Below are 71,877 nucleotides of genomic sequence, written 5' to 3' on the forward strand. Positions count from 1 at the left end.
ACCAAGAAGCTAGATGACCAGGATTCTGTAAATCTGATACGCGATATTGACGAAGATGAATTGAAACAAGTGGTGTTCAGCTGCACGAAGAAAAAAACACCAGGTCCAGATGGTATTAATTATGAGTTCTACGCGAAACATTTCGATTTGCTAAAAAATGACATGTTAAAGTTATTCAATGGATTACTGCATGGCAATGTTATTCCTCCTTCTGAATTCTGTGAAGGATACATAACATTAATACCAAAATCGGGTTGTTCCAAAAACATCTCGGGCTTTCGACCTATTAGCCTTCTCAATTGCGATTACAAAATTTTTACAAAAATTATTGCTAGTCGTATTCAGCAGGTTTTAGGAAAAGTAGTTGATGAAGGACAAACAGCATGCATTGCCAGCAAATCCTGTATAGAAAACCTTGACCAGTTGAGAACGTTAATTGCGAAGGGAAATGTAACTAAAAGGTTCAAATTGGCTATTTTTAGTTTAGATATGGAAAAGGCTTTTGACAATGTTGACCATAGTAGATTGTGGCAAATTTTGGAGACATGCAACTTCCCACCCCGTTTGATTAATTGTTTAAAAAATTTGTATCGTAATGCTAACTCAAGTGTGTTGTTCAATGGCCACTTGACGAATAAATTCAAAATTGAAAAATCTGTTCGACAAGGCTGCCCTCTGTCAATGATTTTATTTGTCCTTTATTTGGAGCCCTTTATCAGACAAGTTTACCAATCTATTACAGGTATTTTGATTGACGAAAAATTTATTAAAATTATCGCTTACGCAGATGATGTTACAATTATTATTCGATCCGATTTTGAATTTGACAATGTACTGAGAATTGCCGATAATTATGAAAAGTCATTCGGAATTAGTTTAAATCATCATAAATCAGCCTTTTTGAGAATCAACAATATTCCTTTAGGTCCGCAAAGGATAAAGGAAGAAAAACGATTGAAAATTTTGGGAGTTATTTTTACACAAAATTGGAAAGAGCAAACAGAAATCAATTACAATCGATTAATTAATAGCTGCAAATGTACCTTGGGATCTCTAGGGGTAAGAAATTTGAACCTTGTACAGAAAACTTGGATTATAAATACGTACATTTTGAGTAAACTCTGGTACGTGGGACAGATTTTACCGCCTGACAAAAAACAGATAGAAGAAGTGCAAAAACTAGTCACTCGTTATTTTTGGGGTTCACATATATTCAAAGTGGATGCCAGACATTTGTTTTTAAAGTGTGAAAAGGGTGGCATGGCTTTGGTTAATGTGGAATTAAAATTGAAAGCCCTTTTTGTCAAACAAATTTTATATGGTTCAAATAATACCATTCGAGAAAAAGATCATTTCCTCCTAAGTTGTCTTCACGTTCACAAACTGTCACGGAACACAAGCGAATGGGCCGGCATTGCCATGCAGTATAAAACAATGGATTATTTGAATACCGTTTCCTTAATTTACGATTCCTTATTAGCTCAACAAGATCACGTTCCAAAAATTCAGATTAGATTTCCAAATTATGACTGGGTTACTGTTTGGGAGAACTATAGTAGTAAATATTTTAGTTCAGAGGCGAAGTCAATGCTATATGTCGTTTTAAATGATATTTTCTCTAATAATGAAAAATTGTGTAAATATAAAGTAAGAGGTCAATCAGATAACCGATGTGTTATATGCAACAAACTCGACACCAATTTCCATAGAATTAAAGATTGTAAATATTCCGGAAAAGTGTGGAAATGGGTTGAAGATTTGATAAGAAACAGAATACACATAAGCATCAATAGTTGTACTGAAATAGTAGCAGCATACATCGGAGATACTAGAAAAGACATGAAAGCTGCCTTATGGATAGTAGTAGAGGCAATTATGTATAATATGAAACATTACAAAAATCCCTCTTTGTTTGTGTTCCAAAACATGTTGAGGAACCAAAGGTGGAATCAAAGATTGTTTTTTAAGAAAGTATTTGGAAAATATGCATTTGTATTCTAGAGATATTTTTTTTTTAAGCTTTGTAACGTTTTTAATTTGTAAATAAATAAAAAAAAAAAAAAAAAAAAAAAAAAAAAACATATGGTAGAGCTTTGTGTTCAACGACGCTTTGGTTCGGCTTGTTCAAACGATTTAATATATATTTTTAAAATGTTCTCCCTATGTTCGATCGTGGTGCGCGATGAACTGAAAATGAAGAAAACAAACAATATTTTAAATATTTACTACAATGTATTTGAACCCTATTAGCACTGAATAACTGATTCGATATGGAAATTCGAATATATCCGGATAACCGTATTTGCTGCTAACTAGTTGTTGCTATGAACGAATGTAAGACGATATAAATCATAGAACGCAAAATAAATGAAGTGATTTATTTTTGAACCTTAAAAAAAAAAAAAAAAAAAACCGTAGCCACTACCCAAACTAGACAAGATCAGACTCTCTACAACCACAGCACCAGAAAGAACAGCAGCGATAAAACCAATTCGGTAATTAAAGCTAATAAACAACATGTTCATAGTCCCACCGTAATATGTCTGTTTGTCTATGGTTTCACTGCTTGACCATCATCCATTACCCAGTCAACCAGTGATCGTATAAGATGTTGAATAAGATGTTAAAGTGGAGGCGTTATACGTACATTTCGCATGCGCCTAAATGGAGGCATGCACGCATATGACCTCCACTTTATCATCTTATGCAACATCTTTTACGATTACTGGTTGTCTGAGTATGGTAATCCTGGTATCCTGTTATCTGCTGCCATTCAACAAACCTTCGAAGTGCTCTTTCCACCTGCCTGCCACCTTTGCTTTGTCTGCCAGCAAATTTCCTTCCCGCGTCATTGCACGTGGCGGGTACTGGTCTGCCGTAATTCCAGGGCTGTTACACATGGCGCGGATTTTGCGTTTTTCGCGGTGTTTGCGTTTCGCGCGGATTTCGCGCGTTTTTTGTCAATTTCGGCGCGGATTTTGCGGAAATAGTTTTCAAATGCACTTACATTCAATATTTAGACATCAGGCTCAACACAATCAAAAAAAAAAATGAACATTTTCAAATTAGAGTTATGGGGCTGAGCTTTCTTGGTGATACTGAAAGCTGTTTTTATGGAATTTGTAAAACCGGAACTATTGGAGAAACATTTGGTTGAATTTTGTAGTCAATTTCAATAGAATCTCGTAAAGAAAATCATTGGATTTGTTAACTGTATGTGTCGTGAGAAATCAATCTGATTTCTGACACAGCATGTCGTGAAAATTCAGATATTCCTGAAAAAATGTACAGACTACAGGTAAGAAGTCCTGAAGATTTTTTTGATTGCTATCTTAGAAAATTCCATGGAAAAAGCTTTGGAAAAATTCTAGCGATTTTTTTTTAAACATGCAGGACTTTTTTCATTCATTATTGATAAGTTGAACGGAATTCACGAAATTCCCGAATCAGTTTTTTGTGGAATTTATGTCGAATCGATTGATTTTTTGCTAAAATTTTAATAGAATTATTCTAAAAAAACGTAAACTTCTGTTGTAAAATTTCTCTTTGATTTCTAGTTGGAGCACTCGTTGTGAGAGGAGTTGCGGTTGTTAATAAGTTATCAAAGGGTTTTTTTTGGTAGAATTTTTGGAGGATGTTTTTGCAGAATACTTGAAGAAATCGTTAAAGCTTTCAGAATTCTAAGACTGAAGACATTCTACACTGAGGCAAAAATTTCTTAAGAAATTCATTACAGCGGTCTTATGAAAAATCTCATAAGAAGGGTCTTGTCAAAATCATCATATATCTTATGAAACGTTGATCCCGAAAAACCAAACTTATTATTGCACTCCAACCATTCCAACTTTCGAAGCGTCGATGGGCGCGTGAGTAAAGCACGCGTTCTCCGATCTCGACGTCCCTGGTTCGATCCAGGTTGCGATTTTGTTTTATATTTGTTGAGGTATCAATTTCCTACCCCTACGTTGGAGCTGCTCTTAACGTGTGCGCCGGCTCTGTCAACATCATACCGCCAACGCGCGTTCTTGTTTGGACACGTCATTCCTAAAGCAGTGATCGAGCAGTAAAGACATGTTTACTTTTGCTTTTCTGAATAAAGTTATTTGTTAGTTTTCGTTCGTAAACTACTTGTGTATTAATAATTCCGGTTGATTGTCCCGTTTTCTCATAAGGTTATGGTCCCGGTGAATCGCGAATAGTAAAAATTCGAGAAAATGGAGAAGGACGATTTCGTGCGCGTTCCGTTGTTCGATGGTTCTAACTATCCGGCGTGGAAGTACCGGATGCTGGTTGTGCTGGAAGAGCACGAGTTAACCGAGTGCATCAGTCGGGAAATCGCGGAAGTGGAGGAACTGAAAATCGAAGTGAGTGATACTGCTGATGTCCGGGCGGATAAGAAGAAGCAGTGTGAAGTGCGGAAGAAGAAAGATCGTCGATGCAAATCTCTGTTGATTTCTCGGATTCACGACAATCAGCTGGAATACGTCCAGGATCAGCCGACGCCGAAAGCTATTTGGTCGGCGTTGCAGAGGGTGTTCGAACGGAAGAGCATAGCTAGCCGTTTGCACCTGAAGAGAAAAATGCTGACACTCCGTCACGAGAGGGGAAGTTTGCAGGAGCATTTCCTCGTGTTTGATAAAATCGTGCGGGAGTACAAAAGCACCGGAGCTCAGATTGACGATCTGGATGTTGTTTGCCATCTTCTGTTGACGTTGGGGCCGGCTTTCGCAACTGTCGTGACGGCGTTGGAAACAATGCCGGAGGAGAATTTGACGATCGAATTCGTTAAATGCCGTCTGCTTGATGAGGAGATCAAGCAGAAAAGTGGGGGCGTGGAAGCGAGTCTGCCGGCTGCCGGTGATTCGGCGGCGTTTTCCGGAGCGAGTAAGAAGAAACCCGGACAGCATCAGAAGAAACAGTTCAAGTGTTTTGGTTGCCACAAAGAGGGACATAAATTGTCCGAGTGCCCGGAGAAGAAAAATAAGGGGTCGAAGAAAAGTAGTGCTCATTTGGGGGAAGAAAATGGTGTGTGTTTTGCTGGTGCAAGGAAGCTCTCGAGCCGTGAGGTTGGGTGGATCGTTGGTTCGGGTTCGTCGGAGCACTTGACAAACGACAAGAGTTTGTTCAAGCAGCTTACGCCGATGAAGTGCCCGATGCAGATCGCAGTAGCCAAGGAAGGAGAATGCATCGTCGCAAAGCAACATGGTGAGATAAAACTTTACTCCCAAGTGAACGGTAAGTCGATTCCGATTACATTGAAAAACGTTCTGTACATTCCCGAAGCGAGAGTAAATCTTCTATCAGTGAGAAAGATGGAGATGGCCGGATTGAAAGTGATGTTCGCGGACGGTAAAGTGTCGATTGAACGAGAATCCGGTGCAGTCGCGGTGGGTAATCGGCGTGGTAAATTATATGAACTGGACTTGTACCGCGAAAGTGTGCCTGAAGAATCGTCGCATTACTCTTGTGGGCGGATACCGAAAGGGCTTGAGATTTGGCATCGTCGGTACGGCCATTTGAGTGGAAAGAACTTGAAACTCTTAATGCGTAATGAGATGGTGATCGGTATGAAAGCGAAGATCGATGGGAAATTCGCGGACGAAATCGTGTGTGAGCCTTGCATTGTCGGTAAGCAATCACGGAAACCATTTTCGGTCGGTGAAGAGCGTCGATCGACGCGAGTGCTAGAGCTCATACATTCGGACGTTTGCGGCCCGGTGACACCAGTGGGCGTCGATGGTGAAAAGTATTTTGTGACTTTTATTGACGACTGGAGTCGTTTCACCGTCGTGTGCTTGATCAGTTCGAAAGATCAAGTAGTGGACGTTTTTCGCGAGTATGAAGCCATAGTGTCCGCGAAGTTCGGAAGAAGTATTTCGCGTTTTCGTTGCGACAACGGTACGGAGTACAAGAATCGTGCTTTCCTGCAATTTTGCAAAGAGAAAGGTGTGCAAATCGAGTGGACGGTTCCGTATACGCCGGAGCAAAACGGTACCAGCGAGCGCATGAACAGAACGCTTGTAGAGAAGACGCGGTCAATGCTGCAAGATTCTGGGGTGAGTAGCGAGCTGTGGGGTACCGCGGTTCAGACGGCGGCGTTCTTGGCGAACCGCAGTCCAGCCAGTGCAATCGGCGAGAAGAAAACACCCTTCGAAATGTGGGAAGGAAAGAAGCCAAACGTTGAAAAACTTCGCGTTTTCGGATCGAAAGTTTTTGTGCACATTCCGAAGGAGCTTCGGAAGAAACTCGATGGGAAATCGTGGAAAGGAGTTTTCGTCGGCTACTCGAATAACGGATATCGAGTATGGGATCCAAGGCGGAAGCAGATCGTGGTGGCACGAGACGTGATTTTTGTCGAGGAAAGTGGTGCAAGGCAAGAGGATCCGGAAAGCAGTGTAGGTGACAGTGGCATCGTGCGAGTTCCTGTATGTTCCGAAGAATCGGATGCTAGCGAGGATGAAAGAGAAGCAGCAGCAGATCCGGCGAGTGAACATGAAGATGAAGAAGAACAAAGTGATTTGGAACAAGATGAAGAAAATAACGATGCAGAGTACGAAAGTTGTGGTGATGATACGCTTCGTGAAGAATCATCGCAAGAAGTGAGTGAAGAAGCGGGAAGCGACCAACGGCCGCGGCGAAATCGCCACGCACCTTCTTGGCACAGTGATTATGATATGAACATTACCGGATACGCATTGAACGCTACAAGCTACGTGGAGAATTTGCCTAGTACGTTGCGTGAGATGCGAGAGCGAGCGGATTGGCTGAAATGGAAGGCAGCTGTTCGTGAAGAGATCGATGCACTGGAGCGGAATAATACGTGGACACTGGTGAAACTTCCAGAAGGGCGTACCCCGATATCCTGTAAGTGGGTGTTCCGGGTGAAGAGAAGTGAAAACGGCGAAGAAGATCGGTACAAGGCAAGACTTGTAGCACGGGGGTTTACGCAGCGACACGGATTCGATTATTCCGAAACGTATTCTCCGGTGGCAAAGCTGGACACGCTTCGTGCAGTTTTGGCCATCGCAAATAAAGAAAAGATGACGGTCCACCAGATGGACGTGAAATCTGCCTTTCTGAACGGGTCGATATCGGAAGAAATCTACATGACCCAACCGGAAGGACATGAGAAAGGTAAGAACCTAGTGTGTAAACTGAATAAGTCGCTCTATGGACTAAAGCAAGCGTCAAGAGCATGGAATGAACGTTTCCATAGCTTTGTGGAAAGACTTGGATTCCGTCGAAGCACAAGTGATCAGTGTTTGTATGTTAAGGGCACGGGACAGAATCAAGTGTTCCTTGTTCTATATGTGGATGATGTTTTGCTCATTGGACGACATTTGAAACTTGTTGAAGTTGTGAAGAAGTGCCTTTCAACGGAGTTCGAAATGACTGATGTGGGGGAAGTGAACTGTTTTCTTGGCATGAAAATCGAACGAAATGGTGAGAAAAGGGAGCTGAGAATTTCTCAGCGAAGTTTCCTTGAAGGACTTTTGAAACGGTTCAACATGAGTGATTGCAAGCCTATATCAACACCGATGGAGTGCAGGTTGCGGCTGAAGAAAGGAGAAGAATCGATGCGGACGGACAAACCGTATCGAGAATTGGTTGGATGTTTAATGTACGTCACATTGACATCACGACCAGACCTGTGTGCGGCTGTAAATTATTTCAGTCAATTTCAAAGTTGCCCTACGGAAGAACATTGGGTGCATTTGAAGCGCATTCTGCGATACGTACGCGGTACTATAGATCTCGGGCTGGTATTTCGAGGAGACGATAAATCGCCGGCAATGGAAGCATACTCAGACGCAGACTGGGCCAACGACCTTGTAGATCGACGATCGTTGACAGGATCTGTTTTTCGCGTGCACGGATGCACGGTCAGTTGGTTAACAAGGAAACAACCAACGGTCTCTCTATCGTCTACCGAGGCAGAGCTTATTGCTTTGTGTGTCACCGTCTGCCACGGTATCTGGATGGCTCGTTTGTTGAAGGAACTAGGAGTGAAGTTTGAAGAACCAATCATCTACTACGAAGACAATCAGTCAACCATTCGAGTCGTGGAGGATGAACGAGATGTCGGAAGATTGAAGCATATTGACGTAAAATTCCGATTTGTGCGGGAACTGATTCAGCGAGGGCAGGTAGCAGTACAATATGTTCCAAGCGCAAATCAGCTTGCAGACGTTATGACAAAAGGATTACCGAGTAAGGCGTTTCTGCAGCATCGTACCAATTTGGGTTTGGTAAAGTTCGGAAATTGAGCGAGGGTGTTGAGGTATCAATTTCCTACCCCTACGTTGGAGCCGAGGGGCGATTCACTGTACTGCGTTACTGAATTGAAAATACACGACTGAAAAAAATACACAAAAATACATCAATACACGATAAATTCAAAACTGAATTAAAAATACGCCACATTCGAAAAAAAATGCACAAATTCAAAATAAAAATGCAAAAATGCTTCAATGCACGAAAAATACGAAACAGAATTAAAAATACGCCACATTCGCAAAAATGCACAAATTCAAAACAAAAATGCAAAAATGCTTCAATGCACGAAAAATACAATAATATTTTAAAATCGCTTGAAATGCACAAATATGATGGAACTCATGATTCAATGCACTGATTCGCGAATATTGCGATAATCGTGTGAGATGACGTAGAAAACTTCATAAATTTGTTGTTTACAGACACCGGGACTGACAATTGTCAGTCCACCTGAAGTTGGATCGAGCTGGATCATGAGCTGGATCATATTCCTGAATAGTAAACCTACTTGAGCACAATCCGCCGTGATGGATTAAGAGTAGCAAACAAACCATTGTGTGGAGTCAAGTGAAGGTGTCCGATCATGATATTGGAAATTAAGTTTATGTTTTCTGGAATATAAGAGAGGAATCACTCTGTAGAATCCTGCTAGAGGAATGTCCGTAAGATATTCCTCCAAGGCAATTGCAACGGAGATTATTTTCTGTGAAACTCCATGGGAGATTGATTTCAGGAGCATTCCTTTTAAAGTAGGTAGGTAATACCACAGAGGATCCAAATGAGCCTTCCTTGAAGGCTTAAGTCCCTACAAAATAAATTACCAGGAAGACTCTTCCAAAAGGATTTTCTGCGGTGATTCCTAAAGGATGAATTGCTTCGGAGACCGCTCCAAGTATTTATATCGGAATTTCTCGAGATATTCGCACCGGGATTTCTCCATGTATGTGCGATTAACAGAATTCCTTCAATGACTGGCTCCTGTAAAATTTTTCGGTGTTCCTCAAGATATGCACACCAGCATTGCTTCAATAATTCGCAAAGGGAATTTGGGAAATCTTCCAGGTAGTCCAATCAGGATTCTGTCAGGTCTGACCACCGACTGTCCTTCAGTTATTTCCTCTTGGATTTCTCCAGGAAACCACTCTTCAGAGATCCCTCCAGGAATTTCCTCTTGGAAATTGTTCCAGGAATTCCTTCCCCGATTCTTCTTAGAGCGAAATTCCTCCAAGAGTTGTTTCAGATATTGCTTCTGGGGTTTATCCAGGTGTTCCTTCTGAGATTTATCCAAAAACTCGCTCTGGGGAGAATCAAGAAGGAGTTTTGGATAAATCCAATCATGAATTCCAGAGAATGTCACAGATGGAATCTAAAGAGATATCCTCGGAGATAACAAAGAAAGGACTCTTTGAGATATCCCAGGAAGAAAACCTGGAGGAACCCAAGGAGGAATTCCCGGAGGAATCACAAAATCAACTTTTGGAGGAATCCGTGAAGGCACTCATGGACACATTCCAGAAGGAACTTTTGGAAGAAACCCGAGCAAAACTCCTGGATGAATCCCAGGAAATGTTCAAAAAGGTTTCCGACAAGGATCTGGTGGAGAATTCATGGAGGGATTCCAGAAAGAATTTCTGTTGAAAGCTTGGACAGAAGTCTTCGGGAAAATCTAGAAAGCAGTCTTGGAGCAATTCCAGAAAAAACTTTTGTATGAATACAAAAGTCCTCAAGAAATGCCACAACGAAAGCCTGCAAAAATCACAAAATCAACTCAGAAAATTCCAGAGGGAACTGTTGGAGGAGGTGATGACGAAACAGCTCCTGGAAGAATGGCATTGAATTCATGGAGGTGTTTTCATAAAATCTGCTGGGGGAATTCAAGGATCAGCATCATTTTTGAGTGTCCACTTGCATTATCTCAGAATGCCAACGAAAACTTTATTGATTTCAGCAGTTCTAATCCACCTGCAGGCGGTGCTTACGCAGAATGCTGTGCAGGTAACGGGGAGACTTTGAAGTCATTGGCATGCTTCAGTTCAGGTTGTTTGATTTCCCTCATCTGTGGAATAGTTGAAAAATCATACTGGTTAATTTCCGGAACACCATGAAGTAATGGGGATTTTTATTCTGGAACTAAAGCTGATTTTGCAAAATAAAATGATTACTTGTTGTTGTTCAATGCGGCATTCGAAAACTTGGTTGAATTTCTCTTTGTTTACAAACGTAAGTCCCAAAGTTGCATTTTAATGCAAAATATGAAAATCAATTAAAAAATACACATTCATTCGAAAAATACTCAATTATTACATCGATACACATCAATTCGATTTTATTCGCCTAAATGCAAAATAATACACTAATACAAAAAATACATGGTAATACACCAAAAATACATCAATTCGATTTTCAATACATTGAGCTGAATCGAAAATACATGAGTGAATCGCCCCTCGGTTGGAGCTGCTCTTAACGTGTGCGCCGGCTCTGTCAACATCATACCGCCAACGCGCGTTCTTGTTTGGACACGTCATTCCTAAAGCAGTGATCGAGCAGTAAAGACATGTTTACTTTTGCTTTTCTGAATAAAGTTATTTGTTAGTTTTCGTTCGTAAACTACTTGTGTATTAATAATTCCGGTTGATTGTCCCGTTTTCTCATAAATATTGCGCAAAAATATTTCATAAGACGTCTTATAAAATGATATCATAAGAATTTCTTATGGAAATCAAAACTTTTTCTTATGTCGAAATTTCATAAGACAAACTTATGACCTTCTTAAGATCAGTTTTTTCAGTGTAGCTTAAATCTTCAATGAACTTACAAGGGTGCGATGTGCCAGAAGCTATTATCATAAATTTCTGTTCTGCCGTAATTCTGCAAAGTGACGTAAGCGACATTGATAGTTTTGGCCCATCTTTTGGTTATTATGCATAAAACTCTTGCTCATCCTCTAAGTTTCTTTCCATAGATGATAGATTACGACTAGATCTTGCATTCTAATACAGCAGGCATACCACAGTGTTATTTTTACACCAGATATTATATATAATATACCGAAAAATATCGGCATTTTGAATGGCGCTTACGTCACTTTGCAGAATTACGGCAGTGTTGGATTAATACTTTTTACATATCTTTTGCGCAATGTTCAGAACATTTGCCAGACATTTTTGTGGAGTGCTTCCTTTTTATAAATATCTCCCTTAGAATTAAAATGTATTGATGATTTAATCAATGAATTCCACTAGTATTACTCTATTTCCCTACTAACAAAAGTGGTTGCATAAAAACTTATTAAGCAAACGCCTTTGGAAGAAAGCTTTCTTAAGCTTTTATACAGCCGAAATGTTAGTTGGGTTGTATCTTCATAAAATAAGTTTCTGTAAAAAGTAATCTCAAGATGTTTCTGAAAATTTTCTTTCAATTCTTTCGAACGATTTTTGGTATTTACGACAGATTTTATTTCAGGCCCGGGTAGAGGTGAATGGCAAACCAAAAATAAAAGAATAACAAATTTTATTGTCATAACTTATTTTGTCATTCATGAGTTCTTCATGAAGAGCTTAAAACAACATGCGAATAGCATAATATGATATCATATAAAAATATGCCATTCGCTTGTCATTTTAAAATTTGGAAGAATAACTACTGAATGTTTTTTTTTGCTATCATAACAAATTTTGCAATTGGTAAGCTATTGTTGACCTTTTGCGAGTTTGATGCACTCGCAGTTTTGGCACTTATCAAGAACAATATAATGACAAAATTTGAACTTTGGTTATTCTAATGGTAAATTTTGATATTTGTTTGCAATTACTTTCCATCCAAAAAACTTATAAGTTTTCATTTTGTTATTGGAATAAACATTAATATACCCTTCTTTTAGATGACAAGGGAATAACTAATTTTGATATTGTTCTATTTTCAATAACTCAATAATGGTATATTTTGCAATTCTCAATCTTAATTTTTTTGTTCTTGGTTTGCCATTGTAATGTCAAAATTTGACATTCTTTAGTTATTTTATTGAACAATGTCAGTTATTATTTTTGCCCTTTTGTCACTTATTTCAAACAAACGAATGACAAATTTTACCATTCAGTAATTCGTTTTGAATGGTAAAACTTGCAATTGTTTTGTAATTCTTTTCTGCCCGGGTAACGTTGGTTATAAATTGTTTCAATAAAATCACCAAGAATGCTCCTTTTTCGGAATTGTTTTAAGGAAAACCTATTCTCGTAAAATAGCAGACACACTGATTGCTAAACAATCAAAGAACTATCGACTCAAAACTTTTTATTCCAATTAAAAAAAAGCCTGTATGCAACATTTTTCAGTTCTTGTTTGATGTATAAGTTGTCATCTAAAGTCATAGATTAATAATAGTTAAAAATTAAATCAATAAAAATGCTCTTCATCTGGAGTGCAACAAAATTTTGTTTTTTTTTTATGAGCTTCAGTCATCAAAATCATGTTTTTGTACTGGCGCGGATTTGATGACCTCGGCGCGGATTTCAAATGGCTTGGTGCGGATTTTGCGGTTTCCAAATCGACACTTTTGTAACAGCCTTGTAATTCTGCAAAGTGACGTAAGCTACATGCTAAATTTCGATGTCTTTTGGTATATATCTGGCGAAATAATAACACTGTGTTATGCTCGCTTTATTAGAATGCAAGATCTAGTCGTGATCTAACATGAATAACATGGAACAAAACTTTGAGGACGACCAGACATTTGATGCACAATAGCCAAAAATGTGCCAAAGTTGTCAATGTCGCCCTCGTAACTTTGCAAAATTGTGGCAGCTGGTGCAGTCTTGTGCCGCACAGCATTGACAGTTGCATAAAATCTCCGCATATCGTTCCTGTCCATACTTTCCTGCGCTTCAGCAATTATATTCTCTTCGTTCTGTCGTTTTTTTATTGCGGTGGAATCGTTTCTCTGCTGCTCTTGGCACCCTGTACCGCTCCCTGTTGCACCGGGTACCGGCCACTTGCATTCGACCTCTGACGGCATTCTTTTCGTTCGTCACTCGTCGTTGACACTCCTCGTCGAACCAACCCTTACGTTGGCGTCGCTGAGCGGTACCTATCACCTCTTGCGCTGTTGTTGTCACTGCTTCATGAATAAACCCTCATAAATTGTAGACATCTCCAGATTCGTTGGTTTCCTCTCGTCCAGCTTTTGATTGTACAGTCAGGTTTTTTTTTACGCGGGGGATACGTACCGCGTAAAAAAAAAACTCAGTTCAAAATTCGAAAAACCGCGTAAAAAAAGTCTCACCATTTCTCGACGAATCATGCAAAAATAAGACGATGAATTTTTTTTTGTATGGAGTTTTCATTTACGCGGCCGCGTAAATCAAAACCGCGTAAAAAAAGACCTGACTGTACTGTGCAATAACCATTTCGGCTAACAACCCTTTGATATTGCTTCTTGAACTCGTGACGCTGGATAATCGCGTCCGGATTTTTGCGGCTTCAGAGTAATCAACTTAAATATATCCCAGATCTACCGTCATGTCCAGCTAACAAAACACCCCAAACCGTGCTGGTTGTGGGGACGCAGAGTGCTCTCGGTCTCTAGTAGCAACAACCATCACACTCCTTTCCTTGCCTTTCCTTTCCCAACTGACTGTAAGGACTTGGCCTGCGCCGGTATTTATCCAAAGTGAATGAGCTGCTTAAATTGCACTTGGATATTAAGTGGAGTGTCCTAGCCCCTTATTCAGTTGGATCTCAGTGCAATTCATATCAGTTCAGATCAATCACGGAGGAGCAACCATTGGAATGTACAGTTATGTCAAGCTAAGATAAGCTAAGCTAAGATATTATGTTTCCAGTTCAAAACCGAATTAGCGACATTTTTTCTTTGACTTCCGCTGCTTTTGCCTTGCGTTAAACACAATATCGGAAGTGGGGCGCTGTATTGTACACCTGGTGCTCTATACAGCGCCCCACTTCCGACATTGTGTTTAACGCAAGGCAAAATCAGCGGAAGTCAAAGAAAAAATGTCGCTAATTCGGTTTTGAACTGGAAACATAATAAGAATGTACAGTACACACTTAGACTTTTTTTCTTCTTTTCCTTCTAAACCATAGGGGGATAAATCTGCTCAACAAACACCCTAACAGGAAGGTTAGGGTAGTGTGGAGTTAAGGCCGTCTTCTACAACACTAGTAAAAGCCAGGACTACTCTCTCCTCGACCCACTAAAACACATTCCTATGGTCGCCAAACCCTACGTCTCTCCGGAACCACCAAGAAGGTATTGCTTCAGAGAGAGGCTAGTGCATATTGCACCCACAAGGTTAGCTGCCGTGGCCTAGCAGCAACGAACATCGATGACTCGCTCTGGAGAGTCCATCACGGTAGCATGCTGGCGCTTAGCCAGTTTCCCGAGTGGTCCTCGCCACTCCCTTTGTCCTCGGAAGGCGGGCAGGGTCAACCCCGCCCGCGCCCAACTGCTTTGCAGACATCAAGAACCTATCAAATGCACCCGAAGGTTGCAGGCAGCAGGGTCTCACCTACCCCGACCCTTGCCGGGGACCCCTTTCCAACCGCGGGCTCGGATCCAACCCAGTAGACCGACGCCACGACAGCACCGCTACCGGGACTTCCTCTCCGCGGCCACTTAATCGCTGTAAGGGTCGATCTCGACCGCAGGGCACCGGTATGACCTACGAACCCTTGAACCACCTCTTGTACTGCATCTAGACTAGCCATTCTCCGAGTCCACGCGCCACCTCCTCTGTAGCTCCCAGACCATATGGGTGATAGCCGTAGAAACGGCGTTCCAGCTAACCTCATCCCTACACATCCTCTGGACCAAATTGTCCGGAGTTGTGTCCTCCCCGCATGTGGCAAGCATGCGGTCACGCATTGTGCGAAAACGCGGACACACGAACAAAACGTGTTCCGCCGTTTCCTCTAAACCATTGCACACTGGGCATTCGGGAGAATCCGCATGCCCGAAACGGTGTAGATACTGTCGGAAGCAACCATGACCTGTAAGGACCTGTATCAGGTGGAATGTAACTTCCCCATAGCGCCTATTAATCCAACTATCTACCCTCGGTATCAACCTATGGGTCCACCTTCCTTTGGTGGAACTGTCCCACGCGCGCTGCCATTTGACCATAGAGGCCATCCTGGCAGTCCTGCGTATGCCTCTTGTGCCGCGCATTTCGAAGCACTCCATGTCCTCGCTGATAAGAATGCTGATAGGCACCATACCAGCAATGACGCAGAGAGCGTCGCGTGACACGGTACGGTACGCGCTCGAAACCCTCAGGCACATAAGCCTGTAAGTACTTTCCAGCTTCCGTCGGTAGCATTCAGTACTTAGCGCGGTGCCCCACGCCGGGCTGCCATACCTAAGTATGGACGTAGCAACACTAGCCAGAAGCTTGCGCTTACTGGCGTACACCGCAGAGCTATTGGACATCATCCGGGACAGTGCCGCAATAGCTGTGGAGGCTCTTTTACAGGCATAATCGACGTGGCTACCGAAGGTAAGCTTATCGTCGATCATCACGCCCAAGTGTTTGACGGAGCGCTTAGACAGGATAGTGCACTCTCCTACACTGATCTCCGTCTGCTGCTCCGACTTCCGGTTGTTAACAACCGTCACCTCTGTCTTGTGGTGAGCCAGCTCCAGTTTCCTGGGCCGCATCCACGCCTCCACAACCTTGATCGAGTGGTCGGTAGTCAACTTCACCTCCTCGATCGTTTCACCGTAGACTTGCGTAATGTAGTCGGCAAATCGGACAATCTCCACTCCCACTAGGTACTCTAACCTCAACACCTCGTCGTACATGACATTCCATAACACCGGACCCAGGATGGAACCTTGCGGGACTCCAGAGGTTATGTGAAAGCACTTCCGACCCACCTCCGTGTCGTAAACTAGTACGCGATTCTGAAAGTAGCTTTCGAGAATCTTGTACAAGTAAGGTACCCCGGGGCAAGTGGGACCTAAAAAAAATGCTAATTTGGTTTTGTCATGCCAAAAGTTTCAGAACACAAATTCTTCAATAATTCCAATGGACCCAAAAGACGTTGTTGGTATATTTGTACTTATTAACGTGCATTAAAACTGTTTCAAAATTTTTACTTTCCATATATTATGCATATAATGAAAAGTGTAGCAGATCTTCATTTACTGCGTTTCACGGGGCAAGTGGGACCTATTCAGAGATTTTGTTCAAATTGCTTAATATAAGTTGCAACAAATAAGGTAACATAAATCATAAATCTCTTATATGAATGACTATGTTTAGAGATTAAAATAAGAAGAGGTTTATGGTATCATGCATAAATTACGTAACACATAAAAATCGCTGGGGGAAATTGAATCAACTCTAACAGCTCATGCAAAATAAATTGATCTTTTTATACAAAAAGCGCCGTAAAGTTAAGAGACAAAAGATTTCGAAACTTGGTCTCTATATTATATAGTTAATGATTCTCACCAATAGTAAATCTGGGGTTTCGAGATTTTCAGTAATATCTTCTCCCTTACATAATCTTACGATCATTAAATAATGTTTTTTTTAATCATGAATTTTGAAAAGGCCATTTCCCTATTTTATTTTTTAATGGATGGTTCCCGAATGCTCAGAAGAATGCATTATGCAGCGTTAAGTGGAAAAAATGGAAGATATTTAAAAAAAACATAAAAAATACATGCTTTTGATTTTTTTTGTTTTACCCAGGGTTTTACCATGTTTAACAAGAATTTCATCATCTAAATAGAAGTAATAAATAACGTATAATTCAACAGTAGATTACTTAACGCGTCAATTTTTATTGACTTGCGTGCTAATTTCATCTTAGGTTGGACAAGGTGAGATGAACCCATAAAATTGTCTTTGTTTATTCTCATAGGTCCCACTTGCCCCAGATAGCGAAATGCACTGGGGCAAGTGAGAGCAGTAAACTAAAGGTAATAAATAAAAATAAAATAATGCTTTTTCGCTTGAAATCATTTGCATGAACTCCAAATACTATCCTGAAACCAAAAAAGTATTTGTAGAATAACAAATCTATTTTTAAATGACGAATGTAGTAGAGCACGTCAATCTTACCTAGTGAATTGAAAATTGTATATGAGCAACAATAACGTATATGGTCTCTTTATGGTTGAAACAATAACACTTTTTTGTATTCAAAGTATCCGTAGGTGTGATACCTATATTTTCCATGAAGAATGTTAGTCTTAAAAATAAATAATAAAAAAATACTAGCTATAGGTCTCACTTGCCCCCGATTCTCACTTGCCCCGGGGTACCTTACTCCGGTATCCCCAGACGCAAGAGCGCATCGGCAATAGCAGACCAGCTGGCGCTATTAAACGCATTCCTTACATCCAGAGTCACTCCCGCGCAAAAGCGAATGCCCCTCCTCTTAGGCTCGAGAGCTTTCTCGGCGGTTTTTGCAACCGACAAGATAGCGTCTACGGTGGACCTCCCCTTCCGGAAGCCGTACTGGTTGCTCTAAAGACCATTTTCGCCCTCGGTGAACCTCAACATTCTACTGAGGATGATCTTTTCGAGCACCTTCCCCGCCGTGTCAATCAAGCATATTGGTCTATATGCCGACGGGTCTCCGGGTGGTTTCCCCGCCTTTGGCAATAGTACCAGGCTCTGCCTCTTCCAAGCTTCTGGGAAAACTCCCTCGTCCAGGCATTTCTGCATAGCATACCTGAACATCTCGGGAGCCTCTGCAATATCTATTTTTAAGGCCAGGTTCGGAACTCCGTCCGGACCTGGGGCCTTACCTACGCTAAGGGACTTAGCTATCCCCGCAAGTTCCACATCGGTGACCCTCTCCGCGTCGCCAGCCCCAGTCCCCGGCTGTCCTACGAAAGAAGGCCAAGGACTATGATCATGACGCGGAAAAAGTCCTCCAATGATCCCCTCCAACATCTCTGGAGATTGCTCTGTAGGAGCCATCACACCTCTCGTCTTGGCCATAACAATCCTGTAGGCGTCACCCCACGGGTTCGTATTGGTAGTCTGACAGAGACCCTCAAAGCAGGCCTTTTTGCTTGCTCTTATCTCGGTCTTAAGCGCGGCTTTTGCAGCGGCGAACACCACCCGTCGTTCGTTTCGCTCTTCCTCTGATCGTGCCCGCTGCATCCGCCGCCTAGCCCGTAGGCAGGCGCGGCGCAGGTCCGCAATCGCGTCGGTCCACCAGTAAGCCGGTGGCCTCCCATTTCTAGGGTGGACTCGCCTAGGCATGGTCGCATCACACGCACGTGAGAGCACCGCTACCAGCTTGTCGCCGTCTAAACCGATTAAGTTTCGCTCACGGCGGAGCGCCTCCCTAAATACCTCTTCGTCGAAGTATGATGTCTTCCACCTGCGAGGGCTTGGCCTTGGCCTAGCCGCCTCTTCTTCTTTCCGCTGTCTGCTGTTGTTGTAGTCGATACTGTAGCGAACCGCCAGGTGGTCGCTGTGAGTGTAGCCATCATCTACTCTCCAGTTCGAACTACTTGTTAGGCCAGGACTACAAAAGGTCACGTCAATAATTGACTCCGCTCCATTTCGACTATAGGTACTCTTGGTACCGACATTAGCCAAGTCGACATCTAACATCACAGACAAACAGACATACTACTCAAATCACAATCATCGCACGATTTACCGGTCATTTTGAAAATATAGTGTGGTTCGGACTGTGCTCGCATCTGTCATGGTGGCGCTGCTGTGCCTCAATTTTGCTGAGAAATGACCGCGACGCCGATCAATGTTTACATAAAATGACTCAATCATGAACCTTCATTCATGTTGAAGGAGTTCCTCTGGAAATTCGTCCGGGATTTCCTCCGAAAATTATTCCGGGAGTTCCTCCGGGAGATCCTCCAGAAGTTTTTTGTGGTATTTTTTGGTGTTTTATGTTTCGATTGTTTCGATCCTTCTTGTATCTTCTTCAGGGAACCGAATAAGTTGTTGTTTCTTCATCTAGTAGTTCTTTTTTGAAACATTCAACTGACATTCCTTGTTTTAGAAATTTGTCCGGAAAACTGTACGCAAAAGTAGTGGATTGCGGTCCGGGTCCCAGACTATAAAATTTGTTTCTAGAAATTTTAAAGTTTTCCGGTTCTAAAAAAAACGGACAAATTTCTAAATCAAGGAATGACAGTTAAATGTTTTAAAAAAACAACTACTAGACGAAGAAACAACAATTTATTTGATACTCTGAAGAAGATCCAATGAGGATCGAAACGCTGGAAACAGAAAACATATAGTTGTTTTTGGTTCCCTGAAAAGACTGATACGCCACTACAATTCCCAAAAAGTCTACTAAACAGTCGTCGTCAAAGCTGTGAATTTCCTCCAGAAGTTCGTCCAAGAATTCCTCCGGAAATTCGTCCAGCAATTCCTTCGGAAATTCGTCCAGGAATTCCTCCGGAAATTCCTCTAGCAATTCCTTAAAAGTTTTCTCCACGAAGTCCTCCGGAAATCAAGGAAATCTTTTGAGAATTCCTCCGGGATTTTCTCTGAGAAATTCCAAAAACGTCCGGAAATTCCTCCAGGAGTTCTTCCAGAAGTTCCTCCCGGAAACTGTTGGAGGAACCTCCTGGGAAAATTCCTGGAAGAAACTCCCGTAGGAATTTTCGGAAGAACTCCTGGAGGAAATCTTGGAGGAACTCTCGGCAGAACTTTCTGGGAGAATTTCTGGAGGAACCTCTGGAGCAATTCCTGGAGAAGTTTCCGGAGGAATGCATGGCTTCATGGCCATGTGACTAGTGTCACCAAGCATTTAGTTGCTTCGTGAAAGAGAGCGTGAGTTCGATTCCTGCCGCAGCTGCCAATAAAAGTTTTCGGCTGTACCACTAGGCCAACTAGGCGTTGCATGCTAGTCCGTCTAGTGTCGTGCTTCCTTCAAAGGGCGAATAGCTTCCTGGAACGTGTTCGTGTTTTTTACTTTCGATCGTACACGTCTAGATCATACCGAAAAACCTCTAAGAATTTCATCAAAAATTACCCCTAGATTTACTTTCTGGATTTCTCAGATATTTCCCATAGAGATTCGTTTACGGAATCATTTAGGGATTCCTTTAAAAATTCCTCCAGCCATCCCTTAATTCCTTCAAGTAATTCTTTGGAAATTCCTGCAGGGATTACTTCAGGAATCCTTGTGTGGATTTCTTCGTAGATTTACCAGCGATTCCTTCAAGATTTCCTCCGGGAATTCTTTCCAAAGATTTCTTAGTGAATTCTTAGTGAATTCCTCCAGGGATTTTTCGGGAATCCTTCCATAATTTGTTATGGAGTTCTATGGCTTTTCCATGGATTCCTCCTCTGTGGAAAAACCTGCAGAGATTCCTACATGAGTTCCTTCTGAGTTTCATTCGGAAAATCCTACAAGTACCTATTCCTTCGGGAGTTTTTCAAGGGATTTCTTGTAAGGATTTCTTCGGAAATTTTCCTTGACAGTAATCCTTTAAGAACTCATCCGGAGATTCTTCCAGAGATTTTTTTTTCCAATTTTTTTTTTATTTCTTCAAGCATTCCGTTTTTTTCAGGGTTTCTTTCCCTTGTATCCAGGGATTTCTTTGAGAATTTAATGAAGGATGCATTCGTGAATAAATTTTATTGAGTTTTTTTTTTCTAGGATACTTCAGGAAAATTATCCATGAACTCTTCCGATAATTTGTCCAAATATACCTTCTGGAATACCTGTGGGCTTCCCTTAATAAATTTCTTCAGCGATGGCTTCGGAGTACAATGTCCTGATTTCGGATTCCTTAACAATCTTAATAATTTTAAAGAATTCGTGGTGTCTTTAGCAAGAAATCAGCTTGTGGTGCATTTCGTGAGGAGTTTAGGTAGGAACTGTCCATAGTTTTAAAAATATGTTTTTGTGATTTTTTTTTTTTATTGTATCTGTTATTATTGATATTTCATCTGGTATCGAGGTCTCAATGAATCCCGGAGGAACCCTTACATGAACTTTTGGAGGAACTTCCGGAAGAACTTCCTGGATGAACTCCCGGAGCAATTACTGAAGAAATTCCCAGAGGAATTCACGGAGAAGCTCCTGAAGTGATTCTTGGCGGAATCCCCGGAAGGGATTCCCGTAGAAGGAATTCCTGTGGGTCTTTTCGAAGGTAACTTGTGGAAGGGCGCTCGAAAGCATATTTTGATTCCTGAAACGAAGTTCTAGAAAAAATATCTGTAATTAATTTCTGAAGGAACCCTTACAAAATCCAGGAAGCATGTCTAAAAGGGATTCTTGGAGGAATCTCCGGAAGCGAATTCCCGTAAGAATCTCCTGGAGGAATCCCTAAAAGGAATTCCTGTGGGGCTTTTCGGAGAAATCTCCTAGAGGCATCCTCGGAATGAATTTTGGTAATGTCACTGGAATGAATTACTGGAGGAAACTCCAACAGGAGGAATCTCTTGGGTGAATTCCGGAGGGAATTCTTTGGAGAGGCTGTGGAGGAATCTCCGGAAGGCATTCCTGGAAGCATTCTCAGAATGAATGAATGAATGAACAGTAGCAGTTTCAGGTTTAACCCGTTAACGCCCAAGGTGTCTCACAATTTAAATCTTTAAATAAATTTGTTATCAAAGGTCAACTTCCAATAAAATAAGCATGATTCGATGAAAAAAATGGAAGTCTATGGTGTAGTTCCAAAAAAAATCTTAAATGTAGGCCCTCGATATCTGATAATTTACTCAAGTTCTATTTCAGCACAACTTCTACGCTATCGTTATATTCTGATCCGTATAGACATAATACAGCTCTTAACAAGTGAGAGTGATGATAACCACTCAAAAAGAATAGAAAAATGACTTATAAATGAGGGGCATAAATCTAACCCGATAAACGCCTAAAAGTATGCATGGCCGTTGTAAATAAGTTCATGTAGTTTCAACTGCAGAGTTCAATATTTCTTTTTTTTTTTTTTTTTTTTTCATAGTGATTACGGCGGTAGCACACTGTGCTTATGTTCTAACACCGCACCCTATCCCTACGTTTGCTTCTATGAGCCTCTATTTTTGTTTCAACACACAGAAGTACGTAGGCATATCGTGGCCCAAGTCGACACTGTTTTGGCCTGCGTTGAACAAAAATAGTTTTAATAAAAGTTTCCCCTTTTTTTCTTTTTGTCAATTGTTTTTTTTTTTGTAGTATGGTCCATGTATTTAGTTAGGTTCTTGTCAATTTGTCAGTTATTCGAAGTAGATCTCCAAGGTAATAGTCAATTAAGTCATTCTGGTCTGTTCTATCATAGCAGCTTTAGTCTTTGCTTTATTGAAGTGTAGTTTTATTGGAAATATGCTGAATGTAGTTATTAAAAAGAGACGTCTGGAACTGTGTCCTGCTAGTTGTTTCGTCATGCACATACGTCATGTCTTGATAATGCCTAGGAGATTAACAAAAACACGTGTGTTCGGTCGGATGTCCATTGCGTAGAAAGTCAAGGAAAATAGGTTTCTTTATTGTCAGTTGTTATGTAAGCCTCGCTTGAAGCACTTTCCGTGAGAACCCTGTCATCTATACACCAACTAATCCGTATCTTCGTAGCTAAATACTGTACTGTCAACCGGCGAAAAGCCTACGGTTAAATATTAAAGAATGAATAATAATGCTGTTTGTCGCATTGTTTCCTATCGCCACTATTTTAGTCTAGTCCCAACTGCAAGCTTTTTTTCCAATCTTAGCGTCAATTGTCTTCTAGATACTTCTAGATAGATTCATCGAATCAGTCGAACCCGTATGTTAAAATATAGTCGGTTCTGTGCCAAATTGTTTTCTTGATTTCTACTTATCTGTGTTCATCTCTTGTGTCCTTAAATTGTCGGTGAAAACCCCACAGAAACATGTAACTGAACTCCTGATATTTTTCTTTTGGTGTCATAGCACCATCTAAGAGATAAACAAAAATACGCTAAGTTGGTCAGTTGATTGTAATAAAACAAAAATTGCTTGTCAACTATTATGTATTCATCCCCCTACAAATACTATGAAAAATATTCAAATTCGTTCTGTCCTATCGGTCCTACCTCGATAAACCATGTCATTTTCTCATGCGTGGCCTAGAAATGTCAACCTAGTCATACAAAAGTAGCGTTGTTCAGTTAATAAAAAGCAGTCAGCTTTTGTCCAAAATGTCACGTCGAACGCATTGACGTCAACAATGCGTTTAAGTGTTCGCACGTTAGCTTCGAATCTATCAGCACAATTAAGTGCTGCAAATCTCCTTCCCACTATTAATTCGTCGGTTGATTTTAATTGCATTACTTAAAGAAAATATGACCAACTAACATTGTAAAAAATCGAAAAAGCGACTATGACATTAATAAATTTTTAATCAAAATCAACCGAGAAACGTGGGAAATAGAGCCCAAACAACATTTTGAAGTCAGCTGGCTGTTAAAGGTTCCAAAACCTGTCACAAATCCTATAATACTTTTATTAGGATTTGTAACGATCATCAAAACCTTCTCAAATCCAACCGACTTGGAACTATTGCTTGGGAATAGACTCTACTGAGCCCTGGCGGTTCCTCCGTGTTTATCGAGCATGTCTGATGCATATGATCAGCCATACTCCATCTGCAGCAGCCGGTTCGTGATGAACCGTTGGAGGCGCATTAAAGTGTTAAAAAGGTGATATGTTTCACTAAAGAAAACTACATTACAATAATCAAAATGAAACTCCTTCACTTTAATACCGTCAACCCCTGCGAACTTGGCCAGGGAACTGCAGAGTTCAATATTTCTCAAATTTAATTTCTAAGAGTGCTCACTATGTGTAGCACAACCTAACGTGAAAATACTGTAGAAGTTAGATTTAACTCAGATAATGATTTCTGATAAAGTAATTGAATTTTTCATTCAGTATCCCACAAACTCTGTTTACGTACTCACCATACGTAAAATTTTCTGAAATAGGGTAATCTTCCAATTGTTGCACGGCTAAAAATTCGCCAATTGTTGCACACCGCATAAGAATAACATGGAGTGTGCAACAATAGGCGAGTTTTTAGCCGTGCAACAATTGGAAAATTGCCCTATTGCATGTTTTAAAAGGAAAATCGTGTTAAGCACTTTTCCTTTTAATTCCACTAAGAATTTGCATCCTTTGAAAGATACGTATTTCGACCTCAACTATAAGGTCGTCTTCAGTGCCTCGTACTTACAGGTATTCCACTAACATGCCAAGGTTCATCATCATTCCATGTTTTGATATAAAATTTCAACCGGATATACTCTATATGACTTCTCCACTTGTGTTTGCACTACTCCATGATTTTTTATTCTTGAACAATATGTGGGCTGGAATTTACAAAAAGCTGAAATAATAATTTGACTATTATCACAGACAAACAGACATACTACTTGGAAGAAAATTGCTCCAAAAACATCGTTTGGCATCTCACTAGCACCCTCTATAATGTTCAGTCCGAAGCATTCATTTGCAGGTGTTGTTTCCCTCGGCTCGATGTAACAATTTTGCAGGTGACGACTCCCCCGTTGCGTCATCCATTCATAAAACATGAATGAAGGTTCAAGATTGAGTCATTTAATGTAAACATTGATCGGCGTCGCGGTCATTTCTCAGCAAAATTGAGGCACAGCAGCGCCACCATGACAGATGCGAGCACAGTCCGAACCACGCTTTATTTTGAAAATGACCGTTAAATCGTGCGATGATTTCGATTTGAGTAGTATGTCTGTTTGTCTGTGCTATTATTTAAACGCCATCAATTCAAAAGAAGCCGTTCTCAATGTCAAAAAAACGGGTAGAATCTTTGGAGGAACTCCGGCAGGAATCCTGGCACGAATACCTAAAAGAATCCCGCAGAATTTTCAAGATTTACAGAAATTTTTGAAAGAATACAAGTTGGAATCCCTGAAGCAATCCTAGTAGGAACCTTTGAAGGAATCCTGTACGAATTTCCAGAAGGGATCTTTGAAGGAACCCCAGCAGTAATCCCTAAAGGAATGCTGACTATAACACTTGAAAGAAATCTTTCAAAATTTTCCAAAACAATCCCGGTAGAAATTCCTGACGGAATCCCGAGAGGAATTCTAGGAGGCATACCTATCTGGTCGAATCCTGAGAGGAATGTCAGCTGAAAGCCTGGTAGGAATCCCTGAAATAATCACAGAAGAAATCCCGGGAGGAATTTCTGTATAAAACCCGAGTAGAATGCCCGAAAAACTCCCGAGAAGCCAGCAAGGAACCTGGCACCTATACCTGAAAGAATTCCACTAGGATTCTCTGAGTATGTTTCGACAGAACACTTTGAAAGTATTTATACTAGGATGAATCTGTGAACTAATTCCAGCAGAAATCAATGAAAGAATGCTGGCTAGTATTTCTGAAAGAATCCATTCAGGATTTTCTAAAGCAATTCTGGCAGAAATCCCTGAAGTTATTCCTGAATGAATCCCATGAAGAAATTCCAGCACAAATCCCTGAAGGAATGCAGAAAAGAAAAACGAAAAGAATCCTTCCGGATTTTCCAAAGCAACCCCTGCAAAAATCTCTGAAGATAACCCAGAAGCCATCCGTACAGCAATTTCGGAAGCAATATCTGAAGTAACCCCGGGAGGAAACCTGGGAAGATTCTCGAAAGGAATGACTGAAGCAATCCTGGAAAGAATTCCCAAAGGTGTCTCGAAAAAAAACCTCATCTAATCTAATCTCATCTCAATTCTTCGCTCTACTCTCTAGAGAAGATATCAGCCCTCTATACCAACCCTCTACCCTACGCTCTATCATAACCATCAACCCTATCAACTGCCCTACTTTCTACCCTATCCTCTACCATAATAACTGCCTTATCCGTTACGGTACCCTCTACTCTAACCATTCACCATACTCTATATTGTGCTTAATCGTACCGTCTACCCTACTCTCTCCCTTAACCCTTCCCCTATCCTCAACCCTACTCACCATCGTACCCTCTTCTCTACCGTCTACCCTAACCTTCTACTCCACCACCTCTACTCTATCCTTCACCCAAACCCTCTACTCAACCGTCTGCCCCACCGTTTACCCTACCCGCAACCCTATCATCTAACCTAACCCTCAACCCTTTTACTCATCAAGCCTAATCGATAGATACCCATATTGCAAGGTATCATAGCTCAAACTACCCCATTCCGTGGCCGCCATCTTGGTTTTCAAGATGGCGTCGCATATTCATTTTTGAGTTCTACTCATGAAGCCGGATCGATAGATACCCATAATGCATAGTATCCGAAGCAGCATTACCGTTAAGGTGAAACGGGACGCCGTGTTATTTTTCCTATCTTGCCTCTCTTTCTAACAATTTGCCTCGCGATTTTGAAGATGGTAATCTCGAGTTCTATCGCACTGAAGATGCTGAAAAACAATCAGCATATGCACTGCAAGTGAGCATACACAGTGATAGGTTTTTGTTGCAAAATATGAAGTAGAATCTGAGATTACCATCTTAGTAGCAACAGAGCAATGGCGGATATTTCCCCGACCGTCCCGTCCGCCCTTAAATAGCATACATTCTAGAGTTTTGGCCGCCATCTTGGAGCCTAAACCGCCATATTGAATTCCAATACCCCTACTACCACCTCCACATTCTTAGGAATGTGTATGCCAAATTCGATTGAAATTTCTTGACGCATTCCAGAGTTATGCCGGAACATACATAGATATTAGACTGGGTCAACAAAGTCGATTTTTCGGAACAAAGTTTTTTCGATTCCTTTCAGCGTCCAAAACAATTGTGCAAAATTTGGGAGCGATTGGTTGCTTCCCCGTATCCCGCATTGCGATTGAAATTTGTATGAAATTTAATTATAAAATATTAGCATGAAACGAGCTCACCAATCCATATAACCCTTCGTTGCTCCATTGCTAGTAGAATGTCGGACAGGGGTCAAATCAAAGCAAGACCACTCGATCATTGATCGTTTGTGTGGAAGTTGAAAGAAAGGTCTACAAGACAGCTGTTATGTAATTACTGTCCTTTTATATTTCTGTTGTTTGTTTATTTTTTTCATTTTTCGATGCTTGTTTAAACAATAACACTACACTTTATTGTGCCAACACGTAGGTATCAATGTTTAGTTTTCTATTTACTTTGCCTTTTATTTTTATTACAATTTTATTCTGTTTATCATTTCCCTGACCGCATCATTACATATCAAAAATTCTCACACTCATACACAAAACACAGAACCTCAAACCCGCTGCCCCATCTCCCTCCACGGTACTGCAGTCCTCCTCGGTTAGCTCCTCGTCCGTGTTTGGCTCGTCGTCGGTCCTGTCGCCATCGCCAATCGCGGGACGAGGGGCTTCGGCTTCACCAGTTGCCGCCGGTCGAGGTATCGGAGCATCCCCGCTACCAATCCTACTAGGTGCTCCCAGCACCACCACCAACACCAGCAGAGTATTAACGGCTTCACCGACAACAGCGCTTGGGTCGACGGCGCTCTCCGTTACGCCCACCAATGTGGCCGCCACCTCAAAGACTCCCACCATTTCGGCGGTGGACTTCGTGGAAGATCCGTTCAAGGATTACCGCTACGAGGATCCCTTCAACATCGAGGACCCGTTTGCCGATGATGACGCGACAACCAGCTCTGAAGGTAGATTGTTAATGAGTTAATCCCTAAATTTCCCTGAAACCTAAACTTGACAAGACCTTTTGAATGTTCTTTTTCCCCCATATTTGCAGATCCATTCTCCTCCGATTCGAATACCCTGAACAACAACGGCAGTCTTAGTCGGGACCCCAAGCAGTCAGCCAGCAAAACGACCACCAACCAGTTGGACGACCTTTTTGGGGATGCCCAGAACAACAACTTCGGAGCATTTGGAACGGGTTTTACGTCGTCGTTGTCCTCTGGCACCAAGAAGTCATCTGCCGCCGATCCGTTCGATGCATTTAACGATAATTTTAGCAAAAATTCCGCCACCGACGACAAGGTGGACACCAAGCAGGACCTTCTGTTCCGGGCATTTGGATCGACCGAGGCTAAAAGTGCTACCACGGACGATGATGCATTTTTCGGGGCCGCGGCCAAGGCCAGTCCGTTCGAGGATGACGAATTCTCCCGGATGGACGACGGATTCGGCAAGCTGGACATTTCCAATAACAACAACAGCAAGTTTGGATCGGCGACGACAACGACGACTTCGTCGAACGATTTCGCTAACTTCGATGTGTTTAGCAACATTAGCCAGAACTTCAAGAGTCATGGCCTGGCGACGACGGATAGCTGGAAACGTGGGGCCACCAAGAAGACGGTGGCGACCAGTGGGTTTGGAGATGATTTTCCACTGTCCAAAAAGGGCGTCAATTTGCCGACCAAGTTCTCCGAAGACTACTCGCGGGACGACGATTTCGGAGCGGATCTGGAAGCGGTGCTGGAGCGGTCGAAACTCGAGAAATAAACAGGTCAGATCTTGAAAGCGAGAGGAAGGGAGGGAGACAGGAATTGAATTTGTTGAGTTTTGTTTATTTTTTCTGTTGATTTAAAAATTTTGTACAACACCTGTCAAGGCACTCGAACTTTGCCTACAAGCAAGAGATATCCGGGATTTTATGACTTAACTTTTTGCCTTTTGCTGGAACACTTGTCATTTCTTTTGTTAAACGTACGATTTCGCGTGACCGCTTTGTCTCCAAATGTTGTTAAACCAGAATGTAAGAAGAGATTTCGCTTAAAATGCTCTGTAAATATCTTCAACCCTTCTTTCACTGAATAAATTTTCGTTTTTCTTCGGTTCACCTAGAACCACATTTTATACTTATCTAGGCTATAAAAAACTATTCCATCACCGTAAAAGCTTTAAACGTAAATCTTTAGCATATCAATACGGGAAGCAATCGATAGGCATTTAGGTGTGAACAGTTGAATCGTTGTACATATTGTATTTTAAGTTTCTGTACAGTTTTTTTGTTCCAGAGATAGAGAGATTTCAATGATGATGCCGCATTGCCGCCCTTCCTTACTTGTTCCTTACTACATAATGGCTTTTCTTAAAGTCTTTCGTACTTTTCCTTTGTCTATTGTTTTTGTTAGTCAGTTTCAACACACCACTCGTAATAGTTTGCTTCTATTTAAAAGACTTTCTGTCTAATCTGACTGACAATTTTTGTAGTTTTGGCAACTCTGCAAATGAACTTTTCACCGGAAAGTTCATTTCCAGTGATGCCATCGCGTTTAAGATTAGAAAAAAAATTGGATGAATGTGAATGAATTAATCCAAAAAAAGTGTTTTTCATGTTGAACAATAAGTTTGTTCCTATTCATTTTTAGTGAGTCTGTTTTCTTGCTTGCGAGGAAAAGGCTAGGTTTTACACAGTCCAGAGGAAGTGGTCCACAATGTTCACAAGTTCACAATGAATAAGGATATTGGCGGAGCCAGCATTTTCTTTTTTCTTACTCTCTCTTCTAAACATGCAAGCGAAAGAGCGTGATGAAAGAGGGGGCAAGCTGCCTCCTCTTCCATCTTTCTCTCTCCCGTGTATGTTTAGGAGAGTGAGTAAGAAAAAAGAAAATGCTGGCTCCGCCAATGAATAAGGATGAAGTATTAGTTCAGTAAGCACATTTTTTTCTCAATATTGAGTTAATTCAGTTCCGGTCTATGCAAAACGATAAGTTTCAACACTATATGTTCATGCCAACCACTTTTTCTCCCATTAGCTCCAATAAAAAGAAAAAGTGGATTCGACATTTGGTTCATCCAAGGGCGCTCCCCTCTGGTCGTAGCTTACGGGAAAAAGGAGGTTTTAACGTTTGGTTCATGCATTGAAACTGACCTATGGACTTATCCACCGATGAACCGAATTCATCGCGGTCCGAGAATTTTGACATTAGAGCGGGGCCGTTTCCAATCAGAATTGGACGATTCTGATTGGAACAGACCCCGCTCTAGTGTCAAAATTCTCGGACCGCGATGAATTCGGTTCATCGGTGGATAAGTCCATGAATAGACTTATTCACTGATGAACCGAATTTACTCGGTCCGACAATTTTGACACTAGAGCGAGGTCGCTTCCAATCAGAATAGTCTAATCGGAGGATTGGTTCACCTTGCGTGAGTTAGAAAAGGCTAGAGGAACTTGTTCACCTAGGGGGCTGTTCATAAACCACGTAGAGCAAAATGTGGCCCTCCCCCCTCGTAGACTTTTGTCCATACAAAAATTTTGAAATTTGTATGGAGCGTAGACTTTGGTCAGAAAACCCACCTCCCCCCAAAAAGTCTACGTGGTTTATGAACGGCCCCTATCGTGAATGAGGATGAAGCGTCTGTCACTTTTGCATTTTTATATGAAGAATCTACTTTTTCTCTTCGTTTAATTCATCCACATTTATTCAATTCCTCTAGCCCATAGGCCAGGGGAAGTGGTTTACCTAGGATGAACCAAACGTCAAATCCACTTTTTCTTTTCATAGAGGCTCTATGAAAAGAAAAAGTGGTTTTGACACTTCGTTCATCCAAGGGCGCTCCCCTATGAGCCTCTGCACGAATTTGCCCTGTCCTGCTCACTCCCACAGAACACTTAAAAACAGCGGGCACAGTAAAAGTCAAATTTGAATTTTACTGTGCGCGCTGTTTTCATGTTTTCTGTGGGAGTGAGCAGTCGGCCAGATTCGTGCAAAGGCTCATGCACTTATCCACTGATGAACCGAGTTCATTCGATCCGAAAATTTGTCAATAGAGCGGAGCCGTTTACAATGGACTTATTCACCAATGAACCGAATTTACTCGGTCAGAGAATTTTGACACTAAAGGGGAGTCGTTTCCAATCAGAATTGGACGAATCTGATTGGAAATGGCCCCGGACTCTTGGACCGAGTGAATTCGGGTCATCGGTGGATAAGTCCATCGGAATAGACGAGTACACCGATGAACTGAATTCATCGCGGTCCAGTTCCTCAAAGACAAAATCAAAGGTCAGAGTCATAGGTTCACTCGAAATGTATCGTGAGGTCTCCATTCACCGCTCATGCTCCATTTACCGCCCGTTTCATAAATGAATCGTATGAAACGAGCAATGAATGGAGCATGAGCAGTGAATGGCGACCCCACGGAACGATAAGTGTTAAATTCATTCTTGTCTAGAATTTAACATCGGTCTTCATGAAAGGTCAGAGGCAGTGGCACATAACATGAATGAGGATGAACTTATCCCGAAGAAAAGGTAGATTTTACATAGCAAATCTACTTTTCTTCAACACGACTGTATAAATAGGCCAGGGAAAGTGGTTCACCTTGGATGAACCAAACGTCAAATCCACTTTTTATTTTCATAGAGGCTCCATGAAAAGAAAAAGTAATACATTGCCTGGATGAACTGGATGAATGTGAATGAAGTTATTGTTTGAAAAAGTAGATTTTCAATGTAAAATCTTCCTTTTCTTCAGCATAAGTTCATCCCCATTCATGGTAGGTGAACGACTGGATCTGACCTATGGACTTATCCACCGATGAACCGAATTCATCGCGGTCCGAGAATTTTGACACTAGAGCGGGGCCGTTTCCAATCAGAATTGGACGATTCTGATGTCTGATGTAATCAGAATTGTTCAATAGGATGAATGTGGATAGACTTATCGTTGAGAAAAAGTAGAATTCCTACGAAAGACTTCTTGTGTATAAAGACAAGTTCATTCCTTTTCAACGAGTTCATCTAGCTAATAGACGAGTGCACTGATGAACTGAATTAATCGCGGTTCGAGAATTTTGACACTAGAGCGGGGCCGCTTCCAATCAGAAGTGAGCGATTTCCAATCAGAATTGAACAATTCTGATTGGGAATGGCCCCGCTGTAGTGTCAAAATTCTCGAATCACGATGAATTCAGTTCATCTGTGCACTCGTCTATGGACTTATCCACCGATGAACCAAATTCATCGCGGTCCGAGAATTTTAACACTAGAGCGGGGTCTGTTCCAATCAGAATCGTCCAATTCTGATTGGAATGGCACCGATCTAGTGTCAAAATTCTCGGACCGCGATGAATTCGGTTCATCGGTGGATACGTCCATGGACTTATCCACCGATGAACCGAATTCATCGCGGTCCGAGAATTTTGACACTAGAGTGGGGCCGTTTCCAATCAGAATTGGACGATTCTGATTGGAACAGACCCCGCTCTAGTGTCAAAATTCTCGGACCGCGATGAATTCTGTTCATCGGTGGATAAGTCCATTGTGACATGGACTTATCCACCGATGAATCGAATTCATCGCGGCCCGAGAATTTTGACACTAGAGCAGGGTCTTTCCAATTAGAATTGAACGATTTTGATTGGGAATGGCCCCGCTCTAGTGTCGAAATTCTCGGACCGTGATGAATTCGGTTCATCGGTGGATAAGTCCATTCGTGTCATAATAGAAAAAGTAGGGTTTACATAGGCTGAATGAACTGGATGGATGTTGATGAATCTATCGTTGAGGAAAATGTAGATTTTCTATGGAAAATCTACTTTTATGACGGATTGTTTTATTCTCATTCAACTACTACTCATTCATGTTGGGTGAACCACTTCGTCTGGCCTATGAATAATCGACTTCATCTCAACAATAAATTCATCAATCCTCTAGCCTATGTCAATAAACTTATTGATCGGAAAAACTAGATTGTTTTAATAAAATCAACTGTTTCTTAACGATAAGTTCTTCCAAATTATTCTACTTGAAAGGCTTCATTGTACCATAAAAGTATTCTTATTCCGATATATACATGCCTCAATTTCTACCAGAACCGTGCCCAACTGCGCGCGTTTGATTTACGCAAAATTCTGTACTGAAAGAAAAAGAAACTTACCATTGGATGATACGCTTAAAAAAAGAAAAAAAAAATATACATCCGTGTCTAAATTATATTTCTCACTAAAGAGAAAGAACGAATCAAGATGTAAATGTTTATAATTACAGAAAATTGTTAGACACACAACTTGAAGCAAGATGATATTGTACTGAATAGATGATTAGAAGCGCAGAATAGGTTGAATCTACTACCAACTACGGTTTATGTATTGCATTATAATAGACGAACATATTTTAAAATTCCTGATCATATTTATCGATAAACTGAATAAAACAATTAAACACACGAAGTTAACTTTTTTCCGTTCATGAGATATCACTCACCTTTAGAATGTTCGAAATATGTTGAAAATAGTAACTTGTCAGCAGAAACAGTGACTTTTGTTGAAACGCTTTAAAAATTCGTAAGCTCGTTCAATGCTATGTTGCGAAATATAGTGGAACACTATAAATGCATAATATAAATTTAGCATCTTATAGTGAAACACTACAAATGTTTTATAAACTAGGACATCACATATGGACATATATAACGCACAAAATAAATTTTACCCGATGACTATGTAATTATGCTTGTGTTCATAGAGAGTTTCTTTGTGTGCTTATAAAACCTTAGCTTTATTATTGAAGGGAGTGATCCCAAGTGAGTTTCAAAAAATCATAAGAAATTTGCATGCATTTTGATCCATGGATTGATTCTTACACAAAACTAGGATAGTACTATTGTCATCAAGAAATTATATAACACCGACCATAGTTCACTTACGAACAACATTGTATGTATTTTCTTTTTTTTTTATTTAATAATAACTTGAACGCATTCGCTCGACGTCTACACGTACACGAGAGTCTACGCAACAAACAATATTTGTTTAATAATAGCGCATTGCTTACATCTAAGTATAATAGCGGAGCAAAAACAAAGAAGGTAAAAGCCAAGAAATACACATTATCGGTTCAGTACTGTCTCGTTGGGTTTGGAATTCCGTTCTTCTTTGTTCTCTGTTACTTAATCCTAAGGTTAAACAATAGTTTTTTTCCTTCTTCTCTAACTTGTACGTCTCGTCGGAGTAGAGTCATAGCTATGAAGAGCGCACGTTTGACTATTTACATCGCGCGTCACGACGACGACGACGGCGTGGCGGGTGCTTACCATTCTATTTTTCAGATACCTATACTTGCGATTACTACTGGAGATGGTGACAGATATTATTTGCGCTGGGATATAGGGTGGGGCTGGAGATAGTGCAGATATGGAGGATGTCTAACAATGAACCTAGATCCGCCTAGGGAGGACGCAAGGCGCGTGTGCTTGAATAGTGAGATAAAATGTGTTGCCTCAGAGCCGGAGGTTGCTACTTTCCCTATCGGTTAGGGGGTACTGCGAAAGGTTGTCTCGATTTGCTAATCTTGTTTTTCTATACAGCTAGTTTGTAAGATTTAGAGAAGGTAAATTTAAATTCTACTGAATGAGACATCCATATCCTTGGGACAGAACAACACTCATCCGAGGCGTGTAAAATGATTACCAGCTTAAAGCGAATAAAACAGAACAAAGTTTGGAATATAACTTCTTGAGCTATGAGTAAAAGCATTCAGATATACATATTGCATCACATGTCGCGACAATGGGCAAGATCGAATCGATCTCCTTTTTTTCTAAAAACTCGCCTAAATCAGTTTGTATTCTAGTTTTGAATAAAAGAACTCTTTCCGTCAGACCTTACTCTCTCTTCATTATTTTCTTCAACAGACATCGGGCTCAAACTAGTCATTTTTATCGATTTAGGTATAATTATTTTTTATAACACGTATTATTTTTGTTGGGGCATACTGCCCCATGCTTCGAGAGAAAACCCATACCTGGCAACTCTGCACAGGAAGTAAAAACAATAACAACCTTTATAACAACACAATTGAAGTAACCGAATAAATAAAAATTCGCGAATCGTAATTTCTCTCGAGTTGAGTTTTTATTTCGAAGTTTATCCGGTTTTCCCCCGCGAAATTCTGTGGTGTTCGCCGATTTTTAGTTCGAGGTCCAACAATTTTGTTAATCTTACCGAAGCATCGCTATCAGGGTAACCAGGACCAGACCAAGACTTCTGTACCCCAATTGAAACAATTCCCTGCTAAAACTAAAAAAAATAGTAAGCTGATAGCATATATTTGAGTGGTACCAGTTCACTACCACTTAGACCTGTGCGCCGCCCCGCCATGCGCCGCTGTTTGTCACGCTGCCGATTTTCATTTTTTTGATCAGTGCACGAACAAAATTAAGTTCATATAAAGTTGAGGTAAACAAATCTCACGATCACTATCATAAGAGTTCGATTACAATAATTGATTTCTCAACTCTTAGAACACACTATGCACGCACATCTCTCCAGACGCTTTTTCAGAGAATCTTCCAGAGGATTTAGTGATGCCTTCTGGAGATCCACCTGGGATTCCTCCAGAAAAATCTTCAGGGATGCCTCCAGGATGATTTTTTTTTTCAGGAAGATCTCGACAGGAGTACCTTCAAAAATTATTTCAGGAGAATTCAGGGATGGCTACTAGAGATACATCAGAGATTCACCCAGAAGATCCTTCAAGAATTCTCATAGGAGGTCCTTCAGAGATTAGTCTGAGAGTTCCTTCATAGATTGCTTCAGAAGTTCCTTCAGGAATACCTACAGGAGTATCTCTAGAATCTAGTCCAGGAGTTTTTTCAGAGATTCCTTTAGGAGATCCATCAGAAATTCCTGGAATTTGTTCAAGAATCCCTCCTGAAATTCCTTCAGGGATTCCTCTTGGAATTACTTCGGGATGCCTATCGAAAAATTTGCAGTGATTCTTTCAGGAGTTCTTCAAGGATTGCTTCAGAAGTTCGCTCAGAGGTCTCCCTAATAGCTCCATGAAGATTCAGGGATGCCTCCATGTGTTCATTAGGAATGCCTTCAGAAGTTCCCTAAACAAAGTTCGGTGAGGTATCCTTCCAGAAGTCCCTTTTAATAATCTTTTAGGAGAATTCATAAATGCCACCTAAGATCCATCAAGAATCCCGTGAGAAGTTTCTTCAGGAATTCCTACAGAAGGCCTTTAGAAATTAGTCTAGGAGTTCTTGCAGGGATTCCTTCTGAAGTACCATTAGAAATTCCTACAGCAGTTCTTTCCAGGAGTTCCAGGATTCTTGCAGATGTTTCTTCAGAGATTCCTGCTGAATTTCTTTAGGGATTCTTACAGAAGTTCCTTCAGAAATCATTACAGAAGTTCCTTCAGAGAATCTTATACGAAGATCCAGGAGAACTCAGGGATTACACCAGAAGTTTATTCAGCGATTCCTATATAAGAGTTCCTTCCAAGTGTTCTTCAGGATGTCCTTAGGGGATTGTTCGAGAAGGTCCTTCAGGGATCGCTCCTGGGGTTATTTCAGAGTGTAGATTGAGATTTTTTTTTAGGAAGACTCACAGATGCTTTCAGGAGTTACATCAGAGATTTCTCCAGAAGCTCATTCAGGAATTCCTTCAGGGAATCTTGTAGGAGGCCCTTCAATAATTCCCTTAGGATTATAATCAGGCAAATCTCCAGGATATTCTTGAGGGATCTTCCATGGAGCTTCAACAAGAATTCCTAAAGGATTTCCTTCTGGAATTCTTTAGAAAATACCTACTGCAAATTCTTCCCCCTACCCGGAAAGATCCGCTGAAAATCCTTCGAGGATTCCGCCTGGAAATCCTGTGGATATTCCTACCGGAATCCCTTCGAGCATTCCCCTGGAATCCCTTCAGGGATTTCTCCTGTAATTTCTTCGGGGATTCCTCCTAGACTTCCTTCAGGGGTTCCCCCGGACTTCCTTCGAGGATTGCTCCTGGCTTTTTTCTGGAATTCTTTCGGGGATTCCTCTTGGAATTCCTCCGGAGATTCTCCCTAGATTTTCTTTCAGGGTTTCCTCCTAGTCTTCCTTCGAGGATTCTTCCTGAAATTCTTTCGGGGATTCCTTCTAATATTCCGTCAAATTTGTTTGGTGGTTCCTCTGAGAAATCTTTCAGAGATTCCACCTGGCATTCCATTCAGGGATTTCCTTCGGGGATTCCTCCTAGAATTCATTCTGGAATGTCTCATGGAATTCTTTTGGGGATTCCTTTCGGAATTCCTTCGGGTATTCCTCCTAGACATCTTTCTTGGATTCCTCCTGTCATTCTTTCGGGGTTTTCTCCTGATATTCTAACGTGGATTTCTCCAGAAATTTCTTCGGGGTTTCCTTCTGTAATTTCTTTGATGATTCCTCTTAGAATCCCTTAAGAGTCTTCCTGGATTTTCTTCAGTGTGATTCCTCATGGAATTTCTTCAGGAGTCCTTCTGGAATTCCTTTGGGATTTCCTTCTGGAATTGCTTCAGTGATATCTCCTAGAAATTTCTTCAGGAATTCTTCCTGGAATTTCTTTGGAAATCATTCGAGAATTCCGCTTGGAAATCCTTCGGAGATTCCTCTCAGAATTCCTTTAGGGGTTCCCCCTGGGATTCCTGCAGGGATTTCTCCTTTCATTTCTTTGGGGATTTTTCCAGGAATTGCTTCAGAAGTTCTTCCAGGAATCTCGTCAGATATTCCTGCTGGACCTCCTTCAGGGATTTCTCCTGGACTCCCTTCGGGGAATCCTCCTGGAATTCATTTAGGGATTCCTCTTGGAATTAACTCGAAGATTCCTCCTTAAATTCCTTCGGGGATTCCTTCTAGAATTTCTTAGGGGATTTCAACTGAAATTTCTTTGGGGATTCCTCCTGAAATGTCTACGGGAGTTCCTCTTCGATTATTTTCAGAGATTTCTCCTGGAATTCTTTCAGCGTTTCCTCTTGGGATTCCTGCGGGAACTCCTGCTAGAATTATTTCAGGGATTTCTCATGGAATTCATACGAGGATTCCTTCTGGATATTGTTCGATGGTTCCCCCTAGAAATACTTTGAGGATTTCTTCTTGAATTCAGGATTTTGTTGAGGATTCCTTCTGGACTTCCTTCATCAAATCCTCTTGGGATTTTTTTGGGGATTCCTGTCGTGGATTCCTCCTGGAATTCCTTTGGTGATTCTTCCTAGGTTTCCTTCGAAGATTCTTCCTTTCTGTTGTGACGGTTTTCGTTTCAGAAATATTTGTATTGAAACTGAAAATAATATTTCGATGGATATATAATAGGTTCTCTCTACTATTTGAATTGAATAATAGATTCAGTGGAGAAAGTGCTCAAGGCGAACGATGTGTTGGGAAGCTGCTCCTTCGGCAATGATATGAAATACTAGGATGTAAGTTTGTAAATAGTAGTTAGTTGTAGTTTATAATTAAAAATGATATATTCCAGCATTGAAGCTAATCGAAAAGGATCTGCTGTCAATAAGTGTTTTATTCCGGGGGAAACTGTCCCAACACTTTAATTCTTTCAAAAAATCCCTACTCCTCCTGGAATTGCTTCGAGATTTCCATCTTGAATTTCTTCAGTGATTTCTCCTAGAATTCCTTTGGGAATTTCTCCTGGTATTCGAAGATTCTTCCTAGAGTTCCATCGAGGATTCCTTCTTGAATTTCTTTGAAGATGCCTCCTTAACTGCCTATGGGGATTCGTCTTAGAATTCCTTCAGGGTTCCCTTTTTGAGGAATCTTTGGAAATTCCTTCAGTATTCTCTCAGAGATTTCTGCTGGAATTCCTTCTCAATATTTTTCGTTGATTCCCCCTTGAAATTCTAGAAATTTCCGCTAGAATTCCGTGTGATTCCGTCGAGGATTCCTCCTGGAATTCTTTTGAAAATTTCTTCTGTAATCCCCTTGGGATTCCTGCTTAAATTCGTTTGGGGCATCCTGGAATTTCTTTCGAAGATTCGTCTTGGATTTCCTTCTGAAATTCCTCGAAAACTTTAATCAGGGATTTCTTCAGAATTTTCTGCAGAGATCTCTAAAGGAGATTCTTGAACCACCAGAGATTGCTGCAGAAGTTTCTTCAGGGTTTTATACAGCAGTCTTGCAGAGATTAGTCCAGAATTTTCTTCATGGTTTTCTTCAGGAGTTTCTTTCAGGCTCCTCCTAGGATTCCATCTGAGATTCCTCCCTGAAATCATTCGGGAATTCCTTAGTGTAAATAATGTGACTTTATTATCAAGTTTGATAGCTTCTGAAGCTTCTGAGAAAACAAAACAAAAAAAATTGTAGCAAAATCAATGCAATGCAATGGAGTAATGCAGTAATTACACGAAGGATACTGGTAACACAGTGTCACAGTGTGATTTTACCACACAACGTGATTATGGATACTGGGTTTCTCGCTTTGCAAGCTGTATCTACAGCACAATTGTGCTGGTTCGTCACGAAAGGCATATTGGAGGAGTTCCCAAGGAACTTCTGATGATGTCCCTGGAAAAATTATACAGAATTTTTTGTGGGAATTTTCAAGGAATTCGCTTCAACTCCTGGAAGAATTTCCAGGGAACTTCTGAAGATAGTTCTGGAAAATTCCTGAAGAACTTCCAGAGAATTTTCCGGAAAACTTCTGGGGGAATTTCCGGGGAACTCCTGAAGGAACTCCCGGGAAGCTTAAAAACCCGGAGAATTTTTGAGTACCTTCTGAAGGAATCTCCCTGCACCTCGTGGGGGAATTCCCAGGGAACCCTTGTAAAAATTCTGAAGATATTCTTGGAAAACTGTGGAACCTGAAGGAATTCTTGGGGAACTCATGGATAAATTCCCAAGGAACTCCTTTGGGAATTCCTGGAGTCTATGAACGTAAAGTTCTGCGAATAATACTGGATCGGTAAACTAGGGGACGGCATCTGGGGTGTTGCATAAACAACGAATTATACCAAGTTTATGAAGAGATTGATATAGTGAAGCGTATTAAACACGACAGGCTGCGGTGGGCTGGGCACGTAGCTCGTGCTTCGTACGATAACCTCAAACTACATTCAGCAGAGAACCAGTAAGGGGTAATCGGCTTCGTGAAAGGTCCCACACACGTTGGCTTTTTGTAGTTGAGAAGGACAGGACACCAAATGTCCAAGGCGACTGGAAGCGATTGATCCAGGCTGCGTTCGGCGAATACTCACCACAACGAGTTGTAACTCATCAAGTATCAAGTAAAGTATTCAGAGATTTCTTTAGGAATTAAAATATCTTCAAGAAGTCTCTTAAACAAATCCAAAGATTTCTGCGGTAAATCTTTTCAGAATAGATGTGTATAATTTTATCAAATCCACCGAAATTTGGTGATTTTTACTAGAATTTTGGATCACATCTTTAACGAATCGTTAGAAGAATACGTTTTAATTTCGTTGAAAAATTCTGCTGTTATTTTAGCTAACACAGGAAAACCTCTGATAGCATATTCCATTAACTTTTTGCAGACCTGTGTACTGTGATTTCTGAAAATATTCTGAAAGAAACATGCATATTAAGCCACTCGTCGATAAAAGTAATAAATAATTGTCCTTTGCATCATGTATGTGGAAGCTAGGCGTAAGTTCTGATGGAAACGGCTCTAATAAACCCTTCTGATCGCACTCTGCTCACCTTTTCATTAAAAAAATTTGGCAATGTTTCGATTAACCTCGTCATCTGGTCTCCTTCTCTAGTATCTAGTGGTGGTGTCCAACGGTCAGGAACAGCGGCATCAACGCTCCCAGAATCAGCAGAGCCAGTTCGGTGTTCTTCAGTCCACTACCACCTCCGTGAACGACCACTTTACTGCCGGCAGCAGTCTCCAGAAGGTTGTAATCAGTATGGCCACCGCTTCGGTGGCCTCCGTGTCCGGTATTGTGCGTCAGTTCCGGCAGTACGTGCACCGTGGCCACGTACAGGAACGTCCCCGCGGAAAACAGCATCGCAATGCCGGTGGCATTCAACGACTCGAGCGTTTCCTTCTGCTCACTTCCGATTCCGAAGAAAGTCAGCAGAGTTAGAAGCGGGGCGGACAGCGAGAAGATTAGCAGGTGCTTCCGTATCCGCTGGCGTTCGATTCCTTCGTGCAATAGGAAGCTAACTAGTCCGAAAGCTGCGGGAGCTTTGTGCAGCATAATGGCCAGGAACACGATAATTTCCACGTCGGAATGACTGGTGGTGGCCGCTGCCCCGAGGGCCACTCCGTCGGCCGCGGCGTGAACCACCAATCCGATCGTGGCAGTCAAATTGCGCTCGTTCGAACCTTCCCTCCGACGGGAAGACACCTGATCGACCAACATCATGAACACGAATCCCAGCACCAGCGAGAGGCCGATCGTAGACGAATGCTCGTCGGCACTGTGCTTGTGATCGGGAGCGTCGGAAGTCCCCATGGTCTTCGCCTCCAGTTTGCTCTCATCGTACAGCGATCGAATTCCTTCCGGAATGATGACCGTGAGGGCCGTACCGACCAGCAGTCCTGCTCCGAAGATCGACACATTTTTCAGTTTCTCCTGAAACGAAAAAAAACACTTCTTTATAGCACTTCCAACGAGACACCCTGCAGTATACTTCCTACGACGACCTACCTCGGACAACGTCACAACCAGCGGTATGTTCCCCGCCAGGTAGGACCCCACCAGCATCACAATCACCAACAGTATCAACATCACGGTCTCGTCCATTTTGATCGCTGATTTTCACTTTCCTTCGAACGAGAACCAGAGCCAGTCGCCAAAACTGCTGATTTGCCAACAACCAACCAAGGCAAGACGTCGTTCGTTCACCTCCTTCGGCTCGGGATCGATTCGATTGTCGTTGGCGTTTCACGAACTTTACCTAGCAATTTTCCATTCTCTAGAACTACAGCAGCAGGTGTGTGTGTCCACTCGGAACAACGGGAACCGATTGAATCCTGCTGAAATCAGCTTTAATTTCTTTTCGTAGCACCAGAGACTCGCGACGTGTCCAATGTTTTTACTACCTTCCAGTTATCGCACTTCACGCAAAAACGTCCTCGCTCAAAAATGTGTTCGGCCTGCACATTTTTAGTAAACATCCATGCCGCACATGACTGTGTTGGAGACACACATTTTTTAAAAATTGCTCGTACGCTCACATGAGCATGTATTTTGCAATAATTTCGACATGGCAACCTCACTGGGTTTATAAACCACCTTCAAATACCGAAAAATATTGATATTTTGCAAAAATGTGAGCGTATGAGCAATTTTAAAAAATGTGTGTTTCCAACACAGTCCCTGTGCGGCATGGGCGTTACTCAAAAATGAGAGCTTTTGTTTTAGAGAGTTCTTCGCGTTCGCGACGACGACGGCGGACGATGGACGAAGACAAGAAAACAAGTGCGGCGCCCGCCTAGCAGTTCATTCATTCATGGTCGATTTTCGTCTGGAACTTCGTGCGGGATGCATCTGTGTGCGTGTGGATGGGGGTGACTGACAGCAACACACTAGTGGTTGCTTTCATAGATCAAGTTACTACTCTTCTACGGTTGTATTACCTTATCTAACAATAAATTTCAATTAAAATCAAGGTTTAAAATAGTTAACCACTTTGTTCTTGTAGTGGACTTCAAACGCCATTCAATCTTCGGCCTAGATTTTGGTACGGGGTTTGTTTACAAAATGCGTCGGTTGTCGCCGTCGATGTCCTTCCCGAGCCAAGCCGACGAGGCTGCAGCTGGTCGTCAGATGTGCATGAATGAATTTTACGATGTCGACATCAGATTCGGCAGTGCTGCCACATGTTCTGTTTTTGTCCTGGGATCCTTGTGATCCTTCATTTGGAATTATTTCCTACCACTTTCAGAGTGTTGTTTTAGGAAGTCCTTCCACAATTCTTCCAAGAATTTCTCCAGCGAATCCTTAAGCATATTTTTTTGGAATTCCTTAAGGATTTTTCCCTGGAATTTCTTTCGACAATCGTTCAGGAATTAATTCCCCGGTTCACACTTAATTATTTTTACAGTATACGGTAATTTTTTACCGAACTTTCAACAGCTGAACGTTCGGTAGTCAGTTCGGTAATCGAATTAATTACTGAACGTTCGGTAATCGATTTTTACTCGAGTTGTCAAAAATTACCGATTTTCTCCGGTAATTTCATAGAGCATTTTACCGGAGTTTTCCGGTAGTTTCAATGTCTCAGGTTTCAATTAATGCTGTACCGAAGGTTTTCGGTAATATTTAGTTTTCTATTGGGATAAAAATATTGGGCTCGAAGAAATTTCGGATTAGTTTTAAATAATGCTTTGTTTGTATTTTGGGGACATTTTATGCTTTCTTTTTATTTTTCTCTTGTTTAGCTTGTTCGTGATGAAAAATTAGGGATACATTTCATGAAATTCTGTTCAAACAAAAATAGCGCTGCCCTCGTGAAAATTTATGACAACGCATGCATAAACTTTGTGCCAGTTGTGCTCAACGTTTCAACACCAAGGACGGATCCGAAAAACAGGAAAAACTGCTTGTCAGATGGTGCTGGCGCAACGTTGAAGGCATAGAAACATTTGATGAATACTTCAAATGCATTCTTCAGGTCCTTGATAATTGGAATAGTCAGGTTATTCCAACAGATGGCACAGTCACTCGAGTCCTCCAGAAACAGCCCACGAACGTAAAGAGTTGGCAGTAACGGATGTTGCGCGGTGAAATTGTCTTCAGCCTGGGGATGTAACATTGGTATAATTAGCGAAACAAATAAGAATAAAAGCAAAGATAACAACTCACCTCAATCCACTCAATAATCCCTTTGAGAGGATTTTTCCTTGAGGTTTCGTCTTGGTTCGTTCTCTTTGAACCACGGGATGGATTTTTCTGTCGAGTAATCGCCACAGCACGAACAAAATCTAAGTAGGCAGAGAAGTACTTTAGTGACAAGAAAATTTCTCTCAATCTGTCAGTTTACCAGTTTTCACCTCCTTGAAGCATTCCTTGTGTCGATCCAGTATCTTCGCTTCCAGCGTTGGCCAAGAAGAAGCAAACGATTCTGCGTCCGGCTTCAACTTTTCGAAATCGTGTGTAACCTATGGCATGGATTTAATTTGAGTAATTTGAATAAATGGAAGAAGTCAGAACAGCCTTACCATCTCTCCGTCAAACGCTGTAAACACTGGGAAGTCCATGATGAAGTCATAAAAATTTCCTTGCTGCCGATGCTGCTGACGAATGGAAAACGTATTGCCCCACAGCTCAAGGACCCGGGACTTCATTTGAGCATATGGAACGATTGTCTTCAACTCAAGAATCTGAAATGCAATAAAGTAATCAATTACTCCTCAATTCTATTTTGAGCTTATTTATAGGTATACCAATTCATGGAGGTCAACGTTTTTTCTGAGTTTTCCGAAGAAACCCCAGGGGCAGCATCGGTATTTGAAGGTTCATCAAGTCGTCGTCGTTTTACTACACGCTCATCCGATTTCCTTGCGATGTACTCCATGTGGTAGAATAAGCGACAAGCGTGGCGGTTGGTTCCTCGTGCGTTAGGATGAAACCACAGTGCCTAGAAGATTGTGAAAACATAGGATTTCATCAATTGGATGGCAGAAAAATGAGCGATGATGATTATACTCTACCTGAGGAACGCCTGGATTGATGGATGCAAGACTGGGATAAGTGCGAACAAGCGATAGAGCAATTTCGTTCTTGTAAAAGTTGCTTGGCCGACTGAAACAGAAAAGCACAATATTTTCAAGATTATTAGAGTGACATGAAAACGAATAGCAAACTCCATCCTATTTGCATGTATTTTACAAAACAGCACTAGGAGACAAAGTAAATTATTGCTTTTCATAGTACTAAGGTGAGGGACCATTTGGGCAGGGGTATTTTTTGGGCACTGTTAGTGACAATTCATACAATTTCAAATCAAATGACACGTATTTGTGTACACAGCTGGGCACACATGTCCCCGTGCATAAAAAATATGCTAATTGGTGCTACATTGAATATATAACGCATTATAACGCAAAATGTCCAATATAAGGCTCTCTACCCAAATAGTCCCCCACCCTACCGGTCACCAGCTACACGATTAAGCATTCGATAAAAGTGAGACGAATATGCGGTTGTTGCATTGGAAATTATACAATTTTACAAGTCACTGTGCGTCTCCATCATGTTGTAGGACGTAGTGTGAAATTACTACGATCTCATAGACAAATAGACGTAATCATCGAAACGTACAAAATGAATATATGAAATGAAAATGACAATAAGCTATTAGTTTTTATGTGGATCATGCACTATTTGAAAATATGATTGGGAATGCTTATACGAGTTGACAATTTGAAATGCTTACATCAAAATGTTTGAAATATAAGCAACTAAAAAATACGTTTACGTTCATTTGTCTATGTTATATAATTGGCTACTTACCAACCATACAACGATCGCAGACATTCACATAGGATTTTGTTGATTTCTTTGAGGATTGATTCGTTCGGACGTGGATTTTCTCTCAATGCTTCCATGACCAGTACCCCTTCAACTGTTTTATCAAAAACTGTATCAATGTTGATAACCTGTAAAACGTATAAACCATGGTTCATTATGATGAATTATTAACAATTTTAAAAATTTACAAACCTGTTCCAGATTGATGCCAGCAAAAGGATTATCCGGATCGACGATTTGAACTCCAGACGTTTTGTTACTTCGTGGGTTGTCGTTGTTAGAACCATGCAGGGGCTTTTCTTCTTTAATCCATTCTTCGGTTTCATCGTTGTTGCGCTGTTGGTCTTGAATTTTCGTTACGATCTTTATCATCTTGGTTGTTAGGTTCAGTCGTTTGAAGTCCTGTTCGTTTATCTCCATGAATGTCTCAACGTTATCGATTTCCTCTCGACCTGAGAAAGTTAATGTTAAATTATATTGTGCATTATAGAATCAAATATATAAAATATACATTTCATAATTACTTTTGGTACAAATTATGAGCTTCAATAGTCCTGATTGTAGAACCTCCGAGAAATATATTTTTGAGCTTTGCCATACGGTGACCAAAACGAGAAGGTAGTGTGTGTGAAGCAGTCTTCTAATGGTACCAACTCATCGATTTCCATGACGTGAACTTCGTAAGCTTCATAGAAGTCACTATACGAGTTTGTTTGGCACAACCGTAAAAGGAAGTGTGTTGTGCTATTGATGACGATTATTTCGCGTATTATTCCGTAACTGGGATACAATTCATTCTCAAGTTCATTCTCGTGATTTTTCAACGAAACAATTGCATTTTTTTCGGAATTCAATGCCGTTCAATGTTGCAGTGTTTGGAATGAAAGCATATTCAGTAGTTGAATCCAAGTGTGCCTGGCTCAGACATTCTGCGCGACTGACATATCTCCCAGATGTGAAAGTCATTGTTTCACAAAATGGGTTGTCTATTATATCAACGGTCATCTTAAAAGTTTGTCGTTTCGCAAGACTTAGACAAATGTTTTTAAAATTTCTACACGTAGCAGACTGATTCTTTCCAAGATTCTTTCCTACTTTGTTTGCTTGCTCAAACTGTAAGCAATTGTACTGCTTCATAGATCCGCTTTTTTGAATACACGTTACGTAATGTCGAATATGATGGAGCTTGTTGATTTTTCTTTTGAAGTTTGCGTAGAAAGTTTGTTCAAAAAGATTAGTGTGTTCTTCCAGTTGACAAAGCATATGCTCTGAGACTACAGGTGACCAAATAATCCGCACAATATTGATAAGGTAGCCTATCATCGCCATATACTCGCAGTCTTCCGGAACCATGTGGCCAAACAGAAATGGAAAGCTTCTCAAAAGTAAAAGAGCTTGTGATGCGGTTTGCCTCATTTTATGGGAAGCAGAATCCATAATCATTTCCCTAGTGAAATTCGAGGATGGCTTGTTCTTTCTATCTGAATAACCGCAGGTGAAGGTGTTTATTCGGTTGTCAATGTACTCGATGTTAATTTTTAAGTCCTTCTGTTTGCAATAACGGAACAGCACCAGTTGAATCGTTAAGGGTATTACTCCTTCCGCCAAATCATGCATACCATCGAGGCAAAAATTGTCGGTAATATGGTAATGGCTGAGATCGTTTAGTATGCAACCAGTCGACTTAATTCCACAGTCTTTAGGAGTCGTTGAGCCATTTTGCACAGCTTCTAGATTTGTGTTGTACCAATCTCTACTGCGCAAGGGATATTCGGTGAACGGATCCGCGTGAAATTGTTGTCGCGTAATTTGACACACACGACAAAAATAATTGGCGCTAGGTCCTAGCAATCCGAATACATCATGAACCGCTAGCGTGTCCCCACAGAACATGGTAACAACTACTTTAAGCAAAAATGGCTCATTGCCATAGAAAATGGTAATACCTTGTTCCAAGCGTTTGAGGTCCTCTACCAGTGGTTCAAGGATTTTCCGATAGCCATGTTTTTTAGCATCTATTGTAGTGCACAACAGTACGGGAAAAACGGTTTTTGGAAAACTGTTGTATTTCTCCGGCAGATTTTGAATTTTGAAACTGAAATTGCACATTTTGTTAATTCCAGCTCTCGAGCTGAGTGGATTTCCCAATTCTCTTGGTATAGGCTCAATCTCACAACGTCAGGATTGTATTTGAAGTATTCGTTTGTCTGAAATGATTCTCCAGTTCTGAAGGAACTAAACTCAGTTACAGAAGGGACCGTCGGCTTATCATTTTCCTTCATCAGTTCTCTTGTACCAGGATCTCTAAGCACAAGTTTGAGGGTATCAACAATACTCACATATGAAGCAGTTTCATTCACCATAACTTTTTAGGAATAGAGTTTACATGACGCACATCTTCTCTGCGACTCAATAATATTTCCCTGGGAATAGGTGCCGACCCTGCTAGTGTATTAATGAACTTTGACTGTTTGGGAAAGGTATTTATATCACAAAGCAAGTCATCCAGATGAAACATGTTCCGTAGCTCAATTGCTTTCTCGGAGTTGAGGTCAAACTTTTGAGAATTCAGAAAATCGCAGGTTTTTTGCTCCAAATACCCAGATACGTGGCGAGTTATTGTGTCGCACAGTTTGACGAACTCGGAGATTTTGGAGTGAGGCAAACCTACATCGGATGTCATACGACAAATGCTCAATTTTATAATGTGTTTGATTTCATCTAGACTCCCTTTTTCTTCAAATTCTTCCTCGAAGCCATGTTCACTGACACTGTCGGACTGTGTATTTGTTGGTGGAGAATGCTGGATCGATTTCGTCGGCTGACACTGTGCAGCTGAATGTTTGTCCAATATGTGCCGCTTTAATGAATAGAAATTCGCATACCGGGCACTGCATTTCCAAAAAGTGCAATCGAAAAAAGTGTTCGAAGCTGAAAAGTGTCCTTTTTGGATGTGGTTGTTTACGTGGCGATGTAATTCAAAAACATATCCGGGAACATGTTCTCGGCAGTGGAAACAACGGATTGAAGGAAGGGTCTGAAAATGGTGTTTACAGTCAAAAATAAAACGCTTACGGAATATTTCGATGAGGCGAGCATCTTGTTGTTCCAGCTGCTTATATACCTGCTCCATTGTCACAAGTTTTCACAGATTTTCACTATAAAACACTTAGGCACACGAGAAAAATCACAACGACCGGACACGAAGCACTTCAGTATTGCAAATGGCCGCCGATTTGACAGTTCCTCTTGAGATTGCACACAACTACCGTACTTCGGTAAACGATTTCAGCAATTTACAGAATTGTTCCGTAGTATTTTACCGTACCCTGCAACAATTTAGTTTTACCGTACAGTACGTACCATTTTTACCGAATATCTTCAAAAGAAATGTCGAGTCACGAAATTTTCGGTGAAATTTTACAATACTACTGTAAAATAAACCTTGTTTACCGGAACATCAGTAATTTTCAGTGTTTACCGGAGAATTTCGGTAAAAAAATTACCGAACAGCGAACTCTAATCTTAGTGTGTTCCTCCAGGAAATTCTTCTGGGAATCCTTCAGATATTCCTTCTGGGCTTGATCCAGAAACTCAATAAATTCTTAAAGAAATTCCTACTGTGATTCTTCTAGGAATTCCTTCTGGAGTTCCTTGCATAACTCTTCTAGGAATTTCTTTCGTCAATCCTACTTCGAAGAAAATTGCTTCAAAAACATCGTTTAGCATCTCATTAGCACCACAGACAAACAGACATATTACTTAGAAGTAAATTGTTTCAAAAACATCTTTTGGCATCTCACTAGCACCCTCTATAATGCTCAATCCAAAGCATTCGTTTGCAGGTGTTGTTTCCCTCGGCTCGATGTAACAATTAAGCAGGTGACGATTCCCCCGTGGCGTTATCCATTCATTAAACATGAATGAAGGTTCATGATTGAGTCATTTTATGTAAACATTGAACGGCGTCGCGTTCATTTCTCTCCAAAATTGAGAGGTGAAGTAGGCACAGTAGCGCCACCATGACACAAGCGAGCACAGTCCGAACCACACTATATTTTCAAAATGACCGTTAAATCGTGCGATGATTGCGATTTGAGTAGTATGTCTGTTTGTGTCACGGTTTGTGTTCCCGGGGAACTACTCAAATCGAAATCATCGCACGATTTAACGGTCATTTTGAAAATAACGTGTGGTTCGCACTGTGCTCGCATATGTCATGGTGGCGCTGCTGTGCCACCCCTCTGTGCCATCACCTCTCAATTTTGGAGAGAAATGAACGCGACGCCGGTCAATGTTTACTTAAAATGACTCAATCACAGACAAACAGACATACTACTCAAATCGAAATCATCGCACGATTTAACGGTCATTTTGAAAATATAGTGTGGTTCGGACTGTGCTCGCATGTGTCCTGGTGGCGCAGCTGCGCCTACGTCACCTCTCAATTTCGGAGAGAAATGAACGTGACGCCGACCAATGTTTACATAAAATGACTCAATCATGAACCTTCATTCATGTTTTATGAATGGATGACGCCACGGGGGAGTCGTCACCTGCTAAATTGTTACATCGAACCGAGGGAAACAACACCTGCAAACGAATGCTTCGAATTGAGCATTATAGAGGGTGCTAGTGAGATGCCAAACGATTGATTTTGAACAAATTTCTTCTAAGTAATATGTCTGTTTGTCTGTGACTTTATGACGACTTTATGCAATCTTGTTATCCCGAAAAGTTTTATGATTACTTTATGATGACTTTATGCAATCTATTAAATTTTAGGGCCGATGCGATATGCCATGCATACGGCTTTGAAAAAAATTTAAGGATTAAGTTTTAACGCGTACTCCACAGTCTGCTTAGAATAAAATTTTTGCTCGGAAAAAAGGCAAGCAGATAAGTTTTATTGAATTGACTTAAAGAGTTAAAGATATCTACAAATTGTTTTTAAGTTGCATTTGTCATTTAGACTGCTTTACAATATATAATGCTTTATTAAACCTTAAAAGCCTTACCGAATCAATGACAAGACCTTCATAAATAATGTCTAAGAGTAGGAAGCATAGAAATTGTTACTTGGCATCTGAAAACATTCTCGGAGAACTCTTGAAGGAGCTCCTTAAGAAGTTATCGGAGAGCCTCTGGAGTTCTTGGGAACTTCTGGAACAATTTCCCTGTGCCTCTTAAAGAAATCCCCAGGGAACTCCTAGGAGTATTCTTGAAAATATTCCAGAGTAATTCTAGCAGAATTCCTGGGAAACTCCTGGAGTACTTCTGGAGAACTCCTGGAGGGATTCCCAGGAAACTTCTGGAGATGTTCCTGAAAAAATCCTTACAGTACTGGAAAAGCTCCCGGGGAGTTCCTAGAAAATTCCCGGAGCGCCTCTAGAAATTTCGACGAATTTCTGAAGGAGTCCCCCTGTACCTCTTGGAAGGATTCCCAGGGAACTCCCGGAGGTATTCCAAAAAAAAGTCTGGAGAAATTCATGAAAAACTCATGGAGGAATTCTCGGGAACACCTGGAAGAGTTCTTAGGCAACTTCTGGAGAATTATTGAAAAAATCCTTGGAATCCTGTAAAATCTAGAAGGACTTCCTGACGAGCTCCTGTGTAAATTCCCAGAAAACCTGGAATTCTCGGGAATCTTCTGAGGGGATACCCCTGTCGAGACCCCTATACCTTTCGGAGGAATTCCCAGGGAACTCCTAGATGTATTCCTGGAAAAAAATCCGGAGAAATTCATCGGGAACCCCTGGAGGAATCCCCAGAAAACTTCTGAAGATGATCCTGAAAAAATTATGATGAAACTCTTGGTGAACTCCTGGAGGAATTCTCGGGGACTTTCTGAAGGGATTGCTGGTGATCTCTTAGTGGAATTCCTGGGAAACACCTGGAAAAATTCTCAGAGAATGTCTTGAGGTATTTCCAAGAAACTTTTGGAGTTTTTTTTCTGGAAAAATCCTGGAGAACCTTTTGCAGGAACTCCTGAAGTAACTCCCGGGGAACTTTTAGAGATGTTCCTGGAAAAAATACCTGGATTCCTGGAAAAATCCTGGAGGAATTCCAAAGGAACTCCTGGAGGAATTCCAGGGGATTTCCTAAAGAATCTTGGGAGCTCCGAACGTTCATTCGTGACGTCATCGTGTAAAACGTAATAAGGGTCGTAAGAAGAGTTTGAAGGGAACGTAATACGTAATTACGTAATTACGTAATTACGTAATAAATTAATTTTCCCAAAGAAGCAGCAGTTTGTCTGTGGCAGCAGCTAAAAAATAAGCTCAAAACGCAGGTTAAAGATCCTAAGATGCAACAGTCATCCAATTCGCTGAGTGAATTTACGCCCAGTGTTCCATCTGTCAAACTGTCGATTCATAACGGTTTCTTGCGTACAACACGGTTTCGTGCGTAGTACACCCCTCGCTCCGCATCAATGAACCGAAGGCGTCGTGTCAGTACGACGACAGCGTCCATTCATTGAAGTTTCACCGCAGCGTCGCGGTCGCCGTCGGACGTAAACAAACGCGAACACACATTCATGCAAACTGCGCGCTTCGCGTTGTGTTCGGGTTGTGCAAGCGTCCGTCCAGTCGCCATCGGTCCTGGTTCGTCAGTCTTCGGAAAGAGCTTGCTTGCGTCGGTCGCTTCTCCCGCAACGGAGGCAAAACGTCTCACAACAAATCCTGTTGTTTTACTACTAGTGTGTTTGGGTGTTGGTGGAGAGAGAGAGAAAGGAAAAAAAGTAAAAAGCATAAAAAGTGAACACCGCAAGTGGAAAAGAAAGCCAAAATTTTCGGGCTTTTGGGTGCGGAATAAGTGAAACTGAATCGGGGCGGCGGCGTTTTTATTTGTGCGGAAAAGTGTTGGGGTCCGTATCTTCGTCATCCGGTGACCCGTGACCCGGGACGGACGGTCGGTTTGTGCTGTGCTGGTGTGTGGTCTTGGCGTGAGGGCATTTTTCGTTCAGTGATGCATTACGACGGGCAGTGAAAACACACAGTGACTCGTTTTTCGAGGGGAACCAGCTTTGCCCAGTTTGACATCTTGTGTGCTAGAGAAAAATCAATTTGGAGTTGTGTAAAATCGGTGGCCGCAGTTAAGGAGACCCTTGTTACCGTTCTCCAGTGGTTGTTAAAAGTTGATTCTAGCGAAATTGAAGATTGGATTGATGTTTTCGAGGGCTCATTTTGACTGACATTCAGAAAATCAGTGAAATTTTGTGGAAGCGCAGTGGTCCAGAAGAAAGATTTTTTTGGATAAAACCTATACAACAAAACATCGATTAATACATCCTGATGGAGTTTGGAATTGACAAATGGTTTCTAGCAGCAATTATTTTCCGCATACGGTTGAAAACGAAATGTGAATATAATTTGGTTTCCTGCAATTAAGAGGTATTCACTACATTATCATCAAGATGGAGCTGCAGGATTATTTTGTGTACTGTGTCTGAAAAAAACGACAAAAAAATGTTATAATTCATAATGCTATTTAACGCATTAGTACAAAAATGTACATTTACAGCTGAATTATGTTATATTTTCTTTTTTTGGCATGAGATCCTGGGAATAATCTGTTAAAGAATTAGTCCATAAAAATCCTGGAGGAATCCCTAGAGAATTAATAAAGGAATTAGTGGAGCAATCTTTGGAGAAATCCCTAGACGATTTTTTGGATAAATCCTGGAAATAATTACCGATAAAAATCCATCTAAGGATACCAGGATTGGATATATCCACATAACATAAGTGGAACTCTGGCTCAAAAAGTTGATGCCTTTCCGATTTCGTACACTGGTATACAGGGCATCGAAATGTCAAATGCATTATAACATTATTGCCATACTATTTTTCAGCATGTATACCATTTTTCATTGCTGTGAAGTAATGACTCATAGATCTAGACTGGCAGTACGTGGAGATCTAAAATAAGACATAAATTGTAATACAACTTTGTAAACTCAAGTCGAAAGTACGTTTTATGACTTTTAAAGGGAGATCGATATATGGAGCGTGGATGGTGGATGTGTTATTTCGATGATTTCAATGAATTTATGACAACATGAATAAGTGGATTTCCAGCAGCTAGTTTTGCGCATATCTCAGATGCCAATCGTCGTTCCTGTATTCTTTGCCAAATCTGGAATACTGGTTGGATCAGATGTTTTTGTTTACCAAAATAAGTGACAGTTCGACGCCTTTTATGAAAGATATAACAGTTTCGCGTGCTCGAAAAGGATACAACTTTTTCCTTCGCTCTGACCATGGAGTTCCACTTATGTTATGTGATATATCCCTTGAGCAATCCGTAGAATTCCTTACAGGAATTTCCAGTTTCATCCCTAGTGGAATTCTTGGAGGAACCTACAGAAATCCCTCGCTTTTCAAGAAATACCTGGAGTAATCTGGAAGAATTTATAAAGGATTATTTGGAAGAATCCCTAGAGAAATTCCTGGGTAAATTCTGAGAAGAAATCCTGGATAAATTTCCAAAGAAATTCATGGAGTAACCTCTGGAGAAATCACTAGAAGAATTTGTTGCATGAATCCAGGATAAATATAGGGCTTTCTTGTTTTATCCCTAGCGAAATTCTTGGAGGAATCTGCAGAAATCCCTCGCTTTTCGAGAAATACCTGGAGTAATCTGGAAGAATTTACAAAGGATTATCTGGAAGCATCCCTAGAGACTTCCCTAGATGCATTCTTGGAGGAATCCCTAGAGAAATTCTTGGATAAATTTTCAGAAGAAATCCTGGATAAATTTCCAACGGTACTCATCAAACGAGTGTTGGTTTTGCAGTCTTTTAGGAGAATCGAAAACACTAGCTACGATTTTTCCCCTATAGTCTTGATTCCCCCAAAAGGCTTCTAGAGTAAAACTTCTAAACAATATCACAGTCATATTTCACCCAAGCAAATACATCCCTGTAGTAATTCCTGGATGAATCATTGTAGGAAGCTCTAAGGGGCTGTCCATAAACCACGTGGTCATGAGGGGGGGGGGGGGTTTGGCCAATGACCATTTTGTATGAACAAATAAAATTTTTTGTATGGACTAATGACCACGCGGGGGGGGGGGGGGGTTGAAAAGTCCCAAAAAAATGACCACGTGGTTTATGGACAGCCCCTAAAGGATTCTCTTAAGCAACTATCTAGAGAAGTAGTTTCTGGAAATGTCCCAAAAGGAATTCTTTGATAAATCCCTGTAGAAATCTCTACAGAAATTTCTGGAAGAATTCATAGAGAAATCCTGTATAAACTTTCCTGGAGGAATCTCCAAAAAAAGTTCTAGAGTAAATGTGAACGACCTGATGTATGGCTTAAGCTGGCAGGTTGCCGTATTATTTGAACAATAAATGTAAATGTAACTTCTTAATAAATTTATGGATAAATCGAAGGTATTCCTAGAGGAATCCCAGCAGAAAGGCTTGAATCAATCCGTGCAGAAATATATGGAGGAACTTCTAGAAGAACTCAAAAAAGGATTTACTTGAGAAATCCCCGAAAGAAATTGCCGGTAGATTTTTTGCAGAAGACGAATACTTAGCTGTATATCAAGTGAGTTTTCTGGTGGAATCCCAAGTGTCATTTAGAGACAATTCAATGGAAAAATCTAGCTGAACTCGTGGGCAAATCATTGCCCATAGTTGAGGTTCATTGTGGCACTGCGCTCTAGATTGGTTTCATTTCGATCGTGTTAGGTGTTAGGGCGAAATAAAAATGTATTAGAAGTTAATTCTTATAATTGGTCGGTAGAAATTGTTTCACGAAGTTCGAGATTAGAATGCCAAAATAACTTCCTAAATTTACCTCAATAGCACTCAGGTAAACACTAGAACTTTTGACAGCAGCTTCTGATTACTGTTCATGATTTTTGCTTATCGATTTCGCCAGAATCTCCTTTGCAACATATTACAAGCTAATTGAAATAAGCTTTCAAAAGCCAAGTTTTTGCTAAAGTTTTAGTAGTTGCTCCAAGAATTCCCTCGAGGGTTGCTTCAAAGATTGTTAAACGAGAATATGAGAAACCCATTCCTTCTTTTACCAGGATTTGTTCCATGAAATTCGGCAAGGACTCTGTTAGATCACGTTCAAGGTATTTTACATGAATTAAAGTTTTGGAAAGCGTTTTGGCTTCATCCACGAATCTACTTGGAAGCCTCCCGCTTTAAAGTTGAAGAAATTGTCATTGGCATTATCCTCATTAGATTCCATTTCGAAAGCAGTTTGCTCGATCAAAATGCAAATGTTTGTTGAAAAAATGTATTCACTGTATGTCAGATGAATAATGGTTTACAGTGAATATATTTTCCAGACGAACATTAGCGTTTTGAATGAGAAAACCGCTTTTGAAACTTCAATGATAACGATGATACCAATAAATGACTTCTTGAATCTTCAACTCCTAGAAAAATTCAGCTTACAGTTGCTTCGAATTAGGTCAGAAAATTCTACAAAAGCGCTGCATTGTTAGTAGAACATATCAAACATTTATAACAGAGGCTATCAAAAACTTGTCTTGAAATCGATTAAAGATTTCTCTGGGTACTCCATATCCATTCTTTCAGGAATTTTTCGATGAATTCCACCACAATTTCTTCAGATGTGTTGACAGATATGTATTCCTCAAAAAGTATCGCCCATGAAATCGAAATGATCATACCTGCGTCATTTTGACATTGATTCTAGAAATTTTTGACTCATTCAACTCAGAAATCAGGGTACGAAAAACGGATCACGCCGAAAAACAAACGCTTTGTCCTAAGCGGTGCATGTCGGTAACAAAGGCGCTCCGCAACAAACGCATGTCAAGCGATGAGAGCAATAAAACAAATATCGCTTGCCGTGCGTGTGCCGATATTTCGGCTTTTCTGCTGAAATTTTCGACCCACATCATCGAATTCATGAGCATTTGGACGAATTAAGACTCTTGCCATCCTCAGAGTCGAGTTTTAGTTGTAAAACAATGAGAAAATCACGATGTGAATAGAACGAGACAAATATTCCTACCGTTTTTGTTGTGAACAAACTCGGGAGCGATTTTGTCATTATCTGCTAACGAAAAAACAAAGCGTTGTTACCGTGCCTTCTTTGTTGCCTATTTTTCGCTTGCGGTGCCATATTTTGCGTACACTGTCAGAAATTCAATGTCTTTCAAGAAACTATTTCGGTTAGACAGGTCTGATCCGAGGCTGGTCAGATACCATATGCTGAAGAAGTTTCCGAAGGATTGATGTCCAAATTGTCACTAACTTATCGAAAAACCCCTGCATGTATAAAACATGGACCTAGAAATCCCGAATTCCCGTCCAATAATATCTGGATCAAGTCCTAGAAGGAACTTCTGGAGTAATTCTAAAAAGAGCTAAAAAAAAATCTCAGAAGCAGGATAAATAATTCTTCGATGAGAAGGAACTCATTTAGGAATCCTAGATGGAATTTCTGGCCAATCTCAGAAAAAAAAACTTCCTTCAGAAATCTCATAAAAACCCCTAGAGGAATCCTAAAAGAAACATCTGAAGGAATCCCAAAAGGAGCTCCTGAAGAAATTTAAAAAGATGGAATTTAAAAAAAAATCCCAGAAGGAGCTCCTTGAATTTTTTTTGAAGGGGCTGCTCGAGATATTCTAGAAGGAATTTTTGGAGTAACCTTAGAAGGCGTTCCTGGTTGGAACTCCCAGAGAAATCCCAGAAGGATTTCTTTTTCGGGGAATCCCAGGCTTCCTTCAAGATTTTCTTCCAAGAATACTTCAGAAATTCGTTCCAGGATTTTCTCAAGCATTGGATACAAAATTTGTCCAGTATTTTCTTCTGAGATTTCTCCAGGAATTCTTTGTAAGGTTTATCCAGGAATTATTTTCAAATATTCCTTCCAGATATTGCTTTAGTGATTCCTTCAGGAGTTGTTCCTAGCATTCCACCGAGTATTTCATCTTGAAGTACTGTAGGTGTTCTTTCTGACATTATTTCAAGAGTTCCTGCTGGGATTTCTCAAGGAGTTCCTTCAGAAATTCCTCCTTTTGAGATTCTGAGGATTCCGCCAGAGCTTCCTTCACAGTTTATTTATGGAGTTCCTTCTGGGATTCTTCAGGATTTGCTTCTAAAACTAAACAAGAACTCTGTTTGGGATTCCTCCAGGATTTTTTTTTGTGATTTATCAAGAAGTTACTTCTGAGATTCCTTAAGGAGCTCCCTCTGGGATTCCTCCAGGAATTCTTTTTGGAATACATTTCTGGATTTTGCTAGGCGTACCTTTTGTGATTCTTCTAGAAGTTACTTCTCGATTTCTGCTGGATTTCTCCAAGAAATCTTTCCGGGTCTCCTCCTGAAACTTCTTCCAGGATTTCTCCATCAACTTTTTCTGGAAATTCTCCAGACCTCTTTAGGTTCCTTTGGGAGTTCCTTAATGAGTTGCTCCCATAGTACATCTAGGAATTGCTCGATGATTTTTTCCTGAGATTACCCGAGACTTCTTCCTTGATTCCTTTAAAAGTTCTTTCCTAGATCACTGAAGCAATTAATCTTGAGATTCCTTTAGGAATACTTTCCAGGATACCTTCCGGTTTTATTTCAGGATTGAATTATTTCAGGAATTCCATCTGAGTTTCCTCCAGGAGTTCCTTCTGAGATTTCTCCAGCAATTCGCTCTGGGGTTTATCCAAGAAATCCTTTAGGGATTCATGAAAAAAAATCTTTCGTTATTTATCCGTGAACTTTATCTGTGATTCTTCCGGGAATTCCTTCTGTAACAAGTTCTGTAATATGAATTTGCACATTATTTTGCAATTCTTCCGTAAGTTCATCCTGTAATTGCCTCAGATGTTTCTGATGCAAATCATTCTGAATTCCTGTAGAACTTTTGTATGGAATTACTCCAGGAATTTCAAATGGAATTCTACTATGAGCTTCTTATAAACTTCATATAGAACTTACTAGAAAAATTACTCAAAGAACTTCTTCAGCAGATTTGTAACGGATTCCTTCAGAAGAAACCGCTGGGTGTCCTCCAATAGTCGCGCCAATAGCTCTTAAAGTTTTTGTGATATTCACGTCCAGAGTACTACTATAATTTTCCTACACACGCTAATAGACATTCTCAGCGCAATCGCAATTCAATTTCCACCGAATTTCCCTCAAAGTCATACCAAAGTTCGTTCCCAGTATGTTTATTGGAATTCCACAAAAAAATCACAGGAGTTGCATGCTCATCCCAGCAGAAAGTCCGCTTACGGTAGACTGACCAGGGCAAAGTTTTGAAATGTCAGCCAGCTTGGAAAAAAAATCGCCAGCTTTCGGACTTGTAAAAAAATACAAGCTATTCATGGATGGTTTGATTTAATTCAAAATGTACAGTTCGTGAGCGTGGGAAAGTGTGCTGATTTATGACTTGTTGACGGCACGGTGGCACCTCTATAGGAGGTCCTTCTGGGATCTACAGGAATCCCATCCAGCATATCTCCAAGAAACCCTTCGTGGTTTCTCCACAAATTTATGCCAGGACTTTTACAGGAGTTTCTTCTGAGATTCCCAGGGAGTACTTGATGAGATTCTTCCAGGGATTTATTTAGAATTCCTTCAGAAGTTCCCTTTGAGGGGTTTCCAGGAGTTTCTTCTGAGATTCTTAGAGGTTTCGTCTGGGATTCCTTCAAGAGTTCTTGCCAGGGTTCCTTGAGGAAGTTCTAACGAAATTCTTTTAAAGATCCTTTCTGAAAGATTTCCTAGCTAACTCACAATGTAAGATATACCAGTAGCACCCAGTAGGGTATTGTACCATTTGGACAGGTGTACCTATTTTGAGCACTTGCCGCTATACCTAAGTCAATTTCAAACCGGTTGATTTAAATTTTTGTACAGAGTTAGATGCTGTACATACATACAGAGTTAGATACTGTCTATACAAAATTTCAAATCAATCGGTTTGAAATTGACTTAGTTATAGCGGCAAGTGCCCAAAATAGGTACACCTGCCCAAATGGTACAAGACGTTTACATTAAAAATAATTTAATTTAATTTTTATAAAAATATTCTGCTAATATAGCCGATACGGTAAGCGCAGGAGAATTCAACATGACCATGCTGAGGGTGATGGGTTCAATTTCCAATTGGTACAGGAACTTTTCGTAAAGAAATTTGCTTGACTTCCTTGGGCATAGAGTATCTTCATGCCAGTCACATGATATACTCATGCAAAATGATTATTGTCAGAGAAATCTCTCAGTTAATAACTGAGCTTACGCTGAAAAACAGGATCTGTCTCAGTTGGGACATTACGCCTAGAAGAAGAAAAAAAATATTCGAAGAATCTTATATTGTCATTCCTAAAGACCTCTCTGAGTTCCAAGGAGAATTTGTGGCAAAAAATCAGTGAAGCTTTGCTGAATTCCAGGAGGTACGTTTGTTTACATTTGTTTGTAGGAAGTTTCGAATTCACATTATGTTCCCAGAAAACCTTCCCTCTGGACCACTGCGCACCCAACTGGGAGCAGCAGCTTGTGTGTAGTTTACTGTTCTTTCTCCCCCTTCTGCTCCCATCATCGGTCTGAGCCCCGTTGCTTTTTAGACACTGACTGTATCTAGGGCTAGGCTAGAGCTGCCGGCGGCAACGTGGTTCACCCCGAAGAGTGTAATTTAAATTCTTTCTATTACTATAAATTTTCAGAAGCCGCACAGAAAGCAGCAGTGAAGTGAAAAATTAGGCGTATAAGAAATAAAAAAAAAAACGAAGGAATCAGCAGAATTAGAGTGAAAAGCATAAAACATAACGAATAAAAAAAATCTGAAAATAATTAAAACAAGAAGCAACAACTGCAGCGCGAAGATTACCAGTGTGTGAACGAGTGTGAGTATACCGGGTGGTGCGAGCAAAGTGCGTTAAATATTGTATTCGAGCTCGAGCGAGCGCCTGCCAGAGTTAGAGAGTGTGGGGAGCTCGCGTTCGAGTCGGAACGGAAACGGAAGGGAAACCCAGGGAAGTGTGCCCCAGCAGGCAGGTGTGGGAAGTGTGTGGTGGAGTAAACAAGAAAAGCAAAACGCAAGAATCATCCAGCAGCAAAACACATCAACCAACCCAGAGTCAGAGCCAGAGCCGAAGTGAGTCGTGAAATCATCGAGGCGTATCGCAGCCACGACCATCTCTAGATAGAGTTTCGACGAATGAAGACGTGATATAGTGGTGGGTGGAAAAGTGGGGAGCTCCCAGAATCGTGTGTGCATACATCTCTATAGGTGTGCGCGATAGAACTCCGAAAGTTCGATTTTTCGATTCTGAGTGGTTCCACTGGAAATGACGATTTTATTTCTTGAATTTCATTTTCGTTTTTTTTTATTTGACACAGATTTTGCATAAGCATTCCGTTTATTCGAAACAAACAAATTGCATCATCGATTTGTTATTTTGACTCTACTTTTGATTAAAGCCTTAGCCAAAAAGTTCCTGTGAATTAAAAAAAAACTTAGAATTGGTTTGTTTGATTGATTTGGTGTCATCGGCAATGTTAGAAGAAAGTAATACCTAAGGCTTTGTGTAGAAAATTTTAACTATAAATATGTTGTTGCTTTAGTACAATATTTCAAAACTATTATTTGAAAATTAACTATCTCAGAAAAGGCATTTTTAATTTTTTATGTGTTTTAGCGGATGACTAACTTATGTAGTTAACTGCACTTTAGGACTTAATAGTTTATTTTTTACTAGAGTTTTCAAAGCTGAACACATTCTTCTTCTTGATGGCTCTACGTCCCCACTGGGACTTGGCCTGCCTCGCTTCAATTTAGTGTTCTTTGAGCATTTCCCACAGTTATTAATTGAAGGGTTTTCTTTGCCTGCCATTGCATGAATTTGTATATTGTGAGGCAAGTACAATGATACACTATGCCCAGGGAGTCGAGAAAATTTCCCCGACCGGAACGGGAATTGAACCCGCCGTCTCCGGATTGGCGATTCAAGCCTTAACCGCTAGGCTAACTGGAGACCCAAGTTGATGATATTCTTTTATGATTTTCGTCCTGATGTCATGAAGTTATGCAACATTTGCAATAAAAAGGTACAAAATCATTAAAACGGTTTTAAAATAAAATTCACTTAGGTTCCTGATTACTCAGTTTCATGCTGCAGTAAAGACCTGGTGACCCCGCCTCCAACAGTAAAGAATGCTTCACAAAGAAGCTTTCGACAAGGTAGCGAGAAAAGGGTACAAAAACTCCTCGAACTCCTACTAAATCTCCCAAGCCCAAACAAGGACTGCTAACTTTCAGGGCTCTTGTAGATCGCTTATATGAAGCCCTCGGACTCTCTGACTTCCTCAGAGTCATACTTGACATTTTTCTCCCGTCAGTTGAAGAGTATCTTCGGAAATTAGCTATCTATCTATCTGGCCCTTGCTTGCATCGATCATTTCATTCGATGAAAAATAATATTAAATCAGGTAAAAGACATGATCACTCTGCTTCCGTAGAACTTTCATAGTTAAAAACCCAAATCAGATCTGTTTAAGATATTGATACACAACTCTGATTGCGATTTGTGCTTTGTGAAGCATAGATTTCTTCTGAAGACGAACTTTACTTCCGCAATTTCAACATCATACGCTAGGATCGAGATGACCATTATGGGAGAGTACTCTTGAGGATCAAAAAAGGTTACTCATTTTGTTAAAATCCAATTCCGATTCATCTTGGCATGAAAATTAGCTTGCCAAATAAACGTAAAGGAAAAGATCTTTGTGTAGCTTCTGTTTACATTCCTTCAAGAATTACAATTAACCGCCGTCATCTTTGGAATGCAGTTTCTCTTTTATCACAGCCAGTTTCAATTCTGAGTGATATGAACTCACATGGTACTGGGTAGGGCAAACTGTATGACGATCACAGAGCGGCTATTCTCTATGATTTTGCGACGATTTCACTTTGAACGTTTTGAATACAGGTGAAATGACACGTATTGCATCCGACGGCCGGCAAAGGAAGTCGTCTTGACCTATCACTGGGATCAAGTCCACTATCATTCGATTGGTCGTGGAAGGTAATCCAAGATCCTCATGGTAGTGATCACTTGCCCATTATAACCACCTACAAACATAACAGCGAAAAGTCAGACCAACCAATTCAGGTTTCTTTTGACCTCACCTGGAATATCGATTGGCAACAATATGCAGTAGCGGTATCCTTTGGAGTTATTTCTTTCAATCCCCTCTCACCTTGTATGGCTGAGTATCGACTCCTGTCGGAACTGATTTACAACAGTGCATTAGAATTACCAAAATGACGTGTTCGAAGTGCAACCTTCAAAAGAAGACCAGCCACATTAGTCTAGGATGATGATTGTAACCAGTTGTATCTTTAAAAAATCTGATGCTTTCAAAGCTTTTCAAAGCTCAGATATACGCTAAACCCGAAAGACAGCTGATGAACTTGCTGAAAGCGAAAAAGCGTAGTTATTGACGACACTTCATTGAGGGTCTCTTAATGACAACGCATTGGAGAGTGGCTCACAAGATGTAACATGCGAAACCGCTCATCTTCTAACGAGAGTGACGAATACTCCAACCGTTGGATATTCAACTTCGCAAAAAGGTCTGTCAACTCCGTTCCAGTTAGACCACCCTTTTGGGAAGCTTTCTCAAGAGACAGTTCTCTGGATAGACCATTCTCCATACTGGAGTTTTCTATAGTTCTTCTTTCTTCAAACAATTATGCTCCGAGACGCGATATTATCAAGTTTAGTCTTCTTTAGAATCTCCCAGATATCGCGGAAAAGACGATTACTAAGGACTGTATCGGAAATTAACTATAAACGTTCACAATTGCCTGAAAAATAATCTGTTCGAAATAAACAAAACTTTATTTTTGGAGATACTATATAAATCTCTTAAATAAAGAATGGCAGTTCTGATTTTCAAAAAATAATCATTTAACTTGGACTTTTATCTCAAAGATTGCACACATGTTTTTAAAATTTTGGGCACCTCCTAAAAATTTAAAATTGCGAATACTGTGGGAAAATATTCAATTTTTTCTTTTATTTTTACGCAAATATATTCTCTTCCAGAATGCTCATGATATAGGAAAATTATTTTTATCAAGAAAAATTCCCTCCGGAGTTTAGGGCAATTCTTAAAAATGAAAGAAGGCCATTTTTCGAGGAACTCTTTTTTTATGCGTCTGCAAAGAACGATTACGCAAATAAAAAATACATAAAGTTGAAATTTTGCATTTTTTTCGATTGGGTATGTATTTAAATCTATTGAAGAGGTAGTTTTTCCAGAGAACGGAATTTTATAACCTCTAAAGATATTTAAAATAGAGCGTCAAAGTTCGACCAAAAAGTAGGAGTTTTTTGGGATAGACCATATTCTTAATGTTGGGGGTTTTTCTATCCAAAATAAGAATTTTAAAAGTCTGTTTTAAGTGATATGTTATGTGTACATAACTGCTAGTAATAATCATTATTTTCCAGATTTTTCCCCGTAGAAATTTTTTTCGCAACAAATATTTGAAACGTTAAAAAAATTAAAAAAAAATGCAGTTTGTACAGATTGTTATTTTGTGTGGTATACTCATAGAACCATATTTTCAATAATACTAAACATTTTCCAAATTTCTTCAAGCTGTTCTAAACTTAACTATATTGTGAAGATTTCATAGAAGAACCGGAATGAAAAAACCAACCGTGCGTCGAGATAGAGCATTTTGAATGTTTATAGGTAATTTCCGATACAGTCCTTAGACCTGTTCAACTCATTTATGGAGAGCAACATTGTACCGCCAGAATGGAGACAGGTCAAATAATAGCTATTCAAAAGCCTGGTAAACCAGCGTCTGATCATAATTCTTACCGCTCAATAGGACAGATCGGTGAGGTACTAGATTTGTAGTAATGAGCTGAATTTTAGTATGGTGAGATGGTCAATTCTCCATTTCTGCAATGAAATGGTGCAAAAAGCGTGGGTATGATTCCTTGCCTAATTTGATGCTGTTTGAGCAAAACTTTGGGCAACAGTGTTGTTGTTTACTCCATTTCATGCAACCCTGAACTGATTTTGAAACAAAAAAAAATGCGAACCCCAAAACTGGCACAATAAGTTTTGACTATTCGATAAATGTGTGGTCTTACGTTATGAAAATGCACCAAGTAAATGGTCGTGATATCATGACTCAACGATATATTGTCTATATTTAGTGCTGAAGGGGAATAATGTGTGTCATGGAATCATGATGCATGTACTCTAGAACTATGACCTGAACTTATGAAACTATAGGCCTCATTGATGAAACTAACATTTGTCATCTATGAGTTCGATTTTATTGGAGAAAAGTGACAAATTGAGTCATGGCATCATGATGCAAGAATTCCAGAATCATGCATTTGTGTGCTTCATGGTAAAATAAGTCATAATATCTTAGCTTTTAGTTTTGAAGTATTTCTCTAACATGAAATCACTCATTAATCGTGAAATTGTACAAATTATCATAAGTGGGGGAACTTTTTTTGCGCATACGCCCTTAAACTACCCTACGTATTTTTTTTTTTGAAATTTTCAAAATATGGAAGACCTTAAAAATCCGAGATTTTGAGCGTTTCTGATGCTTTGACATCTTGTTTATGAAGCGAGGTTGCGGCAGCAGCGACGAAACAGTGCGGCCCCAAAAGGTTAAGTCAATTCCAAAGACTGAAAAAAAAACTGGAATTATGTGATAATATTGGAGTTAATTTTTATTGAAACTAACGTAGTATAGCAAAGCATGAACACAATCGTGGATGGAGTTGCACAGATATCCATTGTTATTGCAGATTTTTGGAGTCAATTTTCATTGAAATTAATAATTTATTGAAAAAAAAAAAGGTCAACTAGAACTAGACCTTCAGAATAAGTTTCATGCAAAACTCATGAAGTTGATTCTGACATATCTTGGAGGAGAATTGGTGACCAAATCTCTTGAGAAAATTTCAACATAGTTCTGGAATGCTTTTATTTTGAAATTTGAACTGAAACTCTGAAGGTTTTTTGATTATTGGTAAATCTTGGCACATTTCTGGAAGAATCTAAAAGTTATATCTAAAAAAATCATGAATATGTGTATGACGACCTTCTTTGGAATAACTATAAAAATTATTGGTATATCTGCTAACTGAATTCAGAAACCATGTAATTATTGAATTTGACGAAACTATTTTTGATTCATACATAGAGATCGGATCGATGGAGATCCAGAAGACCAGAAATGTTTGTCAGAATTTCTGAAAGAATTCTCTGCCAGAATATCGGAGTGAACTTTGAATAAACTTTCAGGAAAACATCTTAAGAGTGAGAACTTCACTGGTATTATCCAAACTTCGGCAATTTTGTGTAGCAGATTCCGGAAATATTTCTAAATAATCCCTGAATGAGTATCGCGCAAATTCCTGAACATTCCTAAATCAAGTTTTTACATACTTCCTTTTTAAGAGGCATTGTAACTCTGGCTGAGCCCATTAGGATCTTCCTGAAATGAAGGATTTTCTAGAGTTAGTTTTTGATAATAATTAAGATTGTATTGGGTAAATCTTTCAGAAAATATTCGCTGATAAGGTCTAAAGAATGATGTAAGCAAATTTTTGTATAAACTTTTCGAACAATTTTGGCATAGAGCTTAACAAGGGTTTTTTGTCAAGAATTTCGATCAAAATTCGACAGTAACTAAATAAAAAATCCCATGTGATTTTGATTGGAATATAGCAAGAAGTTTTTATTTTCTTTTCTTTTCTCTTAAAATCTTGTTCGTGATTTAGGAAATTGGATTTGATAATATGTGTGTTCAAGATTGTTTCTGCTTATGATGAAGATATGACGAATGTTCCTCAGTGTCAGATTACAAGTGGTAGTCGAAATACGTGTATCTGTCAAAGGATAAGCAACATAGGACGGAATTAAAAGGTACGAAACTGATTACACTCATTCGAAGAGGGTATTCTGCTTAGAGGGTTCGAAAAGTCGGTACAAAAAAAAATTACAGATATTCCAACTCATCTTTGTCAATGGCTCATCAGATGGAAGCAAAAAGATTGATTGATTGATTGATTGATTTGTCTTTATTAAAGAGACTTTCAGCTCTTGGCTGCAAAAAGATGTAGATTATCAATAACTAGCCCCTTGCACTGGAAATTGAACAACTACGTTGAATTTTACTCCCTCTTACGAGTTGAATGTTTTTCTCGTTTTGAGTACGACAATGGCAATCGCACCAGAGCAGCAGCTAGTCGAATTATTCTTCATCAGTGCTCAATTTTCACTTCTCCATATTCACTTGTTAAACCAACCTTGAATTCACACCCCACAAAAGCTCTGTGGCACTTCAAAGATAGATTTTACTGCTGCAGAATGCAGCAAAATCTGTTCAATGAATTCAATAAATCACTTTTTTCCCATCGGCAAAATGTAAACAACCAGTTGCATTCGTGTTAGGCTAATAGTACTCTGTACGCGCACGGTTTGATTTGGATTGCGAAGAATTTGGCCGACTTTTCGAAGAAACACCTACGGTCAAATCATAATTTTTGACCATCACGTGGAAGGTGCGCCGGAAATTGAATTCAGGTTGTGCCCGAAATAGACGTTGATTAGACAGAAACAGAATTCGAGAGATAATCATTCAATTTTATTGTTTTATGGAAATAATAATTATTATACATGAACTCGATCATTATTGGTCGGTGCTTAGATAGAAGTTTCGGAAATAGCTCTGGTAAGCCGACGAACATTTATCTAAAGTTTTCGGTGTTTCGTTAGTTTTACTGGATTTATTATTATGAGTTCCTAAGAATTATTTGCTAAGACATAAAAAAATCAGAGAATTTTATTTTCGTAAACTACATATTAGACACTCTGACTAACTAAATTATGGCAACAATTTAGTTTTGTTAGAAATAAATAAGAGTAGGCCAAATTTTAGAAATATAATTTAATAATTCTTTTTTATGTGCTTGAGTTTACTACCGCAAATCGATTGAAATTAGATGAGATTGAATTCTAGAATGTATTCTGATCCGCAGTTTCCACATAAAATTTTTAAAATTATATCTTATTTATCCATGGTTTCTCCATTCGGACCCACAGTGCAATACATTAATTGTCAAAAAGTTATAAAACCCAAAAATTCCTTTTTCGATAACATTTAAGTGCTACTTAAGAAATAAAATTTAAAAAAAAATTCTTACAGTGTATAGTTTTTTATTGTTATTAACAAGATTTTAAGCCCGGGGCTAGTTCATCAACGGGACCCATGCTTTACTTTCTTCTACACTCACATTTTGTGAGTTTGTCGGGAGTGGGATTCGATCCCAGGTCCTCGGCGTGATAGTCACGAGCTCTAACCATCACATCAGTAATATTTTTAAGAAAGTTTTCGGGATTATTGACTTAGTCCTTTCTTAAAAGTAAGACTAGAATCAAAGTGACAATCCTTTGATTTTGGGTACATATAAAGAATATTTATGCAAAACTGCTGAAGTCAAATTAACCTTCCAGGACGCGCGCCATCAAGCAACCGAAACTGCACAGCGCTCGCGCTGTATACGAAGAGCGAGGTTTTTTGCTAGTGTTGTACTTTTTACAACAGCGCGCGCGCTGAAGGGTTAAAAATAAAATGAAATTCAAGAAATAAAATCATCATCTTCCATGGAATGGCACCTGTGTACGATAGAACCCCAAGAATTCGATTTTTGGATTTTTTTTTTATGTTTTGATTTACCTGTTATTTTCCTCGTTCGACGGAATAGGTAGTATTGCGTGCAGAGAGAAGTGGAATCGATCGACATCTAATAGTGAAGCACATGGATATGGTGCAGTAGTGGTTGGAGTGAGAAGAAATTCAGAAAATAGAATAGTTTTGAGTGAGTTCACCACCGCCGCCGGAATCGCAATCGCAGCTCGGTCCCATCATCGACGCGACGCGACTGCAGGCAGAGGTTGAGAAAAATCGATAATCTTTCTCCGGTGTGTGACGAGTACGACAAAGGTTCACGCCGAAAGCTCGGCGGAATTGTTCATGTGAAAGTAGTGAGACACAAAGAGTGAAGTTCGAGAAATCTATATTCACCTACTATTGTTATAAAGAATTCGAATAAATCATTCGTGTGAAGTTCAGGTGAAGAGAAAACAGAAGAAAAAAAAACAAAAACAACGATGGCCTTGGAGGAGAACCAGAATGGGACGGTGGTCCAGCCGCAGCAGCAGCAGAAGGATGGAGGTGCTCAGAAGCAGCCGCAGCTGCAGCCTTCCACGTCCAGCGAGAAGCTGAATGCGGCGCTGGCCAATGGGACCAACGAGAAAACACGCAACAACAACAAACAGGTAAGCAAGACGGCTGCTTCTCCCCGTCCGACTGCGGTGTGCATTATTCTATCATTATCACCTAAGGTATCTCACTAGCACACTGGCACTGGTGTAGAAGGTGGAATCTCACACGGTTCTTTGTGGCTCGTGATTCTGAGCTTAGAAGTTTCGTTACCCAACAAACAACACAATCGTGAAACATGAGTTGGGAAAAATTAGCAACACGTTCCGATTGGAATTGTGTTGGCGTTCCATTAGAGTGGTGTTTTCTCACCTGTCTAGCTCCAAATTGTGTTTGATGAAGGATTGAGTTTTATGTTCACTACGAGACAAGACTATTACAAACTCGTAAAATGTTTAAAATATTTTTCAGCCACAATAATATAGGTATGCATTCTTCTAAATGCATTATTTTGCAAGGTAGCCAGTTTTTTTTAACCCTCTAATACCCAAATTTTTGATTTTGATCTAAATATCATTTTTCGTCATCTAAAATCGATTTAAACATGTTTTGGAAGATGATTCTTTTTAATTCTCGATTTCGTGAATTTCAGTTTTTGATTTTTCTAATTTTTATTTTTGATCATCCCCACACTTTTATATTTTTCCTGGAAGCCTATTTGGGGTACGGATTTTTTGAGATGAAAACATTTTGAGATTTTATGATTATTGTTGAAATATTTATATTTTAATTTTTTTCCATATAAAATTTTATTTTCCGTGTAATTTTAAGGAAAATAATTTTAGAGTGTTTTCGATTCCCTTAAACTATTAAACTAGGATAGAATGATTTGGGAAAAATTTAAAATATGTTAATTGTAGCGATTCAATACAAAATAAACAATGACTTCTAAAATGTGGCCAAAACATCAATTTTCCAATGATTTTTAAAAAAATGTAAATACGCTTTAAAATACACCAAAAACCATTTTGAGATATACAAAACAGTCCTAAATATCAGCCAAAAATATAAAAATTTTGATTTCCCACGAAACAAAAATTACTAAAATGCTCAAACTATACCCTGTCTAAAGGCGGGGTTGGGTATTAGAGGGTTAACAAAAATGGCAAATGACTAAAGCTTTTCTTTCAATCTCCTTCAGATTTTGCTAAGAATCTCCTAGATTTTTTTTTTATCAAAACGTATCGAGTTATATTTTGATGAAAGTTTTAGGAAATACCAAACCATGTGCGTCCCATACTGAAAGTACCCGCATACTATTCCCATATTGGATTTATGTACCCTGTAGGGGAGATCATAGCATAATGGACACCTGGGGCGAAATGGACACCCCTGGTTTTGTCGAAGACATTGACTTTGAGGTTGAAATTTTAATGCGTAAGTGCCAAGGAACAGATTGTTGTTGTATTTTTTCAATGGTACCATGTAGCGTGGGACACAAAAAGACATTTTACTCCTGTACACTTTTTGAGTACCATTTTGGCCCCATATCAACTGTGCAAAATTTCAGCTCGATTGATGAAACTATATTTTAGCGCCAGCCGTTTTAAGTTTTCATACGATTTACTATGGGGAAAATTACTTTTTCAAAGAAAAATCGCCACAGGTTGCCCCTTAACCCCTAAAAATATATTGATGAATGATTTCTGTTGGAAATTTTACGAGGAACAAACCCTCTGAAGACCGCAAATCGTATGAAAAACTAAAAATGGCGGGCGTAAAAATATAGTTTCTTTGATTGGTCTGAAATTTTGCACAGTTGATATGGAACCAAAATGGAACTTGAAAAGTTTACAGGAGTTGGAGTTTTTCCATTTTTTTATATTTTCTCATATAAACCGTGTATCAGGCTAATGTATATCCCATCAAAATAATCAAAATATCATCAAAATTAAAATCTATTTTTCATATGGTGGAATTCTGATAATTTTGAAGCAGCACAAACAAGGTATTGTGAGCGTTTGGGTTTTGTCAGCATAAAAATTAGCATTGCATTACCTTATCTGAATGTATACTCTGTTTTGGACATGGATGAAGTATTTTATTTTTGATCAGAATTTACTTAAAATAGCAATTTTAATGTTGTAGTCGATTCAGGGTGAAATTAACACTGAAAATTACAAATGGATGTACGTGCATTGCATAGCATACTGTTATGCTACGTTCAGACTACGCTCTATATCTATAATATAGCGGGATGATATCCTATATCAAGAAAGGTGTTCACACTACGCCGACATAATATAGCTTGACGTTTATGTTGTCAAGATAGAAAAACAATAACATTGCGCGTAAACTTGCAGAAAATATTTATTTTTATCGATTTGGCGATGGTTTCGGTGAAATTACGGGACAAATTAATGATTTCAGCATTCTGATTTCTCACGAAAGGATTGCGGAGATAGTCTGGTTCGCAGATACGGAACTTAAAGTGAAGTATGGGCAGAATGTTGAAGATAATTTCGAAGAAACTGGCGGTATTTCAAATTGTGAACAATCCGGCGGCATTGTGAACATTCCGTAATCTGATTGCATTCGTGTGATTTTCTCCATCGAGAATACATCAAGATGCTTCCCTAGATTTTTACCAGTTCACCGGGAATTAGTGTAGGAGCCATCCAGGCATCCTTCCAGGAGTTCCCCGAGAATTGCTTCAGGAGTTCTCGAGCAATTTCTCCAGAAGTGGCCGAGAATTTCTCCTGGAGTTCCCAGAGAGTTTCTCCAGGATTTTCCACGAGAATTCCTCCAGGAATTTCCCAGAAATTCCTTCGTTACTTTCCCGTGAATATTTTCCTTTAGAATCTCGTCAAGAATTCCTGTATCATTTGTGGCAGAATTACTCAAAGATTTCCTTAGAAATTGCTAAATACTTTATCCGGAGAATCGCTCCAGGATTTTCATGAAATTATTTGCAAGAGATCACCAGGGGGCCCGCTAGAAATAATGTATAATTCCCTCCAAGATTGCGCAGGCAAATTTCCCAGTATTTTCCTAGAAATTAAGAAATAAGTTTATGAAGAATATTTCCACGAGTTCCACAGAAAATCCCCGGAAATTTCTCCAGCAACCAGAAGTATCTCAAGGATTCCACCTGGAATTTCTTCAAAAGATCCTCAAAAATTATTGAGATATACTCCGGAACTTCCTACAGAAATTCCGCGACAATTGCCGCAGGTGTTTCTCAGAAGTTTCTAGGGAATTCCTTCACAAGAATCTCGAGAA

General features: G+C 40.1%; 4 protein-coding genes across 17 annotated transcripts in view; 2 read left to right on the plus strand and 2 right to left on the minus strand.

The window, feature by feature from the left end:
* The first annotated feature begins 2,644 nt into the window (after positions 1–2,644).
* LOC115253946 (copia protein) lies at positions 2,645–28,683 on the plus strand. Its single transcript, XM_062847782.1, has 3 exons — positions 2,645–8,249; positions 27,464–27,875; positions 27,965–28,683. Exons 1-3 carry the CDS (start codon positions 4,215–4,217, stop codon positions 28,681–28,683), a joined length of 5,166 nt encoding a protein of 1,721 aa, XP_062703766.1. The 5' UTR covers positions 2,645–4,214.
* An 11,903-nt stretch (positions 28,684–40,586) lies between these two features.
* Positions 40,587–41,965, minus strand: LOC109416842 (zinc transporter ZIP9). The gene is made up of 2 exons (XM_029853396.2): positions 41,558–41,965; positions 40,587–41,482 (listed from the first exon to the last, which is right to left on the minus strand). The coding sequence occupies exons 1-2, from the start codon at positions 41,651–41,653 to the stop codon at positions 40,667–40,669; spliced, it is 912 nt and encodes a 303-aa protein (XP_029709256.2). The 5' UTR covers positions 41,654–41,965; the 3' UTR covers positions 40,587–40,666.
* Positions 41,966–43,142: 1,177 nt separating this feature from the next.
* On the minus strand, positions 43,143–46,179 carry LOC109400596 (uncharacterized). Of its 7 annotated transcripts, XR_009997486.1 has the most exons (7): positions 45,910–46,179; positions 45,578–45,837; positions 45,368–45,513; positions 44,566–44,656; positions 43,896–44,492; positions 43,718–43,836; positions 43,143–43,652 (listed from the first exon to the last, which is right to left on the minus strand). XR_009997486.1 is itself a non-coding variant. In XM_062850444.1 (6 exons), coding segments are annotated over exons 2-6 (660 nt in total). In that variant the 5' UTR covers positions 45,806–45,837; positions 45,910–46,179; the 3' UTR covers positions 43,143–44,234. The 7 variants fall into 7 exon arrangements, 4 of the variants coding, with proteins under 4 accessions (XP_062706428.1, XP_062706430.1, XP_062706427.1 ...); XR_009997487.1 differs by having other exon boundaries at positions 43,143–44,013; positions 44,074–44,492; XR_009997485.1 differs by having other exon boundaries at positions 43,718–44,492.
* Positions 46,180–60,334: 14,155 nt separating this feature from the next.
* LOC109417689 (ankyrin-3) overlaps positions 60,335–71,877 on the plus strand; it is a 591,898-nt gene continuing 580,355 nt past the window's right edge. For all 8 annotated transcript variants that reach the window (XM_062850448.1, XM_062850447.1, XM_062850452.1 and 5 more), the window contains exons 1-2: positions 60,335–60,474; positions 68,138–68,711. In XM_062850448.1, coding sequence (XP_062706432.1) covers positions 68,544–68,711 — 168 coding nt within the window. In that variant the 5' untranslated portion in view covers positions 60,335–60,474; positions 68,138–68,543. The remainder of the gene's footprint in view (positions 60,475–68,137; positions 68,712–71,877) is intronic.

This window comes from Aedes albopictus, chromosome 2 (genome assembly GCF_035046485.1).
Source record: "Aedes albopictus strain Foshan chromosome 2, AalbF5, whole genome shotgun sequence".
Lineage (NCBI taxonomy): Eukaryota > Metazoa > Arthropoda > Insecta > Diptera > Culicidae > Aedes > Aedes albopictus.

Bases quoted from the DNA above. Each gene is read 5' to 3' on its own strand.
- LOC115253946 (XM_062847782.1), top strand. From the start codon at position 4,215: ATGGAGAAGGACGATTTCGTGCGCGTTCCGTTGTTCGATGGTTCTAAC. The intron at 8,250-27,463 runs GTAAAGTTCGGA...CACAAAACACAG, and splicing joins ATCGTACCAATTTGGGTTTG to AACCTCAAACCCGCTGCCCC. The intron at 27,876-27,964 runs GTAGATTGTTAA...CCATATTTGCAG, and splicing joins CGCGACAACCAGCTCTGAAG to ATCCATTCTCCTCCGATTCG.
- LOC109416842 (XM_029853396.2), bottom strand. From the start codon at position 41,653: ATGGACGAGACCGTGATGTTGATACTGTTGGTGATTGTGATGCTGGTG. The intron at 41,483-41,557 runs GTAGGTCGTCGT...TTTTCGTTTCAG, and splicing joins TGGTTGTGACGTTGTCCGAG to GAGAAACTGAAAAATGTGTC.
- LOC109400596 (XM_062850443.1), bottom strand. From the start codon at position 45,805: ATGGAGATAAACGAACAGGACTTCAAACGACTGAACCTAACAACCAAG. The intron at 45,514-45,577 runs GTTTGTAAATTT...TACGTTTTACAG, and splicing joins CTGGCATCAATCTGGAACAG to GTTATCAACATTGATACAGT. The intron at 44,657-45,367 runs GTAAGTAGCCAA...TTTCTGTTTCAG, and splicing joins CTGCGATCGTTGTATGGTTG to TCGGCCAAGCAACTTTTACA.